The sequence below is a fragment of the Poecilia formosa genome, unplaced genomic scaffold (genome assembly GCF_000485575.1).
Source record: "Poecilia formosa unplaced genomic scaffold, Poecilia_formosa-5.1.2 Scaffold32, whole genome shotgun sequence".
NCBI classification, from domain to species: domain Eukaryota; kingdom Metazoa; phylum Chordata; class Actinopteri; order Cyprinodontiformes; family Poeciliidae; genus Poecilia; species Poecilia formosa.
In genome coordinates this window covers 2,823,264-2,894,481 of record NW_006799971.1, presented here as the reverse complement: position 1 = coordinate 2,894,481, position 71,218 = coordinate 2,823,264, and the positions used below count along the sequence as shown (strand labels likewise).

The following is a 71,218-nucleotide window of genomic DNA, read 5'->3' as shown; positions in this document are numbered from 1 at the left end:
TGGTTAACTTTTGATACAAAGTGGGATCACTTTGTAAAAACAACATTTTTCACTGAGTACAACTGAGTGACAACCGGGACATTGTTTCACCTTTGGCTCAGGATGTGTTCAGATGGAGAAAATTAGTTTTTTTACCTGTAAAGAACAAACCCCATTGTATAATGTATATAACTTTAACAGCAATAAACCTGCATTAAGTTTTTTTTTTGCTCATTTTAATCATCCTTTTTAAGACATAAATTTCACACTAAGGCAACACACCACTGTCATCTGTGAGCAGACATAAAATGTGTGCGAAGGTTCTGAAAACTTTTTATTATATTATGTTATTTTATAGTGTAATAAAAGAGAAAACAATACAATGTGAGGTGACTAAAACAAAAAATAGAAAGGAAAATTTAAAAAGTTGTCAACAAAGAAAACCATTCACAATCATCAAAGCGCCCCCTGGGGGTTGAAAGACACGACTAAGGCATCTACTTTCTTTTGTAATTTCACTCTTGAACTAGAGCTCAAATAAACGGTTTGTTTTCCTTACAGGCAGGAGACAAATGCAGGCGGAGGAAACAGCCGGGGCCGCTCCTGTTTCAGTCTCAAACATGCTGAAGGAAGCCACCCAAACCCCATGACCCACCGTTCAAAACGTGCTTGAAGCACATAAGCTCTGGCCGCGGCGCTGACCGCGTTCACTAGGCGTTTGTTCTGTTTGTGAAACCCACTTGCTGATTCTTGTCGTAAAACGTCAAAATACAAAGCTGGGAAGAGAAGAGTCATCAGTTCAGAATAATTACTGTTTATGTTAGTTTGAGCTCAAGAACACAAGAAAATACTCAGTTTTGGTTGCATTTAATGTGAGACATAACATGTCAAACAACAAACTCCAGAAACTGAAACAGTTGTTATCAGCTCATGTCTGGAAATTTGCACCAAGTCATAGATATTTGGCAAATCATATATATGTAAGCTAAAAGAAAACACCAAAAGGTAGTGGACCAAGAACTAAGCCTTGAGGTACACCTATAGTAAATTCTGAAGCAATGACCTTTTCACACATATGACACTTTTTTTCATAATATACTAAACTTTTCTTAGAAAAGAAAATTATTAATTGTCATTTCTGAGTAGAAATATTATGGTTTACAATGTAAAGATTTTAAAATCCAGCCCAGATATTGTATTCTGATTATGTGATGAGTTGCTCAGTATATTTAAGAAGTAATTACAAGTCTCTGTATATGACTGCGAAGACGTAACATTTGGGTAACCTCATGTCCTCTGTACCAAAATAACAGCCTGATAACAATACAGATTACAATATACTAAGAAAGTTGATCTTAAATCTGTTTAAGAGCAAAAACAGTGGTAAAAACCTCTGACAACATTTGGCGAATCATTTCTGAAATCACAAAGACAGACTATAAAATGTGAAGATGTAAAAATACCAATATATGGTGTAGTATATTTTGTGGAGCCAGTGTGACCACTGCTTAACATAAGCAGCAAGGATGTTATTTTAATTTATTAAAACTTTCTGGAAGATTCTGGAATAAACCTGCTGGTTTATTTTTTCAGGATATCTAAGCAATCGCTGGAGCGTAAAGAAAAGTAAACCCTTTGAAGATCTGACACAGCATTTGAAATTGAGCCCACAATAAACTAGTTACAGTATCTTTTAACAGGCTGAAACCCCTGTATACTTTTATTATTATTATTATTATTATTATTATTATTATTATTATTGCTAAAGCACAGTGACTGATTATCCTTGAGCAAAGTGGCCACAGACTCAAACAACCCCAGCTCCCTACTGTCTTCTCTGGATAACTCAAGTGGTTTTCCACGTTGTCATCAGGTCCAGATGCGTTGTCATCCCGACAAAAGGGACGCATAACCGACACTTGGCTGGGACGTTTCAGGATGACGGTAGCATCTGTGGGGCTGGAGCAGAGCAGGCAAGCGCCTGCAGGGAAATGGAAAAAATGTCAAGAGAGATTAGCAGGGATGGAAGGGCTGGGAAGGAGACGGAGAATGCGAAGCAATCTGAAGACATGGCAGGAATCGTATCTGTGCATAGAGAGGACAGCTTCGTGTGCGTTTGTGTGCGACAGGATACACATTTGTGGTTGTCTGTTTTAATGCCTCACTGGTTTGTTGGTCCACCACCTGCCAGCTTGTTTGCAAGAGAGCAGGTGTGTGTGTGTATTCACTGGCGACTGTGCATAAAACTGTTGGTTAGAAATGGAAGAAACCACCTCATCTGGTACAAAAGCCAGAAAGGTGCACTAACTATTGTTACAAATGACATTGAATTCATATTTCTATTAAGATGTCTTAATGGGTTTTGATGGCATTTTAGTTTTTTTAAAATCAGATCATATTTGGAAGACTGCAACAAGACGTAGCTATGGAAAATTATTTATATGTAAACTAAAAAAATAATAATCTGAAAGGAAGTGGACCAAGACCTAGGCCTTGAGGTACACCTTTAGTCATTTTTGAAGCAATGATCTCTTTACACATAGTGCAACATTTTTTCCCACATTATGCAATGTACAATTTAACCCCTCTAATCTTTAAGAGAACAAGAGAGGTCATTTCTGAATAGATAAAGCATGGCTTAGGAATTTAAAATTTTGAAATCCACCCCAGATACTTTACTGCCATTGAATCAAGAAGCAAATAAAAGTAGGCCTGTCACAATAAGTGAATTAATCTCACAACAAATTAAAAGAAATTGAATAATTTTTATTTGCTTGATTCGTTTTTCTCTTTTCTGTCTCTTTTTACCAAAAACCGAATGATAAAAGTCTTCAGTTTGGTGCTTGGGGATCAACTATTCTGTTTTTTGAAAGATAACTTTGTTTACAAAGACTTCATAATTCATTTTATTTGTTGTTCCTGTTGTTTTGTTTATTTAATTAGGATATTTAAAATGTCTTTCAGGTCAAGTGTTTAAATGTTCATTACAAAAGGTTATTGATCCTTGGGAATCAATTATTATGTCATTATTGCTTTCATATCACTTGAAAATGGTCTCAAAACAACAATATTATCGTTTATCGCAATAAGTTCTGGGACAATTTATTGTCCAGCAAAATTTGTTGTTGTGACAGGTCTAATTACAAGTGTCTGTATATGAGTGAAAAGATTTAATAGTTAGGTAATCTCATGTCCTCTATACCAAAGTAAAAATATTTTTGTGACTTTTGACTAGTTTAATATTAAAATTTGACACCCAGGAGGATTTCAAGACAATTGCTTCTTCTGAAGCACTTTATTTTTTGCTTGACTTAATTGGTTTTCATTTATTTCCCATTAGTGTTTTTTTGCTTAGTTAGAGGAAGCAAACTACAGAAAAACAGAGTAGAGACATCTTTATGTTGAAAAGGTATATAAACTTTTAAGAAGCGAAAGTGAAGTGAATAATGGAAATGAGAGAAAAAAATTGTAAGAAGCTGTTTTCATTTCAAATCTAGTATTGATCAGCAGCTACTGCAATTTAAATTTAAATGAGAGGTCATCATTTTTTTTTTTTTGTCATCCTGGTGACACTTGAGCTTTATCCCATACTTAACTTTAAATTCAGAACTGTCACATTTGGACACAAAGAATGCCTTTGTGAAAGTAAAGTGCGTAGTGAAGACTCCAGAGTCATCGGTCCATCAGGGCAGACTCCCAGCATCTTGAGCTGTCCTTTTTTAATCGAGGCTGTCTCAGATCTGATACCAGAATGAGGCTCGGGATTCTATCGCTGACAAAACAATGTGCATCAAGGACAACGGTCATAATGAATTCCCACAACACTTTCTCCCATCTTCTGTCACAGAAGGCTTTGGCTTATATATGATAAATTTACAATTAAAGTTAAAACTCAGACAGAGAGAAAGGAGCGTGAGACGTTGTTTCCCGTCATTTTGAAGACCAGAAACCTTCACATCTACACCAACAGTCGCTTGTGGTTGTCATGATGAAAATTGGTGAGTATTTTTGGGTCAAAGTGTCAATTACTCACCAGATGTTCCTTGTAGCAAACATATTGGAACGTTGCAGCTGTTTGGATTGTAAAATACATTAAGTGCCATGTGTTGGAAATCTGTGTAGAACTACAACTCAGAGAAACAGGGATCATTCATAAGCCAATAATAATAAAAAAGAACTAAAACTTCTTGGGGGCCACAAAAATCATTTCTTTCTATTAAAAAAAGTACTAGCTGTAAGTGAAATAATCTGCCAGGGAAACAAGATATTTTAATTTATGATATGGGAAAAATGTACTGTTTCACTGGCAGATTATTTCTCTTATAACTAGTATTTTTTATCAGTATTCATGCATTATTGACTGAAAATAAGCTCCGATATCATTCTGAAAAGTTACTTGTCTGTCAGCTTGTCTTATTTCAAGTGTACAAAGATATTTGCACTAAAAAACAGACCAACAACATTTGGTAGGATTTTATGTATTTGCAGTGTGAGTGCAGTTTATGGATTTTTATGGCATTTTGTATGCAAATTTTCACATATAAACATGTTTGAATACTTTTACTATATTTATGTATATTTTTGTATTCATTGTATTCATATTTACATCTCTACGCAATTCAACTGTTGGAGATTATTGATTCCGCACAATTATTTTGCCATCACTGGGTATTTTGCTCACAATAACATTGTTTCTAACGTTTAAGAAGATAAATGAAGAGACAGTACTTCAAAACATGACCTAAATAAACTGAGTTTTAATTCAAGTACCAAATATTATTTTTAATCTGAAGAGCATAATAATCATAAATTTGGAATTAAAGAATTGCATTGACTTTCCGATTAAATATGATAATTTTAGAGCAGCTCTTTCTTTAGTAAAAATGAGCAATATAACTGCAAAAACATCCACATTCCTTGAAATTTTTTTCAATTTGTTTTAATCACCGACAAAGACCACTCAATTAGTAAATTGAGCCTCTAAGCTTTTCTGTTAGTTTCACTTTTTCTGCTGCTTATTCCTGTGTTTTGCCTGGTTTCCGGGGCAACATAAAGAGGTGCTTACCCAGGGCGTCATTCGAGGAACAAGCGCCGCCGCTGGGCTTTATTCGTCACAGCCGTTAAGAGACGAGCCAGTACAAAGTAACAGGCACTCGAGCTCAACGCCGCTCTGGAGTTGTCAACCAATGAGCCGGAATGAAATGTTTTCATTTACAACTCCGTTAGCCTTTGCATCCACAAAGCCCCCCCTTCAGAGATTTCTTTTTGTCTGATGAACGAACGGCTGGTGCTTTGACCCCCGTAAACATAGAAAACAATCGAGGCAAGAAGTTCATCTCAAGTATTCTTTCGAGACCCTCTGATAAAAAGAAATCTGGGGGAAACGGTTTACAGCAGAACGTCGGCTCCTGGTCAAGCATCAGTCACATATAGAAAGCAGCAGAGCGGAGAGGCTAATCCTTGGAAATCCAACAGTCTTTTTTTTTTTTTTTTTTTTTTTTTTGTATAAAACTCCCCTTGCTTCTGGATTAATTTGAGCTGAAATTAAATCTAAAATTGGCTTGCTCGTTGTATACTTGGCAGCCTCTCGGTGGTAAATGGGGTGGGGAGCGAGGGCAAATAGAATATCAACACACACAGAAAAGCTGTCTGGTTTTTCTTTTTTTCTCTTTTCAAATTGGTTTTTGCTGAAATAGCACGCGGCAGGGTAGCATGACGTGTTACAAGTAATTTCAAGGCAAAATGATCAATTCAGATAATGTAAACAAGAAGTATAGCAACATATTTGTGCAGATTTGATAAACGTTGCATTGTACATTTTGCTCATGCTCCCTCTTCAATCTTGTTTCATTTACATCTGATGTTTCTTTCAGTTTTGCTTTGCTCGCTCTCTCATTTCTTTTTATATTTTCCCACCTACCCATTTACCCCCATCTTCATTCTTTTTCTCCATTACAAGTCCTTCTCTGGTGTAATTTTTCCATTTTTCTGCATGGCTGTTTCTGTCACTCTGCACCTCGTTGTCTCCTTCGCCCCCTCACCTCACCCCACCATTGAGGCGGCGTAAGAAATCTCTAGAAATCCACTCCCTCCATTTCCCACCTGTCACTGGTGATCAGACTCTGAATCTATCCAATCCTGCGGATCATGCAGGAATTGGCTGTGACCGTTTGACAAATGCGGACGACGGTATTCGGACCTCCTTCGGCCCACCAGAGCGAGGCCACGTGTTCTCTTATTTACATTCAGCGCGCCTCTGAATCAGGCTTTTCTTTCTCTCTATTAATTAGTGGGTGTTTGTTGGCAGGCTGCTGCCTTTCAGCGGTTGCTGTCAGTGCGCCTCACAGCTGGAGATTTGTGCTTCGTGGGCCTTTCATGATCGGAAGAGAATTCTCCCAGCGCCCTCCGCCATCTGTTTATAGGACTTATCACCATTCCCCAACTGAATCCCTTCCCTCCGTGCCTCCAGCATCACCCTTATTCAGAATCTGTCTTTTCAACCCGCTAACAGGTCTCGCTGCTAATCAGAGAGAGTATTTTATCACGGAGGTACTGACGTTTCTGCCATCCTCTGTTCACAGGTCAAAACGACGTGTCACGACTGCAGACTGTTGATCCGTGTCGTGTCCCTCCAGTGTGACTTAACAAACCCAGAGAGAAATGTTTGATTAACCTTAAAGAAAAAAATAAAGTAGTTTCCGAAGTGGAGTCAAAAGAAGAAACTATCTTGCTCAGAAAGGCTGGATAATTGTTGATTCAGGCTGTCTGGTTCTATTACAATCTTTACTTAGATTAAAGTTGCGGATATAAGTTTTATGAAAATAGAAAATATGTTTTGTCCATGTTTTTAAGTGCAGTCATGTTGTGACAGTATGGTATGAAATGGTATGGTGGGAAAAAAATGATCTGTTCCACCTCCTCCCTGTCAATCAGAATTAGGAGGAGGGTCTTAGCGCTGTCAATCATCCTCTTGTAAACTGCTCATGTGCTAATGATGTATAAACTATTATAGGAAAACCATTTATCCGTCGCCATTGGTGGCTATGCTAGTTTGTCTTAGCATTCATGGCAGTTTAGCAAAGAGCAAGCGGGAAGGGATGAACATGGGGTAGTTTATGTTATCTTTTATTAATACAATATCTAAAAAACGGGGTTTTTTGGGGGGTTTTTTTTTTATGAAAGCCACATTCTGCAGCTTTAATGCCAGAGTAATGACAGAGATTGCTATTATTGAAGGTATTTTTTTCTCTGTTTTTTTGGCAGTTCTTAAAGTCACAGATCCAGATTACTGTAGCTATTAAACAATTTGGGAGAGCCTCGTTGATGATGTCTCAGTTGCTGTGAGTTTTACAAGGTTCATTCACAACATCTAAGTGAAATTTATAAGCCAACATAATTTTCAAAGCCACTGTGTTCCTGTGCAACAAGTAAAAGCCCCAAAAAAATCTAACACAAATATCAGGATTTTGAAAATAATCATGAAGCTCCAAAAAGTCTACTTCTCCTTGGCTGCCATTTCTAAATACATGACACTGTTTTCATCTGATCAAACACATTTGCAATTCAAACCACAGGAAATAGGCAAGTTCTGTGTCTCTGATATGAGTTATGGCTTGAAATCTGCATATAAACCCCACCGAAACAGAAGGGAAATTATAAAGCTGCCGGTTCAAGCTAAAAAAAAAAAAAAAGGGGGTCGGATTATAGTTCATAAATTTTTTCGGGGACAAAGAACGGGTTTTTTGAAGACGTCAGGTCATCCAATGAACCCAACAGTGAAGTGCTCGGCCTTAGTGACCGTTGTTACATTTGCACACTTCACTAAGTAGACGGCATCACAAGTAAAGAACATTACATGGAAATGTTGAGGAAACGTCTGTAAGTAGCCGCTTGAGTTAAAGGTTGAGCACAAATGGTTCTTTCAAACAGACGGTCACTTTAAGCAGGAAGATGAATCAGCTACAAAGTGGCTTAAAAGCTGACTCAGTTACACCAGTTCAGACTAAAGAGCGGAAACCTCTAGCAAACCAAAATTATTCCACTTGTAGGACATACAGTTTAACAAGAAATTCTACCACAGATCGAGGAAATTTGTGTCTTTGCAAATAGAAATAATTTTAGTAATCCCAGCTGACCTGAAGCACCGATGGAGAAAAACGTTTCGTCTTTTTATACAGCTCTGTAAACATCTGGTTTCAGCTCTCTCTCTCTCTCTCTCTCTCCCTCTGTGTGTTTATGTTTTTTATTTTTTTACTATCATTTTCAAGAGAACATCTATCTGGCTTTTGATTTCGTCAAACTACTATTTTAAGATCAAATTATCCTGGAAGCAGAATGTTTGTGTTCGATCGCACAGGAGGAACCTGGGATTTTTGTTTGAAAAAAATAAATAAAAAAATAAGTAGATTCACTGATGTCCCCGGTTTAGCTTTCAGCTACGCTCTGGGCTGCTGCTTTTGCTTCCTGCTGGGGCTACTTTTTATGGCGTTACAGTTTTCATTTCCCACTTATCTATAATTCAAAATGTTTGTGGAATTGAGTCCTGGGTTACTTTTTCAAAAGTCAGACATATCGTTTTTCCTTAGCGTGTGTGTGTGTGTGTGTGTGTGTGTGTGTCTCATTTTCAATCTAACAAGAAGTCAGACGAAGGAAAAGATAAATAGTGAAGAAGAAGAAGAAGAAGAAAAAGCTTAAATACGCCATGTGTGACTAAATAGTAAGAGTTTGTGAGATTGGTGGATTTTTATAATAAGGTTTTGACCAGTTGCAGCTCTTTAAAACATGAATGAAAAAAACCCTACAGCACACACATACTGTAGTATAAAACAGAGCAGAAACTGCACACCATTATTGCCGTCACCGGCTTGTTTTGGTCTGGAACAAATTCATAGAAAACTGCTTTCATGTTTATCTGCAGCTCTTTGCAGCTTCCAGTAGGTCGAGTCAGACGTCCAGCCTGCCTGACTCTGGGTTTTTCTGTTTCTTCAGAAGTCAGTACTAATAATAATAATTTAAAAAGTGGATTGTTTTCCACTTTTTCATATACAAATGAGATTTGTAAGCAATTAAATGAAATGAAATTATGGCTTTTACGGTCATTAAGTGCAGTAAACACTGATACATTGTGTGGTTTTCCTTAGTTTATGCAAAACGCAGTGCTTGTAAAAATGCACACTGCTTTAGATGTTTTAACCTTTAAACACTGTTATTTTTTTTTAATTAATTAATTAATTTATTTATTTTTGCTGTATCATATTCTGCTTAATGTTTTCCTAAAAGGTTGTTGAAAATGATAATCTGTTCTAAATCAACTGACCTGGTTAAATAAAAATAAATAAATAAATAAAAAATACAATTCAATCATAATCAACAAAAGTTGGTTATTTGGACCAAAAACTATTTGGCTAATAAACTATTTATTAGGTATATTTATGCAGTCACTTAATTTATGCTACACACTTTAATTCATTGTCAACATTTTGTAGAAAATAGTCTTCACCTTGGTATTAAATGCTTCTTTCTACATTTTGTGGAAAAGTTGATTATGATGCATTTGCAGACGCAACAAAAAGGGTTAAACATCCAAGGGGATGAATAGTTTTTATAGGCATTGTTACACCAGTCAAACATGTAACCACCTATGTATTTATTTGATGTTTCAACCACAACTTAGACCGACCAGGAAAAGCACATAGCTGTGAAGTGGAAAGAAAGGATGTTTGAGTTCATACTTTGTGGAAGCAGCTTCCACCACAGACACACTTCCAGCAGGTCCTCCATGTCTCTTTTTATGACTTTTTATGAAATGTTTGTCCATTCTCCTTTGCAAGAGCCAAGCTGTTTTCTTAGTTATGTGTAGCGTGGCTGAGAATCGGCTACATGCAAAAGTTCAACTGAGCAAGTGGTCCGACCCAGAACCAGTACTTCCAGTGGCGCTGCCAATTTCTTTTTATTTCTCTTTCTCACTGTTTCTTTTTCTTAAAATCTCTCTCTTTCTCATTGTTTATTCAATGTCACATGCTGTTTTTAATTTAATTATGTAAAGCACTTTGAAATGCCTTGCTGCTGAAATGTGCTATACAAATAAAATATGATTGATTGATTGATTGATTGATTGATTGATTGATTGATTGATTGATTGATTGATTGATTGATTGATTGAACTGAAGAACCATCGGTAGGAAACGATGTGAAAAACGGAGGATCAGACATGCGAGGGGACCGTCTTGAACCGGGCAGGCAGACACAAGGAGGTCAGCCGTTCACATACGGCCGCCCGGGTCAACCATCCTGTCACCCCTGGCAACCCGGAGCAAGTCTTCCTTCCTCACATGGCCACATCGGACTGTTGCTACCACTTGCCAGTATGGACATGTGACACTTTGACAAAATGACCAACTTACATTTTAAGAGAGAGAGTAACAAACCAGACTCTTCATGGTTGTATTTGTTAGTTCAGTTCCAGATGTCTGGAGAGAAACCTCTGGACAGGGCAGTGTAGTAGGTTGAGGAACAGCTCTGCATGTAGCCGTTACACGATGATGTTCAAATGTTTGGTTTTAAGGAGTACTCACTGAATGCAGAGACGTCTATTTATTAATATTCTAACAGTTTGTTAATGGGTCATTTTAGCCACAACGGGCAGTTAGAGGACATTTGTGAACTTGATATAGGTCAAAATGAAAAATGAGTCTGACTCTCCTGTGTTAGTCTGTCATAAAAGAACCACAACAAAAAACATATTGAAGCTGGAGAGCAAAACGCAGGAAATCACTGAACCTAATCAAAATAAAACGTGGATCGATCTCAGCGCTCCAGAGTCAGATGATGGGGAGATACTCGCAAGCACCTGCGTGAAGGTTGTGAATTGAGAAACTGGTGTTGGGGGACACATGAGACAAATGTGGATTTTTTTATTATTACTCTTATTCAAAAACATACAAAAGGAAGCAGTCGGGCAGAGTCCCAGGGTAATGTGGCTGTAAAGAAAACACGGCTGTAGTTTTTCCTCCTGCAGCAAAGATATGAATAAAAGGAGACGGCGAGTAATAAAAGAGCTGGTGCAGATAACAGGAGATGGAAGTGGATAAAACAATTTTTGAGGGGAAAATGATAGGTGTAAAAGAGTGACATTGAAGAAATGATAAAATACACTGGGAATAGATAAATAAATCATATAAACAAGGAGGCGCCTGAACAAAAGATGCACTTCCAACACATAATCTTTTAAAGTATTGATGGGATTTCCTTGTTAGCAATAAATCCTTGAAAAACGGAATGGGAACCAGAACAGATGGGCTGAAGAAAGTGGTACCAGGCTGTCAATGCAAAAATCCCTGAAGATTTAATGATTTTTAGAACATATTCAATTTAGCCTCCTTAGTTTACAAACAGTTAAGGTGTCTGTTCAATGAAAAATACTTTTGTCATTTTTAGCATGTTATGGTTGTTTCCAAATATCCAGTCTACATTTTTATATGGAATAAAGTGAAAAATCTTTAGTAAGAACAGCAAGAAATAACAAAAAACCCAGACATTTGGGATAAATAAATACAATAACAAGGCTTTCCAAATTTAACTCCACCGTACCAAATTTCACAGTTAAATGTTTCAGATCTCTAATTTTATTGTCTAAGATAATTTGAGAAAACGCAAAAGGCTGTTTTCAAAAGATAATTTCATAAATTAAGAAAAAAAAGATGTCCATGCCCATATTTGGATAAATAATTGCCACCCAAGTCAACTACATGTGCAGCGCTTGGTGCTAATCAAGACCATTAAGTGTTTTTGGTGATTGGCAGTTAATCTTTTGCTTTCCTCTGTAGCAATGTTACATTTTCTTGCTTTAATCCATTCAGAAGTGGACTTACTGGTGAGTTTTAGTTCATTTTAACACCAATAATTTTAATTTGGTTTGAATCAATTTATTAATTTGTAACTTTTTGAAGGGTTCTGTTTTGTTTCACACATAGAAAACTCCAGAGTGAACCAGAGTTCAGTCTGTTCACAAAACTCATTCTGAGATTCAATTATGGAAAATTGTTCAAGTTCTGAAGCAGCTTCAAACCGTAACACTGCCACCAACATTTTCCTCTCTACTTGTGACGTTCTTTCTCTGAAATGCTGTTAGGTTATACATACATTTTTGTCAGAATATTTTTTCTAAAAGTTTTGGAGATCTTTGAGGTATTTGTGAGCAAATATAAGAAAAGCACAAAAGTTATTTGTGGACAGCGGCGTGTCTCTTCTTGGCTCTCTCCCATGGATGTGTCTATCTTATTATTGAATCTTTAACAGTGACCTTAACTGAGGCCAGTCAGGTCCGCAGCAGGTCCATGCATTGTTCTGAGTTCCTATATGACCTCCTGATTTGTCGATGTGCTCTCAAATTGATTTTGGTTAGCCAGCCGTTCCCAGGAAGGTTCGCCAATATTTCATGCTTGTGAAAAATGGTTCTCACTGGGGTTTGCTAGACTCCCACAGCCTTAGAAATAGTTCTGTAACCCTTCCCAAAATGGCTGGATTTCATTTTGTTTCCTTATCTATTGTTGAATTGCTTTACATCAGCGCACATGGTCTTGCTTTTCCAGACTCTTTTCGCCAACTTAAACTCTTAAGTTGGCGAAAAGAGTCTTATTTAATAGACAGGCAGGTCTTATTTAAGCGATTTCTTGATTCCAGCATTAAACAGGCCTTGTTGTGGCTTTTAAAATTTAAGTTTGCCTGTATTTTTTTGGAAAGCTATCACATTTAATTTATGGCATCTAAAAATGTGAAACATGGGTATTTCATTTTCAAAGGTTATGATAATTGGCCCTTCAATCTTTCTCTTATTACTGTAAGTGTGTCTCTGTAGGCTGTGTGATGTATTGGGGGCTTGTCCGGGGCGTACAGACACAACGCAGCATGGGATAAGATGAAGTGCCTCTGTTTATCCTACCTGAATTTGATTGGATTTTTTATTTTAAAAGTACAAGATTTCTTTTTACAGATGATTAAAAACTTAGTGCCACAAACCTCTACCTCTATGCATGTTTTCTGTAGTGCGTGGTAGATACAGCACTTATTGGAATATATGTTTATATTTCTTGTTTTATCTCTGCTGTTTTTGTTAGGTTTGGGTAGATCCTTATTCAGAACAGTTTGTTTACACTGCATTTATTAAATGATAGAACATTTTAAGTATGGCTTAAGCCTTTCAAAAAACAAACAAAAAAAGACAAGCAGCTTGTTTCCTTTTCTTCTTTGCTGAGTTCATAATGAGACCATCTGTCCAAGTGTAGGCACACCGAGTAAAACAAGTTGTCTAGGTAACAGTGAGAAAACTTTTCCTCAAAACAGTCTTTTGATTTGTGCGAACGTCAGAACCGAAGAGAGGAGCAGTGAGTGCAGTGGTCTATGCTAATCATGCTAACTTATTTAGTTGAAAGCTTTCATATTTTTCAGGCATTTGATGTTTGCGCTTCAGTTTTCAGTTCTGCTTCAAGCGTGTTCTTCGAAATCTGATAAACTGCAATTAAAAAGAATAAATTGTGTCGTTAGGAGGTTTACTGATTCTGATGATGTTTGCGGATGCCGTGCAATCAACACAAACCAAAGAGATAATCATGAATTTTGCCTTCAGAATTTGGCCAATCAAAGTGAGCCCTCCTTTTAAGGAGAGAGAAGTTAATATATTGAGCTGATGTTGGGTGTTCAGGCAGGTATTCATTAACTTAGGCTGAAAACTATTATTTTCTTATAATTAGATGGTGCCCCAACTTGGTAAATTTGATCCAAATTAGATCAAACGCATTAAGTCTTTAGGATTTATTAAGTCATCCGTAGTCAGTCCTATTGTTTCATATCACACTGACATGCAGACGTCTGTCATGGTGAACCAGGACCAGTTGTTCATCACACAGAGGCTCACAGTAGAAGAGCTACATGTGAGCTCTGCTTATGGCTCGTTTGAACACAACAGATCAGTAGAGAGAGACAGCAAGATGGTGAGTGACAAAACAGCTGAGGCATATAAAAAGATGGAATTAATTAAACCAAAGTTTTATGGGAGGAAAATGAGGTAAAAATAGTGACACTGACCATAAAAAAATATATATATACGAAGAAAAGAATATGGACATGAGTGAATCACAGAGACTTTCAGATAGTAGAGAAGCAGAAACATTTTAATAGATCTTGTATCAAATAAAACATAACGGGCACCGAGGTTTTAGAGTATCTAAACATATTTGACAGAGTTCTCAGACAGCGCCAAAAACAATGTTCAAAAAACTTACAGGTTCTCAATAGTTAATAACCTACAGAGCCCAGAGTTGTTGTTTTTTTAAGTCCATTCTTTCAATTCTTTTTTTTTTTACTTTTCAAAAGCGATTTGGGTTCAATGTGTTGCATCGCTGCTTTTTAGTGCCTGGTTAAATGTGGAACCGTTCAAGAATTAGAGAAAACGTTAAGCAATAACGGTGACACTGAAAGATGAGGAGATGTCGAAGTTAATCTAAAAGAAGCAAATGTGGACGAAGTTATTGCCATGTGTTGGAAGGACAAGGCTCTGTCCAGTTCAGCAGTGATCTTGAATGTTCTGCCTTTGCTGTTTGCAATGAAAATATCTTCAATTTAATATATTTATTCAGTAGCTGAATTTTCAAATCATGTCAAAATTAGCATCATTTTTCTTGCCAAATGATTGTTCAACCAAATTTTTAGAAGTCTACTTTTCAGAGATACACACATCCCAGATTTAAACCCTGACAACAGAAAACACCAAAAGTCAAATGTACTTTAAAATTACTTACTAACCTCAGGTTTATCCACAAACTCTTTCCCCTGGCAGATACATTATTAACATACAAAAATCAAGTCATTTTTTTTTTGTAATATGCAATATATGTGTTGGAGCTGGAACTCGGAACACAATCCAGGAAGAGTTAAGATCTAATGACAAATAAAATGTGCAAGATGAAAGACAGAATCTGCAGGATAAACAGGAAGGCGAGAGGCCAGATAGGCAAACTGGGAATATTCCAGAAGCAGGAGGCAATGGGTTACCTGGATGACCAGGAACTCCTCCACTGAGAATCGAACCACAGCAAACTTGCTCTGTAACTGCAGAGGAATACAGATTGTCCATTTACTGGGGAGTGTTTGACCCGCAGGACCATGAAGAGAGAGAGAAACTTCAGGCGCTGGAAACCAGACAAGATGATGTCATGGAGTGAGGAAACTCCAGCTGTCATAAACAAGGCATAAACAAGGCATGCCTTTGTTTATGAAACCTTTTGTTTCATAAACAAAAGGTTATATTTTGTTTCATAAAAATGAAACAAAAGTGCAAATACCTTTAAAAAAAAACTCAAAGGCATTAAAAGGGAGCCCTGTGGAACTCCACATGTAGGTGAAGATTCACTGATGTGGACTGAGACCCTCCTGCTGGATAAACTGGACAAAAGCAGCCATAGAGAATCGCCTGTTATCCCTACATTCTGTTCAAGGTTTGCCAAATCTTTGAGGATTTTATGTGTTGTGTCTTTATTAGGGGGAAAAAAAAGAAGAAATCTGCCTAGCTGTCAGTATCTTCTGTTGGCTCCTCCATCATTTTATTCTTCCTGCGCATCATTTCTTCCTGTCTTGCCCTTTGAAAAGCCCCCATCGATTTAATGTGACGGACAGAGGAGATGAGAGGCACCGCTCCTCTGACAGCTGTAACACTCTGCTTCCAATTGACCCGGTCCCCTGCTCCCACAGTTAGTCCTGTTTATGGACAGCAGGGGCCATAAATCTACTATAGTTGGGTCAAAGGCAAGCAGTGGGCAGGAGGACACAAGCCTCTCGCCCCTTTGAGCATCGCAAAAAAGAAGGGCAAAAAGGAAATATGTGCAGACAATGCATGGAAAGGCTTCTTTGAGAAGACCGAATGAACAGACCACAAAAAATAAAAAACTCATTGTAAAAGTTTACAATAGAAGAAGGAAAAAACATCAGTCTGTGTGTTTAAACATTTTGTTGCGTATATGATACGAACATATGGAACTGCAATGGAGCTAAAGCTCGTCTGCACACATTTTAAAGAAGATGTTAATATAAATCCATTCCTAGAGTAGATTAATGAGTGAAGGACTCATTGAGAAGGTTCATGTGTAAACTGAAAGCTATTTATGTTTCAAGGTCCGTCCTATTTAATTGAGGAGAAATCCTTTTAATCGCACATTTTTATTGTGAAATACGAAAGTGTCTGTTCTTTTTTGCTTTGCACTGTTATTCTCTGATAAAGCCAAATCAAGTTCTTGGTGTCACGAAAGGATAAATTACGTGGAGTTTAAATGCATACAGTCAAGGAAGGCCGGAGGTTTCAGTGAACTTTGTGATTCTCGAGGCAACATGCTTTGACTTAGGCATGAATTATATACGCATCACTGCTGGCCGTCCTTAGCCTTAACAATAAAATATGAATTTAGTTTCATATGTCAAGCAAACACATACAAAGGGATGAGACAATGAAACTTTATATAATAATCTGGATGTTTCTATAAGCGCAGACACAAAGATTTGCTTCTCAAATAATTTTGCTTTCAAACATATCTCAGTCAAACCCATCAGACCAAATATGATGGGTGAAATCTGAAAAAAAAAAAAACCTTTAAAGATCTGCACTATTAACTCTTTAGTATGGAATTGTTCCACTGAAATGCATTTAGAGGAGGTATCTCACTATAACAAGAACGTTTTTCATTAAAACAAGAAAACTCTTGTGTTAAAGATACTAAACTCATTGAAATGAGAAAAAATTCCCATTATAGATGCAAAACTTGATGAAAAGTGAAAACTTTATCGCTAGAGATATAGAACAAGTTAACATGACAAACTTCCTCATTATAACAAGATACAAAACTCGGTGAAACAAAAAACTTTCTAATTTTAACAAGATGTAACGACTTATGTCTCTTCTTCTTTTTACCCTGTTTCTTTTAGATAACATCTAAAAAAATGATGTTACTATCTTAGTGTTTTATTACAATGTGTCTTATTTACAGGAAAAGATTTTTCGATTTTACTGAGATATGTCTCGTAATAACTTCTTAAAAGTCTTGTTATGACGTGAAAGTTTTCTGAATTTAAGTCCAAGCTCTGGCAGTTAAATGCTTCCATACTTCAACATCTTATTTCCCACTGATAAAATGTGAAACACACTGAATTAAACAAACGAAGGGGGAAAAAAACCCATCACTTTTCCCATCAATCGATTTTACATTTCCCATCAACTCAACTTCCTATTTACTCCTCTCAAGTGGGTCTGCATGCTCCCATCATTAGCTCTTAAAGTCACACGCTCATTCACGCTCTTTCCAAACTAACTTCCGTCTTCTGCAGGCAAGGTCAGACGCGGATGCTTCCGACAACGTTATTTGTATTCATCACGTCTCCATTCACACCAAACAAGCAAACTACGGGCCGGCGAGCCGCAGCAGACGCAACGCGGTGTCATCACTCTCCTCAGGTGCTCTCCTCATGGCCCCCGCCACTCATTCCTACCCTAACGCCTGATTGCGTTCATATCATCGCGCCGTTGGTATTCTGAACCCGACCTGTCCGGCTTGATGAGATTTCCCTGCGAACGCGGGCCGCTTTCTTTTCTCAACAGGAGACCGGGAATGTCGGTTGCTCTCATCATCACACTTTGAGTGTTTTGTTGTCAGTGTGAAGGAGGGGAGGCTAGATGGGGGCGATGAATTTCAAAAATAAACATGACAATCAGGGATAGAGTGGAAGAGCGTTTTACTCTCGGGCGCTTTTCCGCCTCGAGGTGTTCAGGAATGCGGCTGACGCGTAGCAAACAGAAAGGAAAGGAGGAGGAGGAGGCGGTGGGCAGCGAGACAGATGGAGGGGTGGAGGGAGGAAGGGAGGAAGTGAGAAAATAAAGGAGAGGATGAGAGGTTTGGCCGAGGGAGATGTGAGTCAAGGCGGTTCATTGTGTGCAGGCTTCATGCTGTAGGTGCAAGGACGAAATCTCCTTCAGAACAGTAAACACACCACGATGCCGCGTTAGGCTCGACCCGTAACAGATCGCATTACTTTATTGCTACCCGCATTGATTAATGAACATTGTTGACAATTAGAATCATAATTTACATTTTAAAAAAGTAATTTCTTTTGAACTGAAACATTATCCAAAAATCTCTGCCAACAAATCATGAAAATCTTGAAAAAAAAAAAAATCACGCATTTGTTCCCTTTATTAAGTGCTTAAGTTACAATAAAAAGAGACAAAACATTATTTTTTGGAGGAGACTTTTTTACAGAGCTTTACGCTGAATATCCAACGCATTCATTAGTTGTGGGTGAACACAGTTTCATCATGTTGAATATTTGGTTCGACCCCAGTTCCTTCTGTGTTCCATGAAAATAAATCATGTTTTTTTTTTCCCCTCTGCGCAGAAAAAAAAACATCCAGGGAATGATTCTTTCTTTCTACCCAGCAGGAAAAGAGCTTTCTCTCAAGTGACCGGAGGACACCAGCTGGTGGAAGGATACAGGATGCAGTGGACAGTTTTAAACCTGCAAAAAACAGAGTAAAGAGTCACGTTAACGCCGGCAGGTCTTGAAATAATAGTCCGCAGAATGGCTTCACTTATAACCTGACGGTGATTCAGACCTGTGAGGATAGTGTTGCAGTAATCAGTGTAATTACAGATTAATTCATGGATGAGTTTCTCAACATCTTGTTGGGACATTAGTCCTAGAAATGTTCTTTAGGTGATAGAAGGCTGGCTTTGTAATTGTCTTTATGTGTCCCTGAATGTTCAAACACAGATATCAGGTCTGACCAATGTAGTTGGTGCAATAGAAGTGTTTCCATTAGTGTTTCTATTTTAAATAAATCTATTTTAACACGACCTCATCCTAGTGCAAAAATGTCTGACACGAGAAAAGACACAAGATTTTCCAAAATTGCTGTACTTCAATTAATCAAATTTATTTTCATAATTTGAGTTTGGGCAATTCTAGGTTTAATGGAAACATCAGCTATGGTTGGATGCTGAGCTGAGATCCATTAATACCAGGATTGTGGTTCTTCCAGTGTGAACCTTGCTTGTAGTCGTCTACATGATCATCAAATATCTTCTGCAGCAGTGCTCGTTACATTCCCTGTGACTTTACCCTGCCCTCTAAAAGCAGTACAGACTTCTTCTTCACCTCAAGGCCGACACATGCCTCATGCATTTAACATTTTCTCATGAACACGCCTGTACCGCAGCTTGGTGTGAATTAAATTTTCCCAGTATCCTCAAATTTTGGTTTTTAAAATTTGATTTACAATGTTCAAATAACATGCCAGATATCAGGAAAGTACAAGCACAGCTCAAGGCGATGTTTTTTTTTTGTTTGTTTTTTTTGCACCATAACCTTTCTGTAACAACTTTAACAATTTTAACATTAGCAAACACGAGCCGTGGGAAGTTCAACAGTTCATAGAAACAGCCTGAGTCTCTCTCGCACGTTGCTCGTCTACTGTGCGCGCCCACCAAGACCACACAGCTGCTGCCCGAGGCTTCGGAGGAATTCAAAGACACTAAATACGTTCATTTAGACAGTAGGACACTGCTCACATATCTCTCTCATTTACAAATGAATGGAAGGAGAGACTAACCTGGAGGGGTCCTCCTCCTTAGAAAAGCTTCCCTTTACCTCGATGCTGTTCATCTTATTCTCAAACATCCCATAGCTCAGGGTTACCTGCAGAGAACAAATGGAAATACGCACAGCAATAAGAGAAGGAGCAACCGAGTCGGTTTCTGTGCGTTTGGCGGGGATTGTGTGTCGCCGTACCTGCTGCGGGAGGCTTCTTTGACTTATTAGAAGCAGGTTTTCTAGATGCGAGTGGAACAAAGGACAGTGGACCATAGCGACGCCCAGCATCTTCTCGACAATAAAGCCCACGGTGCAGTCGTCCGGGAGACGGATCCTGGCCGATGTCCGCTCGAAATGCGGGCCGCTGGAAGAGATTGCGTTTTTAGAGAACTTTGAATTTTGCTCTTTTATCGTAAAGGGGCATTTCAAGTGAATTTGCATTTTGTGGCCCATTAACTATGAGTAGCTATTAAATACTCGTATTTTAGTGCTGACCCCCCCATCCCCCACAGAACTTAGTATTTTTGGTCTGATTCCCCCAACATGAAGCCCTGGGCAGCCATTAGTCTCACCTCTTTGAATGCAGCATAAATAAAGTCTTGCAGACAGCAGAGATTTACCTTGGACTCCTGCTTTGTGTCTTATGCTGTTTAATACGCCTTATTAGTTCATTTTCTTAACCCTTGTGTTTACAAATGGGGTCCAACCAACCCCACACACCTAAAACTTGTATCATTTGCCTCAGTCCTCTACGTTTGCCTCAGTCCTCTACGTTGGCCTCAGTCCTCTACGTTGGCCTCAGTCCTCTACGTTTGCCACAGTCCTCTACGTTGGCCTCAGTCCCAGTCCTCTACGTTTGCTTCAGTCCTCTACGTTTGCCTCTGTCCTCGCACGCACAAGGGTTAAAATAAAAATCAAACTGCAGGTTAACACAGCTACAAATAGTTGCTTCCCTGTGAGAACTCTCGTGTTTGCAGGAACGTGCATCATATTGGCTGCGTGCTTCAATGAGACATACATTCATAAACACGTTTTTTTTAAAATATTTATCTGTACCTGGCCCAAGGAGACATCTTTTCTGCCAGCCTTCGACTCAGACAGAACCCGGCACCTCCTGTGGCGAACCAGAACCGTACGTTCACCTGACAGACAGCACACGGACGCACGATCAATTCAAACACAGAGAAAATAAACAAATATCTCTTTTTTATTGTTATTTTAAAGTAAAAAAAAAAAGGTTTCAAAATAATTGTAAATAATTGTCTTCATTTTTAAACATTAAAAAGGCTTAAACCAGCTCACTAATCTAATACGTGACACATACATCCACTACATGCTGACAGATATTACATCATGAATATGGTAAGATTCTGTTGTCTTATACATATCACATCTGAAAATGTGATATGTACTGAAAAACAAAGGTTTTTCAGTTTATCTATAAATAACCACTTTACCACTCATCAGATTCACAAGAAATTATACAGATTAGAAAAGGAGCTCCGCCTTAATTTCATCAATTAGGACTATGTTAAAACTGTTAAGTAAATTTGCCCTGTCTCTCACACAGAACATCAGAAGAAATGTACGTCTGTCTCTGTCATGCATGACAGCGTTTAGCTTTTCTATTATTTGCACGTTTCCCTCCCCCCAAAACCAGATTACTATAAGCTCTTTCTATCCTATTTCCTAAGGCAGGTTGTGTCATTTTATTCAGTCCTGTATAAAACAGTTTCTTACTGGCATATATAAAGCTCAACATGTAGCAATATTAGGTCTGCAGAGGACATTTCTCTCCTTAGAGCTCTGTGTATTTGATGTTTTCCCCCTTTGTTCTGTTTTACATATTCCACTTTTTTTAATTTATCCTGTTCATTTATTTAACTTGTATCTTAAGATTTTTACAGACAGATTTACAGACAGGTCGATTATTTTTGCCTTTAGTTTTTACTCATAGCTTTAAACTTACAAACAACAAAGTCCAAGTAATCATTTGGACTAAAGCTTTTTAGATTTTACAGAATATCAATAAACAATGTCAATCCATTCACTTCTAGTATTATTTTAAGTTTATTACATTTAAATTCACCCATCCATTGGCTGCAGGGTGGGAGTAAATCGATGGATGGATGGATGGAACCTGATTTTTCTTTCTTCACAGACTATCTTTCTCTCATTATACTGTTAGAAAATGGTTACAGTTTGTAAAAGCTACATACTGCAGCTTTCAAGAGCAAAGTTCAATTCATCATCTGAACACTTAAAAAGTACAACAAAGCTTGGTCGTCCACCAAGGCTGAACATACAGCCAGATCTAAAATGAAACAGTTTTAGCTAAACATATTCATGTTGACTATGGTGGCCTAATCAAAGTCCACCCTAAATCCACTTGGAAATAGCTGCGCATAGAGGCTCTCCATCCGGTCTGCCTGAACTCGTTCTGTTGTTAAAATGTCGGTCTCTCCATGTGCAAATGTAGTAGAGACGTACTGCAAAAAAAAAAAAGAACAAACCTGCAGCTGTAACTGCAGGGAAAAGTGGTTCTGCAGAGAGACTGAATACAAATGCACATCAAACTGCAGACTTGTATTTATACGGACATTTGAAGCTTGTGTTTCTTTTTCCATCAGAGTTATGAAGGACTCTGAGTTTGTCTTCCACTGTAAATCCTAATAAAGTTAATTAAAGTATCAGATTGTAATGAGCCAAAATGTAAACTTCAAGGAATCTGAGTGCTACTGCTGGCAGCATATATGTTCAGAAATGCAATACTTTCTGTGAATTACTTTCATTGAATTTTAAACTGCTTACACCATTCCTTCACTATTTCTTCCCAGCCTCTATTTTAATTTGGTTGTTTCTTTATTTTCCTCTTTCTTCCCCCCATTCCTTCTTTCATCCCCCTGCTGCTTCTTAATAGTGCCAGGAAATCGAAAAGAGACGTACAGCTAGTAGATACCAAAAAAGAGAGAGAGAGAGAGAGAGAGAGAGAGAGAGAAAAGGGAGGGGTAGAGGGAGAGGAGCCTGACATTTGTCTTTATTTTCTCCTCCAGAGAATGAGCGAGCTAAAGGAAGGAAAGAGAGGGAGCAGGAGAGTAACAGGAAGCAAAGACTAATAAAGATCTGTTTTCAATATAAATGGATGCAATCAGAGCAGAGAATGTGACACCAAAGAGATGAAGAGAGCAATTTCGAGATACGAACAAGAGATTGAAAAGTGCAGAGAGCTTACTTGAATCATGATGCACTTAAACGCAACATAGGCATTAATTCTGTTAGCTTGTGGACGAATTTGTGCATACAAACGCACACACTCTCACACGCACACACACTCAGACATGAATAGATCTATGCTCATTACTACCCTGAAACCCAGCACCTGTTGTGTATTTAAAGAGACCTCATTGTTTGTGAGCAGCGCTGCTTTTATGTGCATTCAAATCAGATGCTAATCACTCAAAAATGCTCCCCAGGTGAGCCGATGTCACAAACACAAATTATTTGCATTCCTCTTTTCTGGTGCCCAGTGACTGAGCACATGGATTTTGAATGACTGCTGTAAATATTTAAATATTTGAAAGAAATTGCGTTCCATGACTAAAGTTCATAAAAACGTGGCAGGATTTTTCAGACTACTGAGCCGACCGGAATAAAAGAGCCACACACTCAAACTATATATTGTCTATAAGCATGCCCAAGTTGTTATATTGAAAGATTTTTATTTTACTTTTAATGAAATACTTACTGGTAATATACACAATAACGCAACATAAATACTTTTTCCAAACGGCGCCTGTAACATGCCTGCTCAAAAAGATCTACAGTAGCCTACAGGGAAAAGTCAGTGATGGCTATCTTCACACTAAAACCACGAAAGTCGTCTTTTTCTGGGTCTAAATTAAACAGCCTCTGCGTTACTTTGTGACAATTTTGTCGATCTCTCTTTTTTGTTGCCGCTCTCAATGTCACGTTGGTCTCTAAACGGATTCACTGTTGTGCCGACTGCCCTCTTCATCACGCAGCAGTCCAGCCTTTGGTAAAAAGTCATCTATTGGCCGCAACGCAGTGTACAAAGTGTTTGAAGAAAGTAGCGGTTTGTGGTCCAGAAATTACAGTATTTATGTGTTTATTTATACTATGTTACAATGGTTAGCATACATCTACTAATCTGCTAACTTGCTAATAGCAGAATAAGTTTTTCATTTAGCACCTTTTGGCATTTTAGCTAACTTTTTTAAAATATATTTTACTGATCTTCAACAGGGCTAAAAGGCCGTTGACTGAGGTTACAGACATATTAAGCATTTCTTTTGCTCAGAATCAGGATAAAACACAAAAAGCAACATAACATACATAGACTGTCATTATTAGTTTCTCTCTCATCCACTAAATTATGTTGGAAAACATTTTCCCAGTCTTCCACTGTAGCCGGTTGAGTTTTATTCATTCTTGCTGTAACACTTAGCTAATGTTAATAATTAGTGAAATGAACCTTTTGCTAGCTGTACCCAGCACTGCTATGTTGCCTAGAAAATTTGTGACAAACCTTCAAGTGTTTTTTTTTTATTTCAGTATATTTGCCACATGCAAGATGTTCTTGACTTATGTAATTATTTAATTAAAATAAATATATGTAGTTTTAGTCTTTACTTGCCTTTATTTCTTCTTAATGTATCACTACAGCAAGGCAAAGGTATTAAAGTTTTAGGGCTGAAATTCAATAAATAAAAAAGTGAAGAGCACAGTATATAGTCAGCGTACCGTTTTATTTCCGTCCAGCAGTTCGTGAGCAGTGATGGGTTTGTCCAGACTCGGCTTGCCCACGTAGATGTCGCCCTCCTGGGGGAACGTTGAGAGCAGAGAGAGGAGACCCTCGGGGTTCACATAGTTATCATCGTCTACGTGGCAAAACCACCTGGAGAAAAACACAACGAAGGAGAAAAAAAGCTTACACCTATTTGGATATTTGCAGCCAGGCACATTAACGCTTTCAAAAGTGCTTTTTCACTATGTTGGCTCATTCTTGCAGCACTACAAGAAGACAATGTGCAACAGCTAAACCAAGTAATGACTGAAGTCAACAGTAAAACTTTATAGTACATTTTTTGTTACTGCTTTGCATTTATTGTTTTAAGCTTAAACTGACATTGTGTGAACACTATGGAGCCGTTGATTTGTATGCTAAAGATCCTTGAGCGTTAGAAAAGTTGCTGTCTTGAGAGTGTTATTGGAGCAGTTAGTTTGTCTCCTATTCATCTTGAGGAAAAACAGAACATAAGCATTATAATCCATCTCCCGTTAGTGCCCCAATTATTCCTCTGTGATTGCTTTCTCACCAGAGAACCATGTGAAGTCCTCAGAGTTTTCTGTATTAGCAAACAGAAAACTCATACCAAACCACATTAAGGGCTATTTTGCACTATATATATATCTACATAATTTAATCTAAGTCAATTTAAAGAAGATGGGTTATAAATTCCAGAACCAAGAGGCGTGGCTATAAACCTCATAAAGGCTGCTTTAATCTATTGTGGGAGTCTTATTATTATACATATTTTTATTAGCTTTTTGTAGTTTGAAGAGATAAAACTTTACTGTTAAATTCAGACATCAACACAAGTTCCCTTAAAGTTAAATTTTGATATCACTGTGCCATTTAGACACGTACATATTCATTATGGACTTGAATATCATGTTAATTTAGGGATCTTAATGGGATTAATCATAACGCTGCAAAGAACTTGACTGATTTTAAAGAACAGTAATTGGGTACACAAGTTTCCAAAGCCTAATCCAACCAGGGTCAAGATTATATATACAGCCTCAAATGTGTCCTTGAATATACTAAGATTTGGTTAAATGTCCCCATAACTAATTCACACACAAACCATGTGTGGATTTTTTAAACCATCAGGAACGTTCTTCAATAATTCTGGCTGCATATTAAATGTGTTACAAAATTAAAAATTAATTTTCTCATTAAAAATCCCAAGCTGGAACCTTTGTATTCATTTGTTCCTGGTATAACCGTAAAGCTGACACACAAGCAACATTTGGAAACAAAAACAATGGACAACAAAATTAACCCTCTGTGAGCCAAGAGCAGCGTGTCATTTTTGCTTCAAAATATTATCTGATGGGACGCTGGAAAAGACTGTGGTGGTGTACAAGTTGTGCAAAGAGGAGTTAGCTAATCGCCGGAGATACCATCCCAAAGCTAAACAGGTAGCAGCAAACACAGACGTCTCCAATGTCAGCTAATGTCAGCGTTCACATTTCAAAAGAAGTATTTTTTTCAAAGGTCTTGCATGAATGATGGGTATAAAAGCACTTTGCACCAATGTGATGGTTGAAGAACCTAAATGACAGATTAGAAACAATAAATATCTTTGTTGTTGAGCTCATACGTCTATTTATTCAATAGTTTAGTAGTAAAAAGGGTTTCTGAATTGAAAGTGTTGCTTATTTGGTTGATACATGGTTTTCAATTAAAATGTGAATAATAGAAATTAATTAATTACAGACCTTGCAATTAACACCATTAAAGATTTTAATCGAGTCTCCACCGCTAGTTCAAACACATAATTACAAACCTAAAGCAAATGTAATATTGAAAATGAGTGTATGTAAATGTCTAAACGCTGCTATATTTACATATAAAAATAGATTTTATGAAAATCCTAACTCCATCTCAAAAAGCCCCTTTCTTCCAAACCTCCATCTGCTCCAGTGATAATACAAGACAGACATTTTTACTTTAGTTTTATTCCATCTTACTAAAAATTACAATAAATTGTTGGATGTCAGAAACTTGTGTGGAAAACTTGAGCAGCATTTCTTCTCCGTGTCATTTCCTTAACAGAGTGCGGGGAGGCCTGACTACAAAAACTAAAAAAACACGTTTTAATTTAATGACGCATAGATGTACAAGTGGAGCTCATCACTCTTTCCTCCCACAAAGTGTTGGTAAATGAGCTTGGACCATCACAAAAGCTCTGGAAGGACATAGGATTTTTTTGCAGAGTGGCTCTCGCTATAAAGCTATTTTTGTTCTGGGTTTCCCTCTCTCATCCAAGCATAATTTTTCTGCCATATTAAACCCAGCAATCAAGCAGCTTGATGTACTTCTCCCATCCCAATTAGTGGACATAATGACAGAGCGCCCTTCTTTTTTTTTTCCAGACCAAAAACACGTCATCCACAACATCAGAGTCCAAGTAACAAATCTGTTGGTTCCAAATGAAAATCGTGTCTTCTTTTCTCCCCCCCTCTGCCATGCTATCGGCCAACGAGGGCCATTTTCCAAACCAAACAGCTTTGGTGGACTTCAGTGAAACCAGTGGATGTTTACTCAGTTTGGGTTGGAACCAGGCTGGGGGAGAAAAAAAAACAACAAACAAATCCTTAATTTTCTCTGCCATTGTTACAGCAGTTCGTCAGGGCCTTGGTCACACAAGCAAGCACAAGCTGTTGAATTTAAATGTATTTTCCACAAATAAAACATATATTTCACACTGTCAGTATACTGTTGAGGAGCCTTTATCTGTATATGTGCTATCTAATGCAAATTTAGGCTGGCAACGAGCAAAATACTGGCATGTTGCCGAAGATATTCAAATTCACATCCGGCAGCAGGATTTTATTATTCTAATGTTGAGCTGTTTTGTGTGAACAAAATGAAAAATGAGGCTAACCCTAACCCTAAGCAAATAAAAAGTGTATGGTATGAATTAAGACGTTATCATGTAGGAGCTACATAAGAAAAATAAATCACCAGGGGGTATCTATGGGGAGCCAAATACGTGAAAAAATATTTGCTTCTTTAGAGATGTCTTGTTTTTGTTAAGGAAAGAAATACTATCCAAAGCAACCTTGTCCTGTATGAGAATATATTTGCCCCAAATTTCATAATTAATCACCAGCCACACACACGTTTGCGTGGCTCTTTGTGCTGACTTTCCATAGACTTCCATTCATTTCTACAGCCTAAACATAACCTTAACCCTAACTAAAACTCAATTCACATCTTAGCCCTAAACCCCTGACCCAAAAACAGCGTTTCCCGTTGTGGGGACCAGGCTTCGGTCCCCACAAGGAGCAGTGGGTCCCCACAACGTAGTATGTGTCAGGAAAATGGTCCCCACAAGGTATTAGAAACAAACGCACGCACACACACACACACACACACACACACACACACACACAGGCCTGTTGAATCAGGAAATCACTTAAATAGAACCTGTATGACAACTAAGATAACGAAAAAAGCAAAATGTCATAAAAAATTTCAACAGATGATAATGACATTTATCGGCCTAACAATGGGTACAAAGTCATTCCTGTAGTTTTGGGACTTCATCTTTAAATGAACTGTGAGGAGTCTGGTATGTGGTCTGCAGTGCGTCTTACCTCTTGTTTGAGGCCATGAAGCCGTCGTACTCGACGGACATCTTGCAGGACAGAGCCTGCTGGCTGTGATCTGATTGGCACCCCGTTACCACCATGTTATAACCTGGACAGCGAGGGGATGAAAGTAATATTAAAAAAACAATCAGAGGACAGCTGTAAAAAGATGAGTTCAAAAGGAGAAAAGTGGAAATAAAAATAATGCAATTACTTGAGCAGAGAATAAGAAATTAGATAAAGAAACAATGAAAACGTGTGTTTGGCACAAGCGCCTCGGACAAAATGCGACCCCACATTCGGTCTTCGGCTTTTTCATAAAACCTCTCCACATGATTTTGAGGCCCCAGCGGCAGTGATCTGCTTCCATTTAGCCGCTGATTTAGGGTGATGAGGTCTGGCCTGGCACTTTGTGTTTAAATTGACCATCCATTAGCTGTCATATCAGCTGGCGAAATAGACTAGAAATGAGAAGCTGGCTGGAGACGAGGAGCCTGTTTCGAGCATTACAGCGGATGTCAAGCGGTAAATCTGCCTCAGCGTCATCGCAAGCAGCAAATGTGTGAGAACGGACCGCAAGGTTGTAGGTTTTGAGGGGCATGCTGTGTACATGCAGGTGGATGTCCTTCAAATTCGGACTGGCGTGCCTCTCTGCGCCTGTCATGCTGAAAGAAGTAAATGTCTGCTCATTCCGTTGGTGTGAGGATGATTTATGTGGGAAAAAAACATTGAAAGGAGATAAGCAGATATGATAGATGTGCCTTAGAGCATCAAGAGCTCTGTGGCTACATGTGGCTCTATGGCCACATGTAGCCGCATGTGGCTCTTAGAAATTTAGATAGGAAATGTTTTTGATCATAGACCAATGAGAAATGATCATTTTAGGAGTTTCTCCATAAGTTCTTTTGCAAAATGTCCATATAGAGACTTTTAAAGTAACTGGCTTCTAATATGCTACAAACCTGTCTTGATTTTCCATACCTATGCCAAAGGCTCACCTCATTCTACAAATTTGTTTTTTTCTCTTGTAATAGATGAGACATTTTGTTCTAAAGTATGAAAACAGAAAAAACAATCTTACTTTAATTTTGACAGCTATCATAAAACATTTTCTGTAGTACATGTTTAGCAAATTATCTTTTGCAGCTCCAGGCAAATGTTATGTTGTAGCAGCAGCTCTTTGAATGGAAGAGTTTGCTGAGCCCTGATCTAGAGAGACTATATATATATATATATATACATACATACAACGACTTGTGAATGTATTTATCAATCTTGCATTCCAAATTGTATGTCTTTCAATGGGATTGTCATAGAGAATAATCTGTAACTGTGAAGTGGAAGGTATCTACAAAGAAAACTGCAAACTATTTGGTGTTAATTTGTATTCAGTCTTTTTACCATAACCCTTCTAAATATAACCCAGTCCATCTTCAGAAGCCACCTTATAGGTGAATAATCAGAGAAACAATTAGTAGCCATGGTAACTCAAGAGCTGCAGAGATACAAACCTGAGTTTCTATAGACAGGACTATTAAGGGCCTTGTACATAGGAGACAAGTATCCCGCTCTGCTTTTTACAAATTTGAAAGGAAAGGGATGAGAGTAAAGCCTTAGTTCAGAGAAAGCTAGAAGAAGTCATATTTTAAGTTGCTAAGCATGTGATCAACAGGCACGGAGTCAAGACCAGACCTTCCAAGAGCAAGAACAAAACCAGACCTTTCGAGCCCAAGGCCAAGGCAAACTGTTTAGAGTTTAACTATTTTTTGAGCACCACAAAATGCAAAAATGAATTTTAAAAGTGTTTATTCTTCAACCCAAACTATTTTTTGGTATTAAATTATTAATTGCTATCATAATCTAAAAAGTTATTAATTGCAGCCACATATTTACACACAATCTCTAAACTTCATCAGCTTACATTGTCCAAGAGGTGAATGATCAATTTGGAAAACCAGTGAGAGAGTAATAAAGATTTGTTACGTCTAACATGGAGTCGAGACCAGTTCTGCAGAGACCAAGACCAAAACCAAGACCTCACAGTCCAAGGCAAAGACCTGGCCCAAGACCAGGAAACAAATAAAATTGAGAACAGTCCGGAGCCCTCATGTCGTCCCCTCTGTCTGACATGGTGGTGGCTGCATCATGCTGTGGGGATGTTTCCTTTTACAGGTGAAATGAAGGTAGGAAGGTGGATGGAACTAAACATGGATGAAAATGTGCTGGAGGCATCATTAGGGTGGAGCCTGGGCCGCTGGGCAGAGGTTGACCTTCTGACCAGAACCATAAACCCAGAGACACAACGGAGCGCTTTAGACTAAAGCATATTCAGATGTGCAGCGGCCCAGTCAAAGTCCATATATTCAATTGAGAATCTGCTGACTTTTCAGACTTTCATTTGCAAAAAAATGTAAAAACCATAGTTGTTTTTCCTTCCACTTTGAAAATTGCACACTACTTTGTGTTGGCCTGCTTATCAAAAGGCACAATCTGTAGAGTTGATGGTGTATGAATACTTTTGAGAGGCAGTGTAGATGTTTATTAAAGTGTGCCTCTTAAAACTGTGTTAATAATATTGTAACTACTTACCCTTTGAACTTAACTCTTCATCCTCTTTGTCTGTGAAAATGAATGTCTAAAAAAAGAACAAAACACAAACACATTCCTTTAATTACCGCTGGTTATTCTTTGTTTTCTTCTACCACATATTCTAATTAGGGGACAATTATTTAAGCAATTATATTTCAAGACATGCTACCCACTTTACATGAAGCCAATTCAGTGAAATATTAATATTGTTCCCCAACTTCAGGTTGAATAATGAACAGCACGACAACACATATGCAGAAGCACACACAGTCCAAGAGGCTCTATGAAGCATCACTTGGCTGAATCAGTCTCATGTTTACCAGCTAATAAACCGTAAATCACATATTGAGATTCCTCCTTATTTCCCTCGTTTGCATCCAACCAGACAGACGGCTGCAGAAATCAAACTGCAGTGCGATACTGCCATCTGGTGATGCAGAACTCCCCGGAAAGGAAGAAATTTTATAACAAGTGGATTTCATCATCAGGGTAATCTTTTTAATACTAAATACCATTGTGTTTGTACCAGTAGTTAAGTTTAAGACAAATGTATGTACATTGCACAAAAGAAACATCCAAGTTTTTAGGGATTTTTTTTTTCTTTCGGTATAAAACACTTTACAAATACATATTTTACCTGCTTTTTTAAATATTGCAGTAAAAACTGAAAAGCTTGTCATGTGATATTTGTTCAACAACTGCTTAAAAAAACACCATTGTCTTGATTTTATGAGATTTCTTAGACATTTAAAAGTTTCTACAATCATTATACTGTTTTTTTTTTTTTTTTTTTTGTTTTTTTTTGTGTTTTCTTTTCAAAACTGATCCAGCGTGAAAGGGAAGAGTGGAAACTTTAAGGTGTGCAGGTCTCAGAAACTGATGAGGTTTGCTCCGAGGGTTTGGGGAAATGACTCCATTTGCACAGTTCATCAAGCTGAACCGTTTGGTGCGTTCGTCTGTCTCTGCCAGCGGGGCAATAAATAACCTCAGAGTGAGACAAATCACCTGTTAGATAAGATAGAAACAAACACTAACTAATGTTTTATTCAAAGGGCCTTAATTAATGTTTTGGATCCAGTATAAGCACCTTAAATATTCAGTTCCAGATATGTTGAAGAAGGTTTTGCCCAGTGTTAAAGGATGTTGACGAAAGCATTAGGATGAAGCTACAATTCAATATTATTATTACTATTAGTAGTAGTACTTGATAAAACATGACAAATATTTAAACCATAAGTTTTGATTATTAATGCATGATATGATACTAACATTTGAATATTTTAACATCGGTATCTATCCAATACGTAAAAGTTGATGTGACCAACCGATATTTATTTTTATCTTGTTGCCGTATGTTTCTGGTCTTTTTTTTTCCCTTCAAATGTGTTGAAACAGTGGTGAAATATATGTATAATATCTGTAAATATTGGCTACAACAGCGATATTGACATTGGATATCATTATCGGCCCAAACTTTTATATTGGTGCATCCCAAGTTTCAACACCTGTAATCTTAGGATAATGCAACAAGATGACAAAAATAACATCAATGTATTGGTAAAAGTGGGAAGAAGACCAAAGATGCATTACTTTAATTTAGAAATACATTCCCAGTAAGAAAAGTTGTAACGCTTAAAATATCCCTAATTCATAAACTGTGTTTGTGATATGAAAATGTTTTGATGTTGACAACAAGAAAATATCAAAGTATTTTTTTGCCATTTACATGTTGATTTTAACTGCTTTGAACTAGACTCAGTTAATATCATTTCCAAAACAAACACCCTGCTAATAGAATATGAATGTAAGTTCACATGCATTAACTTCAGTTGAGATTGCAAACTCTCTTTATATATATTTAACTTCATCATTAGTTGAAATATTCCTATTGAAATGAATAAATATGATAAAAGTCACTATAATTATTCTTATTTGAACAGCAGAACATGCAGGGAATATTCTTATTTATTGTAGAATAACTCACTCCAGGTTTAACCAGCTGGTCTCAATCTAAAGTGGAGCCAAATAATTACAAATGCTCTTTTGTGTGTGTGTGTGTGTGTGGGTGTGTGTGTGCGTGCGTGCGTGTATTTTTACTAATAGTTTAAAGGTTTTATACATCTACGATGTTGCTTCAAATAACTACTATTCAATATAGAGAAATTTAAAATATTCTGAACATGTAAGACTTTTCAAAGAAATGGCTAAATGGAGTCCAGACGCCCTAAAACATTAAAACTGTCTTTTAATTTAACTCTGAGGTGAAAAATGGAAACTAGACATCAACTTTAGCATTTAGCATCATCAGTCACTCTTGTAGTGGTATGCACCACACAGGCCATGCCGCCCTGGCACAGAGCCATATCATCCATCGATAATAAAAAATAAAAACTGAATATAATAATCCACTGATTACCTTTTTGGTCTATTTTAACCGAGCTAACTAAATTGGACTGTCTGTTAAATTGTGAATTAAACTCTGAATGGGTCACAAAAACTTTACTATGCCAGATTTTTTTTATATTTATTTTTTTTCTCATGTTCATTAATGAAAAATCAATAAATAAATGTAAATGCTGATGATCAGTCACATGACACCAGACCATCTACTGTGCTTGTGTTTATTACAATTTTCAGCTACTTTCAGTGTAAGAGGCAAATCCTCTATTGAACACACCATTAACTGTTTTATTAAAAGTGAAAGAAACTTTCATTTTAATCCTCTTTCTTCTTCCAAGCAATGTCAGTCACTCAATAGATTGTCAGTGTTATATAATTTTAATAAGAGTGAGACTCTTCTCTGCCTCATTTGTCGTCCCAAAAGCTCTTTTCCAAACCTGATTCAATCCCTCCCTGTCACTCCTTGGTCAGTTAAGCTGAGCAAAGGAAGAGGACTAATAAGACAACTTTTCATCTTGACTAATTCCCCCACAGCTCACAAAATGTTGGCCTGCAGTGCCTTGTAAAAAGAGTCAGGCACACACCATTATTCTTGGATTTAAAAAGGAAAATGGTGACGAGTTTCAGTGATAACGCCACAGTCCAGCAAGATAACGACTCAAAGACACATCGATTTTAAAATGTAGAATTAAACCTTACAGACACTGATGGCCCCAACACCAGCCTGATGAAAATCTGTATGTTATTCTTTAAAGGGTTGGTATTATGTGTTTTCCAGACATATAGTGCCATTTTATAGCACAATCAAGTAAATATATTACCTTCAGTTGTTCTAAAGATGCTGCATTCATCAAACATAAAAGATATTTGACTTATTAATCTGACGCCTTGAAATTGGGTCTCTGCCTCTTTAAGAAGCTCCTGCTCTTTCTGAAACTCCACCTTCAGGAAGTCATCAATCACAACAAAGTTCCACTACATGTTTACAAACATTCTGAGGAGCGTTGGACTGTTACGCCAGGTGTTTGCTAATTCCTCCTGGTTAGTCTGAAGGAGCTGGTTGAGGAAATAACATTATAACTTAATATAAAGCCAAAAAAAAACTAAAGTAAATTTGACATAATACTGCCCCTGGTGGTAGGTTTTAAAGAAAACCTACCACCAATCCTGTTAAGATGGCTACAGAAACCAAGAGATTGGCAGCAATTTGCCTCAAGACTTTTGGTCAAATATTAGTTGGGGTGTATGCATATACCTGTGTGTATATAATTATGACCGTTTGTAATTTAGAGGAAGTATTCGATAATTTCTAACGTGTAGTCTGCTCGATTCTTGACTGACCTGTTTTTACTCAAGTAAAATAAAAAGCAGCCATCCAAAAAAAATTACTCAAGTAAGACTAAAAAAGCATTTGCTAAAAAGTATAATCAAGTATTGAGTAATTGATCAAATTATCTATCATTTAATATTTCAGAGTTACATACTCAGACAGACAAAAAATATATATCTTTTTTCCTAATCAGTTTCAATAAAAAACATGAGAAACGTTAACAAAAAATGCAGGTGTGTGTCTTTGTCCGGTGAATTTTTGGTTAAAACATGTTTGTTGTTCATTCAGTGGGTAGAGAATCCAGAAATTTTACTTAAGTAAGTGTAGAAATACTTCATAATAAAATTACTCAAGTAAAAGTAAAAAGTACAACATAGTAAAAATACTTCTAAAAGCACATTATTTTTAAAAGTTACTGAAGTAAATGTAAATGAGTAAATGTAGCTATTTACTACCCAACTCAAACATTTGTACATGTATATGTACACAGGGGGCCTCTGTAATGACCTTTCACCCTGCTTCTTTCCTCCTAGCAGGGTGTTAAGTATGACGAGGTTCATTCTGTTCTGCAATCTGTGTCTCCACTTCCTGTTCTGTGACCAGTTTCCGTTTCGGTATTGTTAACAGAGTGGCTGCGCGGCCGCTGCTTCCCCTCAGCCGAGGCAGCCTGCCTGCAGAGCTTCCTGTGTGTTTGTGAACGCTCTGCTGCTGCAGTGCTGCATGTCGTGTGCGTTCCTGTGACTACATGTGGCCTGGTTTGAAAATGTAAACAGTATTTGAGAAACAGTTTAACTTTTGGAGGCAAGGTAAGGAGCGGGGAGCGATAGAGCAAGGATTAAAAACAAAAAAACAAACAAACAAAAAACAAGTTACTGCTGTTTTTGTTAAAATAGAGGAAGCTACTGTCTCTTGACCTTCCGTTTTCACTCATGATTATGACTTTTCTTCAAAGCCTCCATTCTAAGACACATTAAGGAACAAAAAGCAGGAAATGACACAAGGAATGCTTTAACAAAGCAGCAGTCATGATTGTGTATTTATTTTTGAATATACAACTCTGTTTGATAAACGAGCCTATATATAAGTCAATTATGATATCAGGACCAACTCAAATGTTTTGGATTTTTTCCCAAACTCTCCTCGTTTTGAGCCCAGCTGGACAAATCAAACGTCCACAGACTGGAGATGTGGCTCTGTGACATAAACACATATTTCATGTGAAATGTTTTGACCTGCAGTTAACGCTGTGAGGCTTGCTGGATTTCAGCAAAAGTATGCTGTGTAGAGCCAAAACAAAAAAGACTAATCATGGTAAAGTCACGTTGTGTTACTCGTAATCTTTAAAAAATAAAGTGCTCTAACTGCAGAATAAACACAGCAAATTGGGAGACTTTTTGACAGAGGCTGCAGGGTTTGATATCTACAATATTTATTAAGCTGGAATAGAATCCATTGCTGAATCATTTTTGTTGGAGAAATTTGCATGCAGGCCCTTTTAGCAGGTTTTAACATCATCTAACCCTTCTAAATGTGTAAAAGTCTCTATAAAACTTTGAAAAAATCAAACTTTTAATCTGAGTGAATGTATGCATTCACTCAGAATGCATACATTCTGAGTGAATGGAGTGAATATCACTCCATTCAGTGAAGTTATTCACAGTTAGTGTTTTTTTTAAGACACTTAAAAAAACATAACTGTTTATGTTTGGGAGTATCACCAGTGCACTGCAAAAATACAAGAGTATTTTTGGCCTAGTTTCAAGCTAATGTCTCGTTACACTTGAAATAATTCAAAAATAACCTACAAGTAACTTTTCAGCACAATGTTGGAGCTTGTTTTAAGTCAATAATGCCTCAATATTGATGAAAAGTTACTATAAGTGAAATAATCTGCCAGTGGAACAAGAGAACAAGATATTTTTAGCTTGTGGGGAAAATTTGAAAACATAAAAACTGGAACTTTAAAGAAAAAGTGTTTATTTTTCTACCTCTCCAAAGCAAAAACTAAGTGGAACTTTTCATACTTTGAAAACCATAATGAAAATAACTAATATAAAATAACTTTTGGTCTAATCTGTGTTTTATTATTTTCATTTTCATCTTTTATTTCTTTATTTCTTTATTTATTTATTTATTTATTTATTTATTTATTTATTTTATTTTGAGTGTTCATTGATTTTACCTGTACCTTGTTTTAAAGTGCTTTATTAATAAAAGTAGTAGTAGTAGTAATAGTAGTAATTTGCAAAATAACAAAATCAGACAACAGAAAAAATATTCTCTCAATATAAAATTGATGAAACTTTAACAGAAACTGCAGGTGTGTGTCTGTGTCTGGCGGATTTTTTTGGTTAAAAAATGTTTGTTCTCCATTCAGTGAAGTTATTCACAGTTAGTCAAGTGACAGTAGTGACACTTTATCATAACGTTACTCAAATAAAAGTAAAAACAACAGAGTCCAAGTAATCGAAGCCAATAACGACCCTGATGGATCGAAGAAAGTTCAGTTCAGTAAAAAAGATACATTATTGTAAAATAGACTCATTAACCTATTATATCTTCTGTATCAAAGTGTATTAATTTAATAGGTGGCAGTCATTTGAGGCAACATTATTGCATTGTTTGAACGTATCAGGTCTCCTGTCAGGCAGCTGTGCTTTTTGGCTGAGAAGTGATACAGACACTCACGTGCGCCTTGGTCCTTGAGATCCAAGTGTCCAAAAGGAGCGCGAGACGCGTCTTGTGGAACCTCGCGGTGGTTTTTACAGCCACGTAAATGTCATCCAGTCTGAGTTTGGGCTGCGTGGCGTGGACGCGCTTATCCACAGACTCTCCTCCGTTATTTTCATTAAGTTTGGACTCTCTTCCGCCGCCTTTGATGCTGCTGCTGCTGCTGTTATACACCGAGCGGTGTGCGGAGGGAACCTGCCCGATGGAGCCATGGCGCGCGCCGGCCGACGGGTGGTGAGCCACGTTTGATTTGGTAAAGCTGCTGCTGCGTAATTGAAAATCCACAAAGACAACAATGAAAAATGTAAAAATTAGGACAACCAGGCTCCGACGGGTCCATCTTTTATGCATGGTGCGCCCAAAGGGAAAAAAAAAAAACTCCTCAAAGATATTAAATTATTATAACTCTGTTTTTCTCATTTTAATCCAAACGTTTTCGGACTAAATTTGTAGCGGTTCCTCCTCCATCCGTGTGTCTTCTTCCTTCTTTACTGTCACAGTTCCTTTTATGCTCTCAACTCTTCTGACGGTTTCATGACAATCAGAGCGATTTCATAATCCTGTTCAATTTTTATGCTGGGGAGGGAGATTTTAAAAGAAATAATAATTTATTGTATAAATACAATGAATTCATAAGAATCCATTGTAAAAGTTGAAAAAATCCCCTACCATGAATTTCTCTGTCTTTAGAGTGAGAGCCCTGCTCATGACGCCGCCTGTCACTCTAGCGTCAAGTTGGATGGAAGCACCTGAGAGGGGATTTCCTTTCTGTGCTTTCAAAGTAAAATGTCACTAAAAACTTCCGGTTACCCTGGTCGAATAAATTTTATTCATCTTTATGACTGCATAATCTGGAAATCTAACAACTTAGATTTCCAGATTAGATTTTCATTATGGTGTACCTCTGGGTTCTGTGTGGGAGTTGTTGGTTTGTTCTGACTTACATGCTCCCTCTTCAGCATACTTTGAGCATTTTTAAAGTTGTATCATATTTCTCATCAGGTCTCTAACTGAACTTCTCATATTGGTGATTAATAAAAAGTTTGATGCTAAAAAAAAAGAAAAACTACCCATAGTCTATAGCCTCTTATGCCAAATCATTCTTCAAGAACCTTGGGGTAAATTTTGCTCTGGTTTTACCTTAGATAGTCATGTCCAGTCTCTTGTTCATTCAAGTTTGTCATTTACAAAATATTGCTGCATTAAGTAGTGTCATCTGCAAATTGTTATTAATGCCTTAGTTCCTTCAAGGTTGTGACACATTATTAACTTGTCTAAGCAAAGCATCATTGGACTGTCGCAAGTTCAAAAAGCTGCTGCCAGACTTCTAACCAAATTACTGCACTCATGTCAGACCACATCTTTATGCAGCTCCATAGACTCTCCATCCTCTCAAGAGTACGTTACAAGTTTTCACTTTGAATAGTCCAGCACCAGCGGCATACGTCTTGCAACACTTGTAAGAGGTTGGAAACTAAATCTGAAAGACTTTTGATCAGTAGCACCAGGACTTTGAAACTGTTCTTTTTAGTTTGGTGTCTGCAGACTCTTGTCTTGGTGTATATCATGAATAAACTGCAAGAGTACCTAAAGAATATTAATTGTTTGTTGTTCAAAATGAACATGATACAGGTGGAAAAGTCTACAAATCCAACAAACAGGGTCCTGTGTTTATGACTGCATTCACAAAATATTGTTCCACAGCATCTTGTATTTGTAAAGGAATGAAATAGTTCCCAGTGGTTCTCTCTGAACTGGTGGAAGTCAATGCTCCATCAACTGTATACTGTTCCCAGCGCTTCTGTCTCCAGAGACTGCCGCCAAAAAGTTAAAGAGCTCGATACAATTAATTCACCTCAGACCCTCATCGCCACCTTTGTTTATTTGTCCTTTCTCAGCGTTCTCGCCTTACATCAATCCCTCCATCCCCCCCTCCTTTCTTGATCTCCTCCTCCTCTGACCAGCTGCCTTTCCCCTAAAAGAGCGGGGACAACGCCTCCCTTCCTCACCACTCTCAGTCCCGCAGGTATACCAGAGATGCCCGGGGAACACCCTGGGCCAAGAAAGACCTAGCATCACCTTACGGCCTCGCTGAAAAGTCCTCTTTCTAAAGCAACAAGCACAACACGGGTCTCGCTTTGAACAAAGGACCAATGGAGTCGAGGGACTAGAGCGCCTTTCAAAGCTTTGTGCCAGATTTAAGGTCGAGTTCAGGCAGAGACTGGGACTGAGAGCAGGAGAGGAGATTGGGGATACACTGAGGAAGTCTTCAGATCAATGGAGAGAAAGTTGACTGGAAACTGTCCAACTAGAAAATAGACCTAATAAGTTGATCTAAGGATAACTTCAGCCACAAAAATTAGAGTTGTTAGAACAACAGTCGGAGCATTTACAAGAGTTTTAACTAAGAATGGTGGGTAAAAGCCAGAGTAACCAGACAAAGCCCTGGGGAGAACATGTAAGCTCAATGTAGAAGACCTCAGGCTGGGATTTGAACCCAGGACCTTCAAGAAGAAATTGTATTTTTATATCTACACTGATGTCATTGACTGTTGTGGTATTGCTGATATCAGTCACCTCATGAGGCCCATGTTGTCCATACTACCAACTGCACCTTGGATTAGAAATATCCAAGAGGAAATTAGAATATGTTGAACATGTATTGTTCCAAAATAAATTACTGATTTGTTGTAAATACCTCCCACAAAAGAAACAGTTCAAATGCATTAATAAACTCCCAAAATAATAACCGAAAAATAAAGTTATAAATAAGCTGGAAAAAAATGTCCATAAACGTTATGAATTTTACTTGATATAAAATTTTTTCCTACGGCTTAAAAATGACTCAATATTGCGACGTGCCTGCTTTATTGCGAATGGTCGACAGATGGCGACATAAACTTGTTAAAACATTCTTTCTTTCTGTTCTTCTAATATTATTCCATTGAGCAATATTGTAAGGGTGTATGTGTAAAGCAAAAATAGATCAGAACATTCAATAGAATCATCTTCTAAAAATAAAAACACTTAATATTTTATCATTTTTATTTAATGTGTGTTAAAGACACATTGTTAATAACTGTTTATTAACTCATAATATTTTTATTTGATCGTTTTTATCATCGTTATTTTTAATTTTTTTGTGCGTTTACAGTAAAACTCAAAAGTCTTAGCTCAGAGAAAGTAGCGTGTTTGTTGATGTTTTGTATGTGTGGACTGATCCTTTGGAGGCGTCGCACACCTGTCAGACCGCACTGAGGGCAGCACAACAGGCGCGTTGTGAACATTGCGGAAGGACTGCATCCCGACTTCTCCCCTTCACACTTCGAGAGTCAGGAAAAGTTTATTTTAGGAGGAACACCGTCGACTGGCAGCTCAGAAGTCACCCGCCTACGGAGGCGAGCTCTTCCCAGAAATGGCTCAGGCTAACATTTCCGTGACAGAGAGCCAGTTCAGGTGTCCCATCTGCCTGGACATCCTCAGAGACCCGGTGTCCATCCCTTGCGGACACACCTACTGCATGGTGTGCATCAGCAACTACTGGGACCAGGCAGACTTGGGCCAGTTCAGCTGCCCACAGTGCCGGGACATCTTCAGCCCTCGACCGGTGCTCCGGAGAAACACGGTGCTCGCCGAGGTCGTCGAGAAACTCAAATTGAGCGAAATGGTCCATGAGCCGGAACTTTACTTGGGCGAAGCCGGCGAGGTGCCGTGTGACTTCTGTCCGACAGAGAGCAAGCTGAGGGCGGGCAAGTCGTGCCTGGTCTGCCTGGCGTCCTTCTGTGACATCCACGTCCTGCCGCACCGCGAGGTCGGACCTCTGCGGCGGCACAAGCTGGTGGACGCGGTGGAGCGGCTGGCGGAGAAGCTGTGCGCCCAGCACCGCCTCGGTCTGGAGCCCGTGGGGGGCGGCTCCGACGCGGAGGCCGAGTGGAGCGGCGACTGCCTTCTATGCCAGGCTGACCAGGAGGAGGAGGAGCGCAGGGCGGACACGCTGAAAGCCAGGAGACAGGTACCCGGTTAGACGGGATGAGGAACAGGGGCGGTCGAAGAAAGCTTTGTACGGGTGTTTTATTCTGGTGGGTTACGGTGGAGCAAGTCAAGTGGATGATATAGTTACAGTAGTATAATAAAAATAAAAGTTAATGGTTTCAAGTACGAAAAATGATCTAAAATCAAATTCAAACAACACTAACAGATAACAAAATCATTGTTTTTTATATAAAAGACAATTGTCCTGTACCTCCGTGCTTCGTCTTGTATTGTTTTTCATCACATCTCATCATTTATTAGCCTAAATTCAGTGTACCATAAGATAACTTAAAACTCACAAATGGTCATATTGAGGGGATTTTGAGCATAAACATAAATAGGTGTGCTGTTAAGAATGATACATTAACCCATTGTAGCCCCTTTAATGTAGATCATATAGCTTATGACTGATACTTAAATGCACCATCCTGGTCCAGGTGTCTTCTGCAGGATTATGATCTGGCCCTAAAATTCCACATACTGAAGAGGAGAAACAAATGCTGGATTATTAAACTGTAGTGCTTTTATGATCTTAAAAATGAAACATTTCCCCCCATTTTTAACTCATTATCTTAAAAGCAGAGCTGTTGCATTGAATGTCCACCACTTGCAGATTTATTTCCACACTGTAAAATGGCAGATTTCAACCAGACACAACTTTGGATCTTTTGGTGTTCACTCTTACTTCAACAGTCAGAAGCTCACCAAGCTAAATATCTTAGATGTAAACAGGGTGAACCGCCTTTAAAAAACTGCAGCAAAGGGCTAAATGTGTGCACCTGTCATAATAGGTGTAATTTTAGATATTTTATGGGAGAACAAACGTAGGGATGTCCTAATTTAGTCCTCGGCAGAAGTTGCATTGTTACAGAAAATGTTAAAAAGTATCCTCTTCTGTTCTTTTCTTTTTGTTTTCTTTAATTGTAGGAATCTGAATCTTGTTAAATTTGATCTCTGAACATATATTTGTTTTTCCCATGTGACTGTAAGTTAGTAGACTCAACATTTCCTTAAGGGCCAAGCTTCAAATAATACAAAAGTTGCAAATGGATTGTTTACTGGATTCTTTGGATGAATCCACTAAATGGTCCAGTTTAGCTCAGATGATGGCCTTAGCAAAATCTGAATTATTGTGTCTAAATGCGTTTGAAGTTCTAAGTCAGTGGTCAAGAACTTTTATATCGATACTGATGTCACTGACTGTTGTCTTGCTGATATCAGTCACCTCTTGGTTTGTCTGGTGATCTTTCAGCTCCAGCTCCAGGAATCCCAGAGAACGGTTCAGGGAAGGATACGGACCGGAGAGAGGGACCTGGAAGAGCTCCAGCAGAGCTTGGAGTCCCTGAAGGTAACAAAACCATCACTCACACACGTGCACACACACACGGTCCCCTTATTCTTTGTTTATACAGGGTTCCATGAACATTGTATTGCGTCAATGGCGAAGAGTTTCCAAGAACTTACTAATTATTTATGTCAAACCGAAGTCCCGAGAGTTCAAAATGTGTTTGTTTGTGCTTGAGCATCATCTGTCTAAGTGGTAGTTCTGAGAAATCAGCTGGCATGAGTGGAATGAACCTGGAAGAAATGACCTGTTGTCATCCAACACCTCCGGTCTCCTCTCAAATGGGGAACGGTTTGTGGAAAAACCTCCTTTTTCTGGGAGATGACCGAGCTTCAGCGAAGCAACCTGTTACTTCAGCTCCGAACACGAGATTTGAAAACGTTTTTTTCATTTACGACGTCATCTTTCGTTGGTTTTCAGTGGAATAAGCAAGTTAGCTGTAGCTGTCGGTCTTTAAATCAACCCTGTGCCCCTTAATCCTCAGAGATCAGTGATTGGTCGAAACTTACTTGTGAAACCGATCTTATCTTAACAACAGTCACCCTGCTGCTGCCTACTTCACAACTTTGTTGCTAAATTCATTAACTTTTCAGACAAAAAAAAATCAATGTCAAGCAAAATCAGAATCGGCAGGTCAGGTTTTTTGGGGGGTTTTTTTAAGACTGTTGCACCCATAGAGTTTTGTCTTATTTATATTTTTATTTCCTTTTTGAACAGCTTAAAACAGAACAGACAAAATATGAGGCTCGGCTCAACATAGAGCTACGAAGTTTATTGTTTTAACCAACATTTTTAACGATGCAACTTGTCAAATTGTAAAGTCTGTTATTGGTTTTCACAGCTGTTGACGTGTTTATCATTCTGTTGGGGGTTTTTTCATTTGTTTTCATCATGTAAAGCTCGTTGAACTGCTGTGTTAATGAAATATGCTGAACAAAAAAATTTGATTGATCAACGAATATTTATTGGAGAGCATTTGCTAAAAACTTTGACTTTAAATGTCAAAATTAGGATTTTGTTTCTGTTTGGGTCCCAACTTTTTGCCCAATTTACTGTAAATTCAGGATTTTTAAATACCTGCCTCAGAATCTCCTGCTTTAGGATGTCATAACATTTTTATAAGATACATAATTTTGATGTCATTTGAATATTTTCTCTCACTAACTGTAGTGAAACCTATTTTAGTTTTATTATCTGCTTAGCTATCTAGCTGAATGACAAGCAGTATTAGAGGGTTACACAGCTGAGCAGACACATAAAGCCTGCTCTCCCATATCTCATTCACTCAGACATCCTGTTTCAATTCAATTACTGTATCATTTTTCAGTGCAAAACAAATTTATGTCCTTTATTCTGAGCAACTCGGTCTTTCGAGAAACGCCTTCCCTCAATCTGCTAGGCATGACTTTTATTCCTCCCCAAAACAACAAATTTAGTTTTTTTTTATTAATTCATTGGAAAAAAATATATTTTATGCTTTTATTTGTGTCATCTCTTAAAATCTGGATTATGTGGCTTTATTTCATCCTTTCACTACACACAGTCTCATGAGTCTTTTTTCTTCTTTTTTTTTTTTTTAGGTTTCGTCCGCAGCCGTTCTAGAGGAGAGTGATGCTCTGTTCACTGAGATTGCTCACCGCCTGGAGAAAACTAAAACTGAGGTGAAAAGTTGCACTTCAAAGTTCTGGGTTTGTTATGACACTGCAGAATTACCCAACACTAGAACTCAGGGTGTCCAGGGGTATTGATACCGGAAATCGGTCTGATGTCAGCCAAAAAACACATATTGGATTATATGGGCGAGCATCTAAAATCTCCATCTCTACCCCGGCATTTAGTCCGCTCCAACATTTAATTCTGTTTGAGTAGTGTGCACCACAAAATAATGTATCAGGGTGTCCGCACACCGTTAAAATGTCATATATTAAGGTCTTAAGACATCTTAGATTAATTTTTTTAAATGCAAGTATATTGACCTTAAACACATTTATCACAGGTCTTAAATTTGGTTGTGGCAGAAATATCTAACATGGTATATTTGATGTAGTTTTTTATTTTTTTCCACAAGATCTTTCTGTCAGGTTAAAGTTTGGGTTGCCTGCACACAAATCTTCATCCTACGTTCTGTGACTGGAAGCGGTTCAGGCTACCGCTAACTAGCTGCCAACACAATGCTAATGTAAATTTATCACCAATTTGTTGTCTTTTGTACATTTTTGTTGCAACACAGTTCTTAAATTTAATTCATAATGGTCTTAAAAAGTCTTCAATTTGAGTTGGTGATTTCTATGGAAACCCTGTGAATGACTCGTGCTGTTATCGTATCGGGTCAGTATCGCTATCAGCCGATTCTCAAAGCTGCAATATCAGCATTGGAAGGAATGACAGAGCTCTAAATGCAAATGTGTCCTTTTAAGTTTAGATAAAAGTTGAGGAAAAAAGTTTCTTTAAATAAATTAAAACCAGGAATTTTAATTTGTTTAAATGCTTTCAATAATCTGAAACAGCTAGATACAAGACAGTTCCTGAATATCATTTTTGAAACACTCTGTATTTTACGTGGTGGATTTTCCGTGTCTGTGTTTTAGGTGGGAGCGTTGCTGGAGGCGAAGGCCCGAGCGGCGGCCAGCAGACTGGAGCGAGACATCGCACTTCTTGAGACGGACCTGGAGGAGCTGAGGAGGAGAGACGAGGAGATCGGCCAGCTGCTGCGAACCGAAGACAACGTCCGGCTGACACAGGTGATGGAGCGAAAGAGGGAGGAATCACTGGTATCAAAACTGGAAAAAAAAAAAAATCAATCCTCGGTTTTAGGAAATTAGTTTTTTTCTTTGGAGAGACAGAAGAAGTCTGAGTTGCTGCTATCTGATCTGGATTGCGGTTTGTGGATTTATTCCAGAAAACAATAGGAGCCGATTCCGAGTAGACGGTTTCTGGAAACGGGTGACGGCAGCATCATGTATGTCCTTTTACTAGGAAATGAAGGGAGCCACTGGGAGAAACTGAAAACGCTTTGGAAGTGGGAAAAAAATATTTGAGCAATAAAAATAAAGCCTAAAATCAATAGAAACACAATTCGAGACATTGAAAAACATCTATTTCTTAAAAAGTATTACTAGTACATATTTTTAATTATTTAAATTGAAATAAAACATTAATTATTTTTTATTTTAATATACTTGATATATTTGTAGACTTTTAACTTGTAATTTATTTTTTTATTTAACTTGTTACTATTCATCTATGCATCAAACTTTTTTACAGAGTTTTTACGGGAGTTGAAATTCTTGAAAATGCTTGAATCTCCTGTAGATTTGGGAAGTATTTTATTTTTGTATAATTTCTTCAAAAGTGCTTGATATTCAAACTACACAGTTTTACAGTAAAGTGCGATCTAATGTTTGATTAACAGCCTAAATTTGGAATGTGTTATTTATAGTCAATACATTTTTTTCTCACTCTCTGCAGTCAAATTAGACCAAACTTTTCTAGTTTTATGTCAGGTAGAATCACTAAAATTATTTCTATTTGTTAAATGCCAGAAAACTTAATAATAATTTTTTAGAGATTTTTTTTGTCAGGTGCACAAGGTGTAAGAAAGACATTTCAAATCATAACATTTTGTTATGTTTTACTATATGTTGTCCCTACTGTAGAATGCATAATGCAACATATTATCTTATGTTATTAACTAATAATTAATTAAATTATATCATATAATAGTGAATTGAAAGTGTTCCTTAGTTCATTTGCCTTTGAAAACTCACCTTGAAAGTATTTGAATTTTACTAAGTGAAAACTGTGTATAAACCCTGTTTTTTTTAGCAAATATTGAAAAGGCAGTTTATTTTTTCTGAAGATGAGCATGTCATTAGGGACTGTACAGGAAACGAACTCCGCCTGAAAGATTTTTTTTCTCTAACAGAGATGCTCAGACATTAGGAGGAACGGATGAGAGGAATAAATGAGTCAGTGAGGTTTTACCGAGGGATGGGACAGGGCGTAATTTTCCACTCTCTTGTCTTTGCTTTTCCACCTCAGGCGGCCATGCTGCTCTGCGTCCCCATCGCCGCCAATCGGCCCTCCGGGGCCTTCAGCCTGGCCCCAGAGGCCTTCAGCGACGCCAGGAGAGCGCTGAGCCACCTCCGCAGCTGCATCGAGGACGTCTGCAGGGAGGAGGTCGACAGGATCGGCCGCGCGGGTACAGAGGAATCACCCGCAGTGCCAAATATAGCATTTACGTCCTTTTCCTGACTTCTGACCCAGCTGGCTCATTCTCTCTGTCCAACATGTTGTTTTTCTTCCAGGTAATGAGAACTGCGTCCCTGCCAGAGAGCTTGTAAACGGTAAGCTTAAGTAACGCGATCCTCAGATGCACCCGCACACTCCACCGTGTCCTGCCCTCTGTGGGAGAGTCGTGTCTGAGGTTTTTACATGACATTTAACGCTGCAGCCCTTAATTAATAATGCTAAAAGACAACAAGCATGCAGAGCCGGATCTTCAAGTATGCGGGGCCCCTGGGCTGCATCCATTTTTGGTGCTCTGTCCTCTAAAAATGTCATTTTTATCAATGGAAATTTCAATACATCAGAGGTGGGTAGGGAAGCCAAAAAATTTTACTCAAGTAAGAGTAGCACTACTTCAACATAGTTTTATTCAAGTAAAAGTAAAAAACAGCCGTCCAAGAAATGACTAAAGTAAGAGTAAAAACAGTATTTGGTAAAAAGTCTACTCAAGTACTGAGAAACTGATCAAATTATTAATGGCTTATTGTTTAAATATTACATCATCAGATGGACCAAAATATAAAGCTAAGTGGACATTTTGGTATTTTACGGACCAAAATAGCAATAATTAATTTAAGTAACAAAAAAATAACAAAATCAGCTAAAAGAATATTTTTCCAAATCAGTTTCTTTCAATATAAAACTTATGAAACTTTAACAAAAACTGCAGGTGTGTGTCTGAGTCTGGTGAAGTTTTGGTTAAAACATGTTTGTTGTTCTTTCAGTGCAAAGAGAATCCAGAAATTTTACTCAAGTACGAGTAGAGATACTTTATAATAAAATTGCTAAGTAAAAGTAGAAAGTACAGCCATATGTCATGTGATATAGGCCATAAATTATATTATATTCATAACGGTCTTAAAAAATCTTGAATTTGAGTTGGTGAAGCCAACACAACCGTTGTGTGTAATTAGTTGATATTTTTGATTTTTTTTTAAATAAATGCTTTCATCTTTGTCGTGTTGGGAAGGTGGCCAGAGTAACCCAGTGGGGAACTCCAAACCTCAGCGATCCCAATCTGTGGGGCAACAAAACAGCAGGGGTAAGTGGAAGATTAAAGATGTGTAATTCTTTCCGAGATAAAAATTCCTTTACAAGCATTTTTATTACATTCGTCTCTGTTTTTGTTTGTTTTTATATCAACTTTTACAGCTGTTCCAGTTTGGTTTCCTCTGTCCACATTGTGCCTGCAGCCTCCTGATCAGAGGATGAGGGCAGCTTTACTTAGATGTAAGGACTTTATTTGAATAAAGTGAATAAACTCGGTTCATGTTCACACTCAAACAGGAAAACTGGGATTCAGTTCAATAGTCAATTGTTTTCGTCTGCCGTTTGAGAGGAAAATGGAAATCCTCATCAGGAAAATAATCAGAACCGTTTCCTGACTCTCTCCTCTCCATCTTTCCATCTTATTTACCACATAATGAGAATCTTGGTGGGAAATCAGAGAGCCCTCGTCTAGCCTGCTTTCAATAATGAATGACAGTCATGATGTATTTATGACATTCTGGTTCATCATTAAGACCGGTGCTGCTACCTGTTCCAGCTGACAAGATGTCAGCGTAGCGGCACCTTGTCAAGCTTTAATAATTCACGTGGAGGAGGATGAAGGCAGAGCGAGCCTTTCGTCCTGTCAGTGTCAAAACGTCCTCCGAAATACTGGACGACTTTTCACATCTTAGCCTGGCACCGTCCTTTACAGCTCAGGAACAACGGAGTAAGCGGGTGGGTGGGGGGCGCTGAGAGCTCAGTGAAGAGCCAATACAAACTATTGTTATTTTCTAAGTAAAACACTGAAAAGTGTGGCGTGCTTTTTTTGAAATTTAGTCTGCCAAATTCAGTGCATTAGTTGGTTCATTTTACAGATTTTTGGTCGTATCGCTATACAAGCTTTGCACATGTAGAGACTGAAATTTCTCCTTGAAAAATGGCTACTTTAGCTTTCAATTGGGACAAAAAGCAACAAATATTTCTATATTTTTCTTCTGCTTCACAATTATGTGCAAATATGTTGGATCTGTCCCATAAAATCCTGCTTACAAAATTTATTTTATTCACTTCATATTTGACAAAGGAAATGCAGACATACATGAGGTTTTTTTTACTGTTAAAGCTCAAATTTATCAAATAACAAAATTTGTGCTAAATAGTTCCAGTCAATAAATCCCGTCCGGCTTCTGTCGTTTCCAAATGTAAATGTTTAAATTAAGACTCGAATGCCTTTTTTTTTATTTGAAGACATTTGCGTTCCTCTAATCTGCTAATTTGCTAATCTCAGAGCTAATGTTTATCTTAGTGCTATAGCACTTTTTGCTAACGTTGAAAACATTTTGTGCACTTAACTTCTCCTACATTTATTTTTCAGGATAAATTCCAAAACCTAATTTACTCGACTGTTTTATAAACTTCAGTTAGTTTTGTTTTTAGCTAGCAGTGCCAAAGACATGATAACAGTCTGCTCATTTTCCTCTGGACCAAAAGATGCCTTTCCGAAATTTGTTTTTTTTCTTTTTTGAACAGTGGCTAGTATGTGGCCCAATGGAACAATTTCTGGATTTCAAAGCCTATATTAAACCACATTTCCATAACTGAGCCTGATATGACTGCCTGTAATAAATCTCTCAGTGCTAAGTTTCCATCTGCCGCATTAGCTCATCTTTCTCCACCTGAACACCTGCCCCTCAAAATGTCTGTATTTAACCGTTATCTCGCTTTCCTCTCTGCTGTCCTCAGTTTCGTGTCGTCTCTCTTTGGATGCCAACACAGCCTACCCGACTTTGTTTCTCCTGGAGGAGCCTCAGGGCGCCCACTGTGGCGAGGACACCCAGCCCTATCCGCCCCACCCGCATCGCTTTGATTCAGTAGCTCAGGTCCTGTGCAGGGAGGGCCTGTTTGGCGCCGCCAGCTACTGGGAGGTGGAGTGGCGGGGAGGAGGATGGGTCGACATTGGGGTCACGTCGCTGTCAATCGGACGCAAAGGCGGCGGAAAGCCCTGCCTGCTCGGCCGTAACGAGAACTCCTGGCGGCTGCGGTGCACGCATACAGGCTACTCGGCGTGGCACGACAACCGCAAGACCACGGTGGCCGCCCCGCCCTGCCGGCGGATCGGGGTTCTGCTGGAAAGACAGAAAGGGTCCTTGTCTTTCTACAGCATGTCGGACACGGTGGTACTCCTCCACACCTTTCAGTGCCAGTTCTCCCAACCGCTGTACCCGGCTTTCCGCTTGGATCTGGACTCCACCCTGCTCATCTGCCCACACCTAGGAGCTAATGCTAATGCTAATGCTAGCACGATCTAAAGGTCATTATGCAACAGTGATGATCTGCCGCAGGAAAACACGAAGGAAATATGGCCAAAATAAATTATTTTAATTGAATTGAATGCCTGTTTCTGATTTTAATATTTAAAATCAGAAACCTGCTCAGAAGAATATATACATATATTTAAAATGCATTTTAAATATATTTAAAACATTTTAAATCTATTCAAAATATATTTTAAATATATATCTAAAATATATTTAAAAATATATATTTTATACATATATTTAACATATGACTTTATATTTAAATATATCATTAAAATCGGAAACATCATTATTGTTTTAACGCAAAATGCAGCCAAAGATTCGTAACTGCTGTTATCCAGTTGTAGATGTTAGCGGAGACAGTTGAGAGCGACTCCGAGAGCACAAATGAAAAATTTGAGGAGAGAATTCAACAATTAAAAGACAAAGAAAAGGGCTATAATCCCATTTAGACTTTAAATCATAAAGAAAGCAGCGACATCATGACGTGGCATTCTTTTTACAGTATGCGAAAGCAGAAGAGACGAAAAGCAGCGGGAACAACCCAAGTTTACCAAAGAGGAAGAGAAACACAATGACTAACAGCATTTCTTCCAAAGAATGTAAATAACCTGTTTTTCTTTCTGCCGTGTACAGTCGAACTTTAAATAAAATAAACAGGTTGATGTGGAAAACATTAACGCTGTGTCAGATATTCTTTTATGTTGACCATTAAAACATGCTGTTTATAAAGACAAGAGGTCTATCTATGCTTATCAACAATATGCTACCTCTAAGAAAATATGAATTTGTTTTCATGAAGCAAAGTGGCTTTATTTGGGATTTGAACTGAGAAAACCCAAAATAATTACCCAGAATGCAACTGACCTTGGTTGCCAGGAAGGTTTGCTTTTTTCACATTTGTTTCAAATATACTTACTAACCCAAATCATTCATCAAGCTAGAAGGTAACGGCAGACATGTTAAAATTAACTTCCCAAAATGTCTATACAAGCGTTTTATATATGTATTACAAATAAATACTTGTAATATGGAAAATAAATTAAGTGTCTCGATTTCCCATGGGAAAGAAGGAATGAAGAAAGAAAAGAAATGAGACATATTGATCCTGAAAGGAATCAGAAAAAGGAAATGAAAATGTGGATATGCTATTATGATGTGTAGAAAACATAATTTTGATTATTTCAGTATTTCTTAAGTAACTGGCCTGAACTTTCTTATGTCTTACTACAAAGCTGAAACGGTCTAAAGATAAACACATTGGTGGTTCATCAGTTCATTGTGCAGCGTGTCTATTGAGTTGAGCAACTTACACAACATTCTTCTTTCAACTATCAGCTTTAGGGATAAAGAACAATGTCTCTGTCTCTGATGGGGACAGAGACATTGTTCTTTATCAGTTCAGTCCAAATTCTGTATTGTAGCTACTGGTGCTGCAGCATGTACCACCGCAGCAGAACAAAGCCTTAACCTTCATATAAATCTTCTTAAATGAGCACATCCTATTCTGTCTATTTGGACAAATGTTAGGTATCCCTTTAACACATATCTTAAGACAGGCTTTGGCCTATTTCTGCTCATCATAAAAACCTCAACCAGTGCAAAGTCATTTCCTTTGTTTTGACTACATTTAAAGAAAGATGACTGTTACAACATCAGGTGACAAATAAAACCACTAGACCTTAATGAGAAACTGTCTGGTTTTGTTATCCAAGAACCCTTATCAGACGCCTGCCAAAATGCTTACTCAAGCACTAAGGAAGAGTAAGAGCAACAAAGCATGTGACATAGTGGTTAGATATACATTTAATAGTGCTTGCTCGAACAGCTGCAGTAACAAAGTTATCCAAAATATTGCAGTTGACTTGTTTTCAATTAAATTGTGCTAAAGAAGATTAGGACCACTGCAGAAAAAAACAAAAAAATAATTCTGACTTTAATAGTTTTTGAACCATCACATAGTTCAAGAAATATAACAGTATTACTTGAAATGCATAAAGTAAGCACATTTGTATGAGGTATACTATGCTTTATAATCCTGCTGTTTTGTTTTGTAATTTCTGCCATTTGCTGCAGTAGTTTGATTTGCTGGTACTGTTTGAGGTTTTTTTTTTAATCGAAGGCGTACTCTGATTGGATCATGGCACGAATGGCTTCCAATAAATCGCCACAAAATGTAATCAAATGGTGTTTGTTGCAGAACCTAGATCCAAAACCACCAATAGTTACATTTTTGTAAAGGAGTGTAGACGAAATAAAATGACAGCATGTGTTGTTTTTCACCTCACAACCTACTTTAAAATTTATTTTAATAAATAATTTTTAAAATGAAACTCAAAGACAGGTTTTATTTCTGACGTAGAAGTGTATGTTCTGCCTGACAGTCTGCACTGAGGGTTAAATCTGCCCACAGCACTTCCCATGTGGAATTCAGCCACGTGACCAAAGCTCATATAAACATAAGTCATATGATGTTGTGGTAGTTTTCAACATGGCGGCCAGCTGCCACTGCTTTGTGGCTGGTTTGCTGTTGCTCTTCAGCGGGGTTTTAAGTTTTCCTGTCGGCCAGGAGAAAAGAGACGCCACCACCTGCGGATACCAGGTTCGTTATTACGGCTTTAGTACGCTTTTACAGTCTGAGGGTTTGTTTGTTTTTTTGTTAACCTGCGAGCTAAAGGGTTTGAAGCTTTTTCTTTCACTTTCACTCATCCTTATTTTCTGAGCTGTCTCAGAAAAACAGATGATAGTTTTTATCGTCATTTTAAAATAGGGTTTATTCGCCTTTGGCAGCACAACCGGTGCGCTGATACTTCCGGTTGTGGAACGCCATTTGGGTTGATGAAGTGTGTCTGTGTGTCCAGTCATGTCATGCCACCAAGCCCACCATGCTGAATGTCCACCTGGTTCCTCACACACACGACGACGTGGGCTGGCTAAAGACCGTGGACCAGTACTTCTATGGAGGTCAGTCCCGAACCAAAACCCAAGCAACCTTAACTTTCAAAAATACTCTTTTATTTATTGACCCTAAATGTTTAAAGACATAAAAACAATGACCATTTCATTAGGCCACAGGAATTAAAGATGTGAAAGTAGTTTTGTGCTCTTAATTTTTCCCTTCTTTTTAAATTAGCTCTTACTAATTTAACTATTATGGAGGACCAAAACTGACATAAGAAATAAAAGCATAAATGTATATTTAGTTTTTCCTTGTCCTTATACATGAGTTTCCATCAATAAATGTATATATTTTCTTTTTCATTTCCCCTAAACATGCATTTTTGTCAAGAAAAGTAAATATTTTGTTTTGTCTTTTCCTTATACAAGTCCTCTTTTTGTCATTGCCTCCTCTCCTTTTTCTGCTTGACTTTTTCCTGCTTTTCCATGTGCATCTCTATGTTAATGATGAGAGTTCCCTTCTATGTCCAGCTCCTCTACGTTGTGGGGCGTTTACGTCTCACGAAACCAGTGTGTAATTGTTGTATTCATGGTTATACTCATCTGTACAGACTGGTAGAACAGTTTCACACGGATTTTGACTTGATAGGTCACATTACCTAGAAGCTATTGAAGAGAAATACTAAATTTAAACTAAAAAAATAGGTAACAAAAATAAAAATGTAGTTAAAATGGAATAAAAATGCATGTGCCTCATGTATACAGTTTAGTACAACTATTACATAATGATTTCTAGTCAATGTGGCACACAACATGGAAACTATTGAAGAAAACATTATATTATTTAAAATATTGAATATGACTTGACATTTTAATAGAGGGAAGTGCGTCTCATGTAAAAGCATGGATTACCACCTTGTTGTATCAGTTGGTCACAAGGAAAGGCATTTATTAACATTTGTTTGACAGGAGTGTTTGGTTCGGAAAATTGTTGACAGTCCCTAAGTGAACCTCCAATCGCTGAGGAGCTAGAGAACGACTAGCCAAAATTAGCGTTCATAAATTGGATCAACCTTGAGCTTAACGCCGCTTGCTCGGTGGATATTGGAATATCCAGTATCCAACTCGAAACTTACTTCACTGCGGTCGGTAATGCCATAAAACCACTGGGATAAAGCTTTTTTTGGTCTGAGGGCTGTATAGATGGCACTGAGCGACTGCGCGAGACATAAATGTCCCACAATGTCTGATGCAGTGACGTTGGTTACAAAGCTCTATAGGGCAATAGTAGAGGAGCTGGATATAGAAGGCAGCTCTCCTCATTAACATAAAGATGCACACAGATAAGCAGAAAAGGGAGAAGCAATAAAAGGGCAAGCAGAAAAGGGAGAAGCCCAAAAAGGAGAAGCAGAAAAAGGAGAGGAGGCAATGACAAAAGGAGGGCTTGTATAAGGAAAAGACAAAACAAAATATGTACTTTTTTTTTGGCAAAAACACATGTTTAGGGGAAATGAAAAAGAACATGTATACATTTCTTGATGGAAACTCATGTGTAAGGACAAGAAAACACTAAATGTATATTTATGCTTTTATTTCTTATTATGTCAGTTTTGGTCCTCCGTAACTATACTGTGTACTGCTGAAAAAACATCGTTTTACATTTTTAAACTTGGACATGGAAGTGCAACAGATTTTTAATTTATTTATTTATTTTTTTGTAACGTTTATCAGATTGCACCTGATAAAATACACATTGACTTTTTTTGTGTGTGTAATGACCAATTTGGCCATTACACAAATTGTAATGGCCAAATTTGGCTAAATTTGTAAATTACAAGTAAAACCTGAAGTCGGTTGTATATCTTAATATGAATCTCACTTATATTTTCACACATAATGCATCTGTTTTGATGTGTTTGGACTATTCTGTCCTGTGTTTTTTTGTCAACACATTTTTACTAGGCAAAAAAAAAGAACATTTTTTTTATAGTTTTATGACAGGCGTATAACCAGATCACATGTCCCATCACTTTTGTGTCCGGTTCAGATCTCTTCGTCTTTCCTTAGTGTATTGCTTGGATCCTTTGATTTTTATTAGAAATTATATTAAATCTTTAGTGAATAAGTTGTCTCTAAACATTTAAGTAAAACTCTTGAATCACAGTTTTGTCAGAACAGCTCCAAAAGATTTCTGTGATCAATAACAAGTAATCATCAACTAAACTTGCTAAGCTGTCATTTATCAGCATAAATCAATATGTCTGCTCTCGGTGCTGAAGTTCTCCTCTGGGTCACGACCTTCAGGGTACTGAACAATCTGACTTTTGCTATTTTCTCGTTTATGTGAAGATCGTAACAACATCCAACATGCCGGCGTTCAGTACATCCTGGACTCTGTGGTGGATCAGCTGCTGAAGAACCCAGACAGGCGGTTCATCTACGTGGAGACGGGCTTCTTCTACCGCTGGTGGAAGCAGCAGAGCTCCAGCATGCAGCAGACGGTCAAGCAGCTGGTAAACCAAGGTACACCGCCCGGTGCTGTGTGCTCGCATCAACGGTGGGAGTGTGTAAACTCACCCTGACCCAACTCTTGCTCCTCCAGGTCGGCTGGAGTTTGTAAATGGTGGCTGGTGTATGAGCGACGAGGCCACGACGCACTACAGCGCCGTCATCGACCAGATGACCATCGGCCTGAGGTTTCTGAACGAGACCTTTGGGATCTGTGGTCGACCCCGGGTTGCCTGGCACATTGACCCGTTTGGCCACGCCCGCGAACACGCCTCTCTTTTTGCACAGGTAGCTTTAGCTTAGCAGAACACATAAAAGTTACAGAATGAAGCTTTAATCCATATTTGGTGAATAAATGCCTTTAATATTAATCACGCTCCATGCTGGAGCTTACTCTCCATCTTTTATGTTGCACACTCCTCGGTGTTTTTTTTTCTTTACATTTTTTACATTCACCGGTGAGCCAGGGTTTGGTTTTAGTTTGTTTATTTTTATTCTTTTTGGAGAAACGCCTCACTGCTCAGGTGGAGATGGTGTCACGCACTTTAAGATCCAAACATGGTGCAGGTAAAGACGGCTTTTACTCCAAGATTCAATCGAAGCACTGATGCATTTGTCCTCCAGATGGGATACGACGGCTTCTTCTTCGGTCGCCTGGACTACCAGGACCGGGCTCGCAGGATGAATGCGAAGGAGCAGGAGCTCCTGTGGAGAGCCTCAGACAGCCTCACACCACCCATGGCCGACCTCTTCACCGGTAAAAAACAAAGACAAAACTCCTCCGTCATGCTTCATAACCTGAGAACGCTCCTGCAGCAGAATGTTTTTTTTTTTTTTCTTCTTCTTCTACGTTCAGGAATCCTTCCCAACGGGTACAACCCTCCAGAGGGGTTCTGCTGGGACCAGCTGTGCACTGACGACCCAATCAGAGACGACACCGACCTTGAAGATTATAACGTTGATGATGTTGTCCAGCGCTTCCTTCACGCTGCCAAGACTCAGGTCTGTTGAGACGGGTTTCTCCTCAACGGTTGAATTTTACAGCTGGATAAAAATTTTTATTAATTTTGCTTTATCTGTTAAGCAGACACTAAGCTAGTTTTATAAATGCAATACATGTAAAATCAGGTTTGAGATAACGGCTTCTTGTTTTGAAGACATTAATAAGTAAACCTCTGGCATATTCTTTCTCTTTCTGAGAGGTGTGGGAAAAGAAAGAAAGAGATGGGAGTAGAGGGAGAGAGAGAAAGAAACACGAGTCAGTAGACGTCTGCTTCTGCACCTGCAGAAAGAGAAAAAAATAAATAAAACCAGAGAAATCACCGGTTTTTGCGGGGGTTTTTTAGAAACAATTTTTAGCATCAGAACCATAAAAAAGTGCTCATGAAGTTTTGGGGAAAACATACAAAAAATGTTTGTTTTTTTTAATGTTGAAATGTTATAATTAAAGTCTTTATACTTTTATTTTCCTACCCTAGCTTCTGAAAACATCAACCCTTTCCAAAAGGAGAATAACCTGATTTTCTTTATATACAAACAAGCAGGTTTTTTTCTAGCCTAATGACAAACCCATTCTTGTGTGCATGGAAGCGTTCAGTACCAAACAAACGTTTCGCATTTCTATGATATTATTTGCCAAAGTTACTAGGCTCATAATTACGGTGAAAAACGTTAAAGGACAACTTTCCAGCAACTGTTGTTCAAAAAGAGTAAAACCTTTAACTGTTGATTTTTAAAAAACCAAAAAGCTAAAAATTTGTTTCTTTCATATTTATAACTCTTTAATATTGCCAACAGAATTGCTGTATTTTCTCTACCGTTGTTCCTGTTTGCACGAATCATTCTTTTTTTCTGTTTTGTTTTCCCCTCTAAGGCGTTGGTGTACAAGACCAACCACATCATTATGACCATGGGCTCAGACTTCCAGTACGAGAACGCCAACCTGTGGTACAAGAACCTGGACAAGCTGATCCGCTACGTCAACGACCAGCAGGGCAACGGCAGCAACGTCAACGTCCTCTATTCCACTCCGTCCTGCTACCTGCAGGAGCTTCACCAAGCTAACCTCACCTGGTGCAGCCCACTACTGGAGCTCAGACTTGAAGCCTGACATTCAGTTCATATGAATGATTATATCATCCGCATTTCTCTTCTTCATCAAGGCCTCTGAAGACGGACGATTTCTTTCCCTACGCGGACAGCGCTCATAGCTTCTGGACGGGATACTTCACAAGCCGGCCGGCGCTGAAACGCTACGAGAGGATCAGCAACAGCAACCTGCAGGCAACTACGGCTCACTTACTTCTCTGTTTTTTGTGTTTTTTTTTTGTTTGTTTGTTTTTTTAATCACTTTTTCAGATTTTATAGTTGGATGTATTTTTCTTTATTTCCCTATTCTTTTCTTATTTGACAGTCTTGTAACCAGCTGGAGGTTCTGGGAGGTCCAGTTTCCAGGAAGGGGCTGTTTGGACAGGGAGACAGTGAGACTTTGAGTGAGTTTTTTTTTTTTTTTTTTTGTCCAGTTTATTGGTGGAAGGTTCTTGCGTTCAAACCTTTTTATTGAATATCCCCTGTTTACAGAAAGTTTCCAGTTTCTGTATTGTTGGCTCTACAGGCTTTCCAGAACTACACTGTACTGTCAAAACAATGACAAGTGGTGGAAAGTTGAGCAAATTTCTAAAAGCTGCTTGTATTCTATTTGCTGAAGAACAATAAAAACATCCCTGACAGGGCTGGATTTATAAGCATGTGGGCCCCTGGGCTGGAGCTGGCTTTGGTGCCCTTTCCACTAAAGAAACATTCTTCTAGTAATGCAGATTACAGTACGATTAATAGCTAGACCTATACATGAGTAGGTGTGCGTGGTATTAGATGGTATCTATCTATTTATATAATATATCTATTTATGAAAAATTCAAAAATATTTATGTAAAACTCATAGGGCTACTTCTGGAGACTTGGATAAAGTACAGTGTTTGCAAAACATATATTCATTAATAAGTAAGTAATAATAATAAAAGATTTGTGGTAGCCCCCGAAGAATCGGCGCTCTGGGCTACTGCCTCTGTCTGATGTCCTAACAGCAGGAAATGCATTTCTCTTAGATTCGGTCTGTCACAATAACAAATTTTATTGGACGATAAATTGTCGCAAAAGTTATTGTGATAAACAATAACATCCTTGTTTTGAGTCCATTTTCAAATAATATAAAGGTAATGGCATAATAATGGTTTATTGATCTCAAAGATCAATAAACTTTTAATTTCTAATCATTGAACACTGAAACAGAAAAATATTTTAAATATCCAAAATAAATAAGCAAAACAACAGAAATGACGAATAAAATGAAGGATGAAGGTTTGTAAACAAAATTGTCCTTCAACAGAAGGAGCTGGTTGAGACCAAAACACCAGACTGAATGAAGACTTCTGTCATTAAGAATTTGGTAGAAAGAGAGAAAATCATGCAAATGGAAATTATTGAACTTGTTTTAATTTATCATGTGATTAATTGATTTATTGATTATTGTGAGCGGCTTATGACAAGTTCTTCCATCACTTTTAGCACCTGATGGTCTACATGTAGTTTTAGAGTTGTGGTTGTTTTGTTTTTTTTTACCATCGTTAGTAAACAGGATGATTGGTGTGCTTTAGAGAATATAGTGTTTTGTCAAACTTTGACATAAAACTATTCACAACCATCTATCTGCACCTTCTACTGGTGTTGGTGCATCTAGAGATGCTAAAATACATAAAATATTGGCTGTATACATACTTATTTTTTTGTATTTCAGCATAAATTTGGATGAAATCTGTGTACTTGTTTGCAGGGAAAGCGATGGCTGTGGCTCAGCACCATGACGCAGTGTCAGGAACAGAGAAGCAACATGTTGCTAACGACTACGCCAAGAGGCTAGCCAAAGGCTGGCAGCACTGCCAGGTACATGAGAGATGATGATCATGTTTCACCTGCTTTGGTCTCTCTCATCACTCTCATCATTTTATGCTGAATAAAACATGCATTCTTTATGTTTTGTTTTTTTTTCACTAACTGACCTTGTCCAGGTTTTGGTCAGCAACAGTTTGGCTTCCCTCACTGGCTCCTCTGCTGAGAGAATCTACTGTGATTACCTCAACGTCAGTGTGTGTCCTCTAACGGAGTCCAGCAGCAAGGTGAACACACACACACACTCATATGATTCATTGTAAACCTGGATCTAGTAATAGCCGTTTCTTAACAGTAATAATTGTTCTTAAAAACCCCGGTCCATATAATCTGAACTATCATCTTGTAATATAAGATTTTAACTGTGTGAAGCTGCATTGATTCTGTTATTAGAAGCTCAGTGTGTTTGTGTTTTGCCGCTCTTGTCCAGTTCTCACTCAGTGTGTACAACCCTCTGGGTCGGTCCGTCACCTGGCCCGTCAGGCTGCCGGTCAACGGGACAGCCTATGCCGTCACTGACGCTCAAGGAAAACCCGTGGACTGTCAGGTTTGTCAGTCTTTTGCTTCCAAACCCTTCGTTAGAAGAAAACCTCAAAGTCTGCCACCCTATGACTTCTTCTTTGTGTGTTTTTATTTCCTTTTTGAAGGTGCTTCCTGTGTCCAGAGCCACACAGGAAGTGAGGAGGAGCCGCGGCTTCGCCAAGAACGAGCTGGTGTTCCAGGTCCGAGCTCCTCCTCTGGGTTACAGCAGCTACTCTGTGTCCCTGCTGCAGGACGGGCCCCCATCGTCCTCACCTCAGCACCAGGCGCCCACCAGCATCCAAAACAAGGTGCATATTCAGAAAGATGAATCTGAGTCCATCACGCTTAGAAATGAGCATGATGAAATCAAAACTGACTAGTTACTGTTTCTTATACGATGTGCTTCAGTTCCTTCAAGTCACCTTTGACCCCGACACTGGCCTTTTGTCCGGTCTCAGCAACCTGGAAACCAAACAGACCATAAAGCTTTCACAAAACTTCTACTGGTTGGTCTTTCTTCCAAAACAAAAACAAAATGTGTTTAAATTCAGGTTTTTGCCTCCTGTTTTCAAATGATAAATGATTTAAAAAAAAAGTGTGTGTTTGGGTGTTTTAGGTACAATGGCAGCAATGGCAACAACGTTGAGAGTCTGCAGACCTCTGGGGCCTACATCTTCAGACCCAACTCCTCCACACCTGTCATGGTCAGCAGTAAGGCCAGAGTGGAGATCTTTCAGGTAGAGCTACGTTTACTTTTAACCTCATGTTTATGTATTTAAACTCACAGGCTTCTAACCTCGACACGATTGATTTCAAGGTGTCTGCCCATCCATGTGTCTAAAATTAAGGCCTTAAAATGTCTTAAATTCACAAACAAAATGTAAACTGGTCTTAAATGTGGTAATCACAGGTTTTAAATCTTGTCATTGTTGTATATTCTATGTATTTTTTTTTGGTCATTGGACTTTTCTATTAGGTAAAAGCTTCAGTTGTGCGCAGACAGAAGCTGCTAACATGACCTTACCCACCAGTTAGCTAGTAAGCTGACTTAGGCTTAAAAATACAAACTGTTTTTCATACCAGATCTGATTTTAATCTTTTTTTTTTTTTTACACAAAAGAAATTACAAATGACCAAAAATATTTTCATAAAATTTTCATATAATGTCTTTTATTCCAGTTTTCTGAGTTGAATAACAGAATCTACCATTTCTCCCCTGATAGTTTTCCATGCGTTTATGACTTTATTTTGTACATTTCTACAGGTTTTATATTTCATTCATAATATTCTTTAAAATGTCTTTAAAAGCCTTTAAATTTGAGTTTGTGAAACCTGCAGAAACACAGCATAAAGAAGTGGAAAAACTGCACAGAATAACTACATTTAGTCATATTTTCAAATGTATTTATCTGAAGAAATGATTATTGTTGCTGAACAAATAGTGTAGAAAAATGGTAGAGCTAAAAATCTTGACAATACAGAGAGTTTTAGGGATTTTTAAACACCGTTAATTGGAGTTTTTCATGACGACATTAAATCAGAATCAGATAGCAGTGCTAAATTTATCACGATAAATGATAAACGATACAACAAATGCCTGCACCCTAGATTTTAGGACACTTTGTTGAATTATAAAATAGATTCTAAAAAAAAAAATGTTTTCTAATAATTCTGTAACGTTGTGTGAACAGAACTCGGTGGTGCAGGAGGTGCGGCAGTGGTTCACTCCCTGGGTGTCTCAGGTGGTCCGACTCTACGCCGACAGCAAAGCTGTGGAGCTGGAGTGGACGGTCGGACCGGTGCCGGTCAGGTGAGAGCCAAATATTTATGAGTTAGGAAAATAATCAGTAGCTGTAGTATGTGAATGTTTTAGACACGTTGTTTCTAATGTGGTCTGTGAATGTTTGATTTTATGTTTAAATCTGTTCATCGGTTAGTGATGAGCAGGGGAAGGAGGTGATCACTCGTCTGGACACCAGCATTAAAACCGCAGAGCTTTTCTACACTGACTCAAACGGCAGAGAAGTTCTTCAGAGAAAGTAAGAAAATGTTTTTTAGATATAATGTATAAAAAAAACCAAATGATAGAAAACATTAGATGAGTATTTTGGATTGGTTTCCAACAGGAAAGACTTCCGTCCCACATGGCAGCTCAAGAAAACAGAACCCATTGCTGGAAATTATTACCCCATCAACTCTCGCGCCTTTATAAAGGTCTTAATTACTTTTTTCTTTTGCTCATCACTTAATGTTTTTTTTTTTATTTCCTGCAATTCTACAGACATTTTACTTTATGTTTGTATTCAGGATGACACTGACCAACTCACAGTGGTGACAGATCGCTCACAGGGAGGAGCGAGCATATCCAACGGCTCTCTGGAGATCATGGTACGGCATATTTACACTTTATATCTGCTTAAAACAAGCAGTAAGCACCAATACTGAGGTTTCAAAAAATGCTGTTCCACTCCTTTCATGGGTCCAAACATTAAAACAGGAAATAATTGTAAAATGTACAGGGGGCTAACTACAACACATTGTATTAAATAAAAAAAAAATTCTATGGTAATTGTCAGTTTTTTTTCTTTTTCTTCAACTAATAACGGCGGTTGAGGGTCTAAAATGCCTCAATTAGTCATGTAGTTATTAGCTTAGCTAAATCAGAAAATTAGTCTGACTGCCTTGTTGTGGAAGCCATCTTAAGCATTCACTATGCTGATGTGAGGAAATCTTCAACGGCGCAGACTGAGCATTTCCACAGTCTAGCATGACAGTATGTTGCGTTGTCATTTAAATTAATTGCATAAAAATTGCTAAAAAAAAATAAATTAGCAGTGAATGTGAGTTTTGTGTTTTTATGTTTTTACAGTCATAACTTCCATTATTTGGAATCAGGTTCCTTATCATCCCTGCTTTGTTTGGCTAACACTAATGCTACATATTTAATGAGACCACAAACCTTCCTCTGCAGCTCCACCGCCGGCTGCTGCATGACGACTACCGCGGCGTCGGTGAAGCCCTCAATGAGTGGTCGGAGCTCTTCCCCGACGGCCTTGTGGTCCGCGGTCGCCTCCTCCTCTCCCTGGAGCCGCCTGCCACCGCCGCAGACGCACACCGCCCCCTGGCGCAGCAAGTGGTATCACAACCGCTGCTGTCGTTCACCGATGGAGACCTGAACCCGAACACACGACTGGAGGTACAGTTTAACACACCGCACCTCTGACAGATTAATAACAACTACGAAATGGGGTTTTAGAGCAGAATTGAGGTAAATTGGATTTTTTTTTTTTTAGTTTTCAGGTCTTCAAGCATCACTGCCCCCTGCTGTCCACCTCCTGACACTGAGTCAGTGGGACCAGGAGTCCGTCCTGCTCAGGCTGGAGCATCAGTTCCAGAGCTGGGAGAGCAAAGCCAGCTCCCAACCCGTCACTGTCAACCTTCAGGTCGGACATTATGAACTCATGACACTCCTTAGAGAAATATTTCACCAATTCTCTTTCAAACATCTTTTAAGTTTAAAAATAGTGAATTAAATTTACTTAAACATGCCTTTTAAATGATTTTCTGTCCTTTTATTTATTTATTTTTTGTGTGTGCAGAAGCTGTTTTCCACTCTTGATGTTCTGGGTGTTTCTGAGCTGAACCTTTCAGCCAATCAGTGGAAAGATGAGATGAAGCGTTATGATTGGTCTCCTGAAAAAGGTACATGACATTCTAACAGGTGTCAAATTAGCTGGTGAGGTAGTACATAACATCTCAAGTTTACATTATAGAAGGTGAAGAATGCCAAATTGTAGTAAATGAATACTAATTTATGAAATAATTATTTAAATCTGTCATTCATTTATTAAAACTAGAAATACAAAATTATTTCATAAATATAGAATAATCATACATTCCTCACTTAAGCGTATAAATTTTTGTGTGATAAACTCAATATAATTATTTCATGTTCCTTTGCTGAAGCATTTGTTACGACTCTGAGGTTAATATTTCACTGGAAGTGTGGAAGCAACTTGAATATATTCATTTAATACAGACTCTTTGAGTGGCTCCAGACTGTAGTTTTATCTGAAATGTCTCTAAGTGGTTGAGTGTTAGGAAGCTGCCACAGACTTCAGACAGCAACACATTAGAGCCAGAGTTACTCACTCAGATTGTATTAAATAAATTACAACAACTTTATTGTTCTTGAAGTTATTTCTGCACTTTCTAGCAGAGACGTTGACCTCAGTGGTAAATTTGATGTGCCGTTTGAAGCAGCCAATCAGACGTCTTTGTAAGCGTCTAGTCCCGCCCACTTAGTTTGATGGGCTGAAGTTGACAGTTTAACTTGGTTTGCTTCAACACAATAACACGATCTATTAAATCATTATTTAAAAAGATAAAATCAATGCACCTAATTGAGGAACATAATTAAATGTAATCATTTGTGTAATTATTTTAAGTTTTTAATAAATGACCGGCACGTGAATATCTTATAAAACAACAAAAAATTCAGATAATTATTATATCAATAAAAATTTGATTAAGCTGCAGTCCATATGTTCATATTTTAGTTTTATACTTTTAGTTGCTGATTATATGTAGAAGTAATATCCATCCTTTTGGGATAATAATGTGTTTGTAAGTCTTAGTTTCTACTCAAACATTTACCAGAGATCAGCTGACGGCTCCTACTCACCCAAATGTTTGGGGGGTTCACATCGTCTGCCTGGCCGCTGCCGACTTGGTATTGTGCAGCTCAGAGCAAACTGAACAGAGGATGAACAGGAAGTGCCTGTCGCTCTGCAGCGGCGGTAATCGCTGCCTCATTACAATCAGAACAACGCCCCCAGGCTCTAATTAAACTGGAATATAATGAGCCATAAATTTGTCTTGGTGTTTCACAGCAGGGTGGTTCAATAAAGACTCGTTTTATTTATGTGGCGTTCTCCGCTTGGGGAGGGACCGTTTTACTACAGGCTGCTTGTTTGATGCTAATAAGGTGTAAAGTAGGCTGAATTACATCTCTTACATATTTTAGCTGCACGCTCTAATAATTAAAAATTTTTTCTTGGCAGAAGAGAAACCTCTGCTGAAGACGTTTGAGGATCCATCTGTGTGGGAGATCACCCTGAGGCCCATGGAGATCAGAACATTTTTACTCAGGGTCACATTTAAATAACCAATCATGTCCATCAAAATGGTGGACAAATGTCCCTCTGTTCCGAACTGAAGATTCCTCAAATATCTCTTAAATCTGCAGTAAAAGGGATTGGAAAATAATTTTCATTTGTGCCTGTCTTTTTACGGTTTCCACTATTGACAGGTGTTAAATCACACAATTTTTAAGTTTTAGCTGAAGACATCTTCAGGCGCTGCTGTACCCGTTTTCTTTTCAGAAAAGCAATCACCCAAATTTCAGCTGATTTAAAGACAACTCTGCAGGAGCTGAAATAAAGCAAAAAAAAAAGGAAAGAAAAGTTAGAATGTCAAATAATTGCAGTCATTTTAAAAGTTAGACCAGTCAGTCAGGTTGAATGACAAGCTTTAGGTTTGGACCTAAAGTTTCCAGGCAGAAGGTCTGATTGGCTGTAACATACAGCTGGAGCCACACATGAATAAACCTGAAACAATTTATTATAACTAAAACTGCTGAACAGCCCACAGAACTTCTCATCATATTTTTAGAATATAAACAATATTTTATATAATTCCCACTAAAGGGTTTTTCAGTTTACATTCGCTTAGTATTACCAAATTGTCTTCACAGTACTTTTTTTTAATCCACCTATAATATTCCTCCAGTACAATGCTGTTCCTGTTACCGCCCCCTTGTGGTAGCAGCGAAACATTACAACCAGATGGCTTTAAACAGGAGGCAATGATGTTTGTTTGAACACGTTGAATCCGCAAGCAGGAATGATGTCCTTCTTTTCTCTATGAATGATGCTGATCATAACCGATACTCACACATGATGCCTCTTACTTTTATTACAAATAAAATGAACCTTTTAAGACCGTTGAATCTTTCCAACTTGGAACAGTGACTATTTCTGTAGTTAACTTCTGCTGCAAAGTGCTTTTTTGTCTTCACTGTATTATGCTGCACTATGTACAGACTGTTTAAAACCCACTTTTTACTTTTTTTTTTTGCAAATATTGAAACGGGCGCTTTGTTAGTTTAAGCTGCAGATATGAGTTTAGAGGGCAAAACATTGTAATCATCTGTAGGTTCCATCAGTGGCTCAAATACCAAATCCATTAATGGTTTGAACTAAAACTGGAGCTGTGATGAATATTTTGGGTAAAAGGACAATCTATACATAGATTCAAGCAAATATCTATTTTTTTTAAATTACTTATTCTCTAGGTTCATATGGAAGTTATACTTTTTTTTCAGGAATTATCCATAAGTGGATAAAAATCTTCATTTTGTCTGCACTGTGAAATTTTTGAACCATCTGCACATTTATAAACAATTTGAAGATGTATATACAGGATTATTTCCATGTCTGTAGAAACAATTGACTGTCTTTGTTAGCAACTGGTGCCAAATTTTACTGACCAACGTGCAATATTTAGTTTTACTCATGTATGTACATGCATGTTTTTACAGCTCAGCAAGCATCTCATAATAAAATTCTGGTCATTTGCATCTGTTGTCGTTCTTGCTTCAAAAGACAAGTTTTTCTAGAAAATGTCAGGGTTTTTTTTTAAATCAAATCTGACTTTTCAAAGAAAGCTTCCAAGTTTGTTTGTTTTTTTAAATAAAATATAGTTTCAAGTCAAATTTTTTGACATGAAACAGACCATTTTCAAAAGTTGAAAATCTGGAAGTTTCCTAGGTTTCCAAAATTTTAAATGTTCAACTTTTGAGAAACTAAATTTTTTAGAAAAAGGTTTGACAAAAAATATTAAGTTTGAAAAGACAACTTTATCAAATTTTTTTCTGAAAAACAAAATTGAGAAAAAAAGAAAAAAAAAGCAAATTTAAACTTCTCAAGCTTCAATTCTTTTAAGTCAAAAATTTTAAGAAACTAAAATTTTGGCACCTTGCCAAACTTTGACAATTCATGAAACATTTTAGATGATTGTATGGGGGGAAAGGAAGGAAATGAGGCTAACCTTAATTGAGCCAGTTGCATTTCCATTAACCTAAAATACTTCACAAATTGGAATTATGAAAATGACCAGTTTGAAAACACGTTTTCTAAGTTTGTGAAATTGTATTTTTTCGACACTATTGGAATACCGACTCAGTTTGTGCACATTTATAGTGTGTGCACCTTGTCAAACATTTTCAACTCCAGAGCTTTTTATTCAAATTGTTGACTTTATAACCAAACACTGTTATAAAGTCAGTTTATAACAGTGACTTTATAACACTGTTATAAAGTCACTGTTCACCCACAGCAGCAACCAGAGCTTTCAAAAAACTCCAACTTTATTGTGGCAATTCTTAAATCCATTAACCTTCTGTAACAATTAAAAAAAAAAAAAAAACTTCTTTATCCGACTCCTGTAAATGTGTACAGACTGTTTACCTGTGGACTCCTGGCAGATGGAGACGGGCTGCCTGTGTGGAAACACTGCAGATCCAGGAGTGAACCAGGAATGACTGGTTAAATTTCAGTCGCACTTTTCATGTGATTGGGGTCCATTTCAAGGAATAAAAAAAAAAAGATTCAAAAATCTCACTGAAACTGAACCATCCTGAAACACTGTGCAGTTCATAAAGTGTAATCTGTCTCTTCTTGTATGAACAGTCATATTTACAAATCACCTTTTAATGAATGATCTTCTACCCTGTCCGGCTGCTTAAGTCAACTGGAATTAATCAAAATCTTCACATCAAGAGCAAGAAATGGTTAAAAACCAAAAGTGGGTAAAGTGGACTCAGCTGGCCACAGCTCTGGTCACTTTAGAGCCTGATGCCTGATTTAAACGTACTGTCACTTTAATTAAAGGTCCTCAAGTCAATATGGTGGAATAAGCAGGTTATTGTCAACCACTAAAGCACTAAATTACAGCAGCACTCCAAAATGACACACTGGGAGGAAACGCCTCATCCTCCGACACTCACAATGATACTGGAAAACATTTCAATATGCAAAAAACAGCAACGTACTGAAACCAAACAAATTAAATAAAAAAAGCATCCTGCTGTTGATTATTCCAACCTAAAAATCAATGAGCAAAACATGAACGGTGCAGGGTGATTGGTGGGAAACGAAGTGCTGTTTCCTCTATGATAACATCGATTTTTTCTTCTTTTTTTTTTCTTTTCACCTGAGAATGGGCTATTGCATCCAAAGGAAGAAAATCTAGATTTGTGTCACATTAAGTTGGTTCCCATTTTACAGAAAAAAAAGAAAGAAAAAAAAGATGCTGTCTGCAGAATGCAGGAGTACCGTTTTTAAATAGCCGGCATGAACACACCCAAGTCTTTGTTTAAAATAATAATATTAATATTTATAATAAGCTTTGAAGAGAAACAGAGAAGAAAAAAAAAAGAATTTCAGAGCTCTGTTCCATTTCCCCACCCATTCAGAAAAAAAAAAAAAAAAAAAAAACCCTCGTGGAGCTCTTCAGGTTTTGGGTGGAGCACCCCCAAAGAAAATGGACAACCTCCATCATGTTAGCCATCTTTGTTTTTTGTTTGTTTTTTATGTTTTGCATAGCCAGACAGTGGGCATGAGCTTTGCAACCACTTGAAGAGTTTTGAACAGAGAGCTGTCAGTGGAAGTGGGGGGGAGAGGAGGTCTTGGTCCATATGAGCCCCCACCCCGACCTGAGGCTGGTCCCTCCCTACCACGCAGCCTCCTGCTCACAGAGCGGGCTCTTTCTGGCGCTCGCGTCCGTTAGACGTCTTCTTAACTTTGGAGATTCCCTCCAGAACGCCCGACTCTGTCACTCTGCACACACAGACAAAACCAAAACTTAAATAACATGGAGAAGAATCCTTCATGTCAGACTGGGATCATTTTAAATGCAAAACAAATGAATAAAACTAGGAGTGCACTGATCCTCTTTTTTGACTTCCGATACCGATATCTGAGGGTTAGTGTCAGCTGAACCAGGAAAACCAGGCTGAACAAACTTCTATTGAACCGCTAAACTTGTTTGTTTGAGACAATAAGAGACTTTCTTTAACATTTTTAGGAAAACGTGCATTTTTACATTTCAGGCTACAAAGTCAACCATGACGATTATTCGTGACTAATCACAGCACTAAAGTGTGATTAACCAGATTTGAATTTTAATCAATTGACAGCACTACTTAAACTTTAGTTTTTTTAACAGTCATAAATGTGCTGAACTACTAATTTATTTGATAACTCTGCACCAGAACAGCACCATTAAATAAACCAGTAGCTTCACAGGCTTGATCAAACATGTAAAAAATAAACTGCAACAAACTTTTTTTTCAAATGGTTTAGAAAATTAAATTAGAAATTCTAATTACATTTTTATTTTCATTTTATTATTTATTTAATAATAATAAAATTATAACAGTCCTAATGGACCGGGCACATTGTCATTGATACCCGATATAGAATTTTTTTTTCCAATATCGGGGCCAATACAGATATTAGTACTGGATCGGTGCAGCTCCTACTCTGAGACACTCACACTTCATCCATCTCCACATCCTCTTCATCCAGGGGCAGCTGCAGGTACGGGTTGTTGGACGCCGGTCGGAACTTGTAGCCGGTCAGCACGAAGAAGATCAGAGTGGACACTTCCACCAGAAACTGAGGACCAGAGGAAGGTGTGTGTTTTACAGGGAGACCTCAGTAAACTCAAATCATCTCAGTAAAGATTTTTACACTTTTTTAGTGTTTATTTTAGGGCTGCAACTAACAACTAATTTAGTAGTCAATTATTTTTGACGATTAATCAATTAATCAAATTTTTAATTTAACCACTGAGGGATTTCTTTACACAATATTTGAAATGCGCTACAAGATGCAAATGAATTACTTTTAAAATAAAAAAAAAACATTTTGTTGCTTAAATGCAGTAACAGAATTATTTAGTGAATTTGAACCAGATAAAGAGGAGTTCTGGGTACAACATATTTACAGATGTTTTTATATCCTAAATGCAAAACACATTTACATTATACTGTACAATTTTAGCTTAATTACTACTCTGAATATGTTAGGTTCTTTCAGCAGATTGACTTTTTTTTAGTCTGTATATCCAGTTAATCAATTGCTAAATTTGACAATTATGTGAATAACTGATTAATCACAATCCGATTAATCGTTTCAGCCTTAGTTTGTTTTTTACTGAAGACAACCCCAAATTCAGTTTCTCTGAAAAGTTGAATATAAATAGAGAACGATAAAACAGTTAATTAAGCCCAGAAATGTCAGCCTACAGAGCAGCAGGCTGAAGAAAATACTCGATTATTCCCAAACAGAAATTAAATGATAAAAATTTTATTAAATAATGTTTGAGTCTGCTGTGGAGCTCCTGGATTTGAGTCTTACCTCATAACACCACTGCCACTGGAAGGGCATTGTGATCTTCAGCAAAATGGCTATGATCCTCGTGAAGTAGATGTAGCACACGATCTACAATAAACGAACAGATTCAATTGGAGGCAGAAATCAGACTGTTGAAACAGGATTAATGGTGTGGCGTTTCCTTTAAAATCCTGGCAACTGTTACTGGGAAATGTTGTAATTTGATGAAAGTGTTCTGTTCAAAGACGAACAGGTGTCTTTTTTATTTATTTTTTTTTTTAATAAAATTGAAAAATAGCACATTCATCAAAACTAACTATTTTTCTCTGGTTAATCTAGTTTTACAGCTGCCAGGAAAAAAAATATTTTCTAGGACAAACTGAGCTCTGGACAGTTTGCCGAGGCGTCTCTCTCACCATAACGTAGTAATGCCTGAACAGCTTGAGCTTCTCCAGGTTCATGGCAGCTGGAAGAAACAAAACCCAAGTTTAGAGCAAACAGGACAAAGATGGTGATGCGTTCACTTAACTCAGGGAGAAACCGGTCTACCTTTCCCGTCTGTGCTGGAAGCCTCCTGTAAGTGACGGATGGACCTGCCGATACAGAAAGATGAGAAAATACGTGAATCTATAGATACTTATAAGTCTTGTCAGGTCAAATTAACACTACGCTAAATAGGTGAAAATGTAAGGTTTTTACACTAAAGTCACAGCTGACCGGCCACACATTCATACACTGATGTGTAATTAGAGGTTAACCTCCGACCCCCAGGAGGAAGCTGGAATTGAACCCACAACTTTCAGGTCCTGAGACGATTGTTCTCTGTGCAGAACTCTGCTAGCTTATTTACAAATAA

General features: G+C 37.9%; 4 protein-coding genes across 4 annotated transcripts in view; 2 read left to right on the top strand and 2 right to left on the bottom strand.

Moving 5' to 3' along the window:
- Positions 1-18,018: 18,018 nt before the first annotated feature.
- mfng (MFNG O-fucosylpeptide 3-beta-N-acetylglucosaminyltransferase) lies at positions 18,019-37,821 on the bottom strand. Its single transcript, XM_007549725.2, has 8 exons — positions 37,016-37,821; positions 30,598-30,643; positions 28,015-28,117; positions 24,367-24,520; positions 20,662-20,747; positions 19,804-19,969; positions 19,625-19,710; positions 18,019-18,531 (listed from the first exon to the last, which is right to left on the bottom strand). Exons 1-8 carry the CDS (start codon positions 37,406-37,408, stop codon positions 18,471-18,473), a joined length of 1,095 nt encoding a protein of 364 aa, XP_007549787.1. The 5' UTR covers positions 37,409-37,821; the 3' UTR covers positions 18,019-18,470.
- Positions 37,822-40,150: 2,329 nt separating this feature from the next.
- Positions 40,151-50,145, top strand: LOC103136476 (E3 ubiquitin/ISG15 ligase TRIM25-like). The gene is made up of 9 exons (XM_016670260.1): positions 40,151-41,069; positions 42,342-42,437; positions 44,015-44,095; positions 45,023-45,175; positions 46,476-46,635; positions 46,742-46,780; positions 47,692-47,763; positions 47,874-47,951; positions 49,455-50,145. Exons 1-9 carry the CDS (start codon positions 40,473-40,475, stop codon positions 50,018-50,020), a joined length of 1,842 nt encoding a protein of 613 aa, XP_016525746.1. The 5' UTR covers positions 40,151-40,472; the 3' UTR covers positions 50,021-50,145.
- Positions 50,146-52,497: 2,352 nt separating this feature from the next.
- Positions 52,498-66,542, top strand: man2b1 (mannosidase, alpha, class 2B, member 1). The gene is made up of 23 exons (XM_007549721.2): positions 52,498-52,631; positions 52,891-52,993; positions 55,277-55,450; positions 55,530-55,723; positions 56,060-56,192; positions 56,292-56,437; positions 57,309-57,508; positions 57,598-57,718; positions 57,849-57,927; positions 59,265-59,374; positions 59,500-59,607; positions 59,811-59,927; positions 60,028-60,210; positions 60,311-60,408; positions 60,519-60,639; positions 61,594-61,712; positions 61,840-61,941; positions 62,029-62,116; positions 62,210-62,290; positions 62,874-63,098; positions 63,196-63,345; positions 63,502-63,604; positions 64,966-66,542. Exons 1-23 carry the CDS (start codon positions 52,521-52,523, stop codon positions 65,067-65,069), a joined length of 2,970 nt encoding a protein of 989 aa, XP_007549783.1. The 5' UTR covers positions 52,498-52,520; the 3' UTR covers positions 65,070-66,542.
- Positions 66,543-67,313: 771 nt separating this feature from the next.
- Positions 67,314-71,218, bottom strand: part of gpr108 (G protein-coupled receptor 108) — a 13,194-nt gene continuing 9,289 nt past the window's right edge. The window contains exons 14-18 of the mRNA XM_007549718.2: positions 70,912-70,955; positions 70,779-70,828; positions 70,387-70,470; positions 69,521-69,642; positions 67,314-68,802 (exon numbers count right to left, since the gene is read on the bottom strand). Coding sequence (XP_007549780.1) covers positions 68,715-68,802; positions 69,521-69,642; positions 70,387-70,470; positions 70,779-70,828; positions 70,912-70,955 — 388 coding nt within the window. The 3' untranslated portion in view covers positions 67,314-68,714. The remainder of the gene's footprint in view (positions 68,803-69,520; positions 69,643-70,386; positions 70,471-70,778; positions 70,829-70,911; positions 70,956-71,218) is intronic.

What these genes read in the sequence shown, in the direction of transcription:
- mfng (XM_007549725.2), bottom strand. Translation starts at nt 37,408, where the DNA reads ATGCATAAAAGATGGACCCGTCGGAGCCTGGTTGTCCTAATTTTTACA. An exon ending in TTCATGGCCTCAAACAAGAG is followed by an intron (nt 24,521 to 28,014) that starts GTAAGACGCACT and finishes GTTTTTCTCCAG; the next exon opens with GTGGTTTTGCCACGTAGACG. An exon ending in AAGATGTCTCCTTGGGCCAG is followed by an intron (nt 19,970 to 20,661) that starts GTACAGATAAAT and finishes AATCTCTTCCAG; the next exon opens with CGGCCCGCATTTCGAGCGGA.
- LOC103136476 (XM_016670260.1), top strand. Translation starts at nt 40,473, where the DNA reads ATGGCTCAGGCTAACATTTCCGTGACAGAGAGCCAGTTCAGGTGTCCC. An exon ending in CGCTGAAAGCCAGGAGACAG is followed by an intron (nt 41,070 to 42,341) that starts GTACCCGGTTAG and finishes GTGATCTTTCAG; the next exon opens with CTCCAGCTCCAGGAATCCCA. An exon ending in ACAACGTCCGGCTGACACAG is followed by an intron (nt 45,176 to 46,475) that starts GTGATGGAGCGA and finishes TTTCCACCTCAG; the next exon opens with GCGGCCATGCTGCTCTGCGT.
- man2b1 (XM_007549721.2), top strand. Translation starts at nt 52,521, where the DNA reads ATGGCGGCCAGCTGCCACTGCTTTGTGGCTGGTTTGCTGTTGCTCTTC. An exon ending in CCAGAGTGGAGATCTTTCAG is followed by an intron (nt 60,640 to 61,593) that starts GTAGAGCTACGT and finishes TTGTGTGAACAG; the next exon opens with AACTCGGTGGTGCAGGAGGT. An exon ending in ACTCTCGCGCCTTTATAAAG is followed by an intron (nt 62,117 to 62,209) that starts GTCTTAATTACT and finishes GTTTGTATTCAG; the next exon opens with GATGACACTGACCAACTCAC.